The sequence below is a fragment of the Trichechus manatus genome, unplaced genomic scaffold (assembly GCF_000243295.1).
Source record: "Trichechus manatus latirostris isolate Lorelei unplaced genomic scaffold, TriManLat1.0 scaffold00035, whole genome shotgun sequence".
Taxonomy (NCBI): Eukaryota; Metazoa; Chordata; class Mammalia; order Sirenia; family Trichechidae; genus Trichechus; species Trichechus manatus.
This window is the reverse complement of record NW_004443971.1, coordinates 10,488,159-10,558,152: the sequence shown is the minus strand read 5'-3', so window position 1 is coordinate 10,558,152 and position 69,994 is coordinate 10,488,159. Positions and strand designations below refer to the sequence as shown.

The following is a 69,994-nucleotide window of genomic DNA, read 5'->3' as shown; positions in this document are numbered from 1 at the left end:
ATGGAGATACTCAGACCTGCTGTTCCCGAAGGTGCTGCCTTCATTCTCCCCACCTAATCCGTGTTTGAAACCAAAGGTCCTTGCCTCAGAGGGAGAGAGAGAGAGCTCCAGCCTAAGAGTAGCCCTGTAGCTGTTCCTGCAGCTAGAGTCGGTTTTTGGAGGGTGAAGCTGACCCCAGTGATGGACCACTTGCCCAAGGAACAATCTCTGGTGTGACCCTCCAGCCACGGACAGGGCTGGGTTCTTCAGAGGCTTTATTAAACCATCATTGGCCACATGTTTAAGCCGCAAAGGTATTAGCAATGCTTGCATCACTGAATAGGCATCCAGTGGAGGTTAGGTTCCTACACTCTGTTTGCAGGTAAGAAGATGTAGCCCAGAGCTGAGCCACTTCTGTTGTTTGAACCTGAAAGTAACTGCCCTTTGGCCCAAGCAGGGGCAGGCCCAGCACCAGCTGCTGCCTGGAAGCCTGGGGGGCAGCTCTCTCATGGAGAAAGGAGACAGGGTACATAGGAGGAGGCTGGGGAGTGAGCTCAGGGGCCCCCTCACCTGGGTTTCCTCTAACCTCTGCTTGGACTCAGCTGGGACTTCCTGCAGCCCAGGCCCACTGTCCCTGAAGGGGATGGCAGAGAAGTGTGCCTGTGAGCCGATTCAAAGGACTGGCCTTCCTAGAAAACAGTCTGGATCTGAGCAGAGCAGTTCGTTTCTCAGGCCTTTGTTTCATACTGCACCGAACAGGCTCCGAGGGCAGGAGAGGACTGCTGGACGTCCTCGTACCGTCCCCCTGCCTGTAGAAAAGTCTGCCACACAAACTGGTGACTAAGAAAGGGCTGCTTCTACCGTGAAGTCTCGGGGAGAGGGGAGTCGAAGCCGTCTGCTGGTCGTTCCAGTGTTGTGCTGGTCTCTGTGGTGTTCCCCTCCACCTGGGAATGTAACGCCCTGAGCCCTCTCCAGGGCTGCTGTGCTGTGTTGCTGTGAGTGCTGAGAGCCAGTCACACTACGTCTCCTCACCGTCAGCCCACGATCACAGCCCTCCTGGCAAGAGCAATCTGGGCTGAAGAACCAAGTGTGCCCCAAGCAAAGATGGCAGGTGCGTAGAGAGCTCACATCTGAGGCACACCGACTTGCAGGGCTGAGGAGGCAGCCCCTTGCAGGAAGAGTCCTCCCCAGCTCAGCAGGAAGCAGTATTGTCCAGCAGTCCCTGTCAGCGGGGCCTGTCAGACCACCACCCCAAGACATGCCACAGCAATGCCAGTAGGGCTGATACTGCTGGTGCCTCAGCCTGTCTGGCTGGGAGGGAGGAGGTGCAGGTCATCCTGCAGTGACTCTAGAAGTCCACTGACTGTGCTGCAATCCCCCTTAGGATACTCAGCCATCAGAGCTGGGCCTTCCTGTGCTCTCGGTTGTCCATTCATTCACTCACTCATTCATTCAGCAAATGCCCTTTGAGCATCTAGCTGGAGCCAAGCCCCAAGCCAGGCACCATGGATACCACGGGGAGCGAGTAAGACGTAGTCCCTGCCCTCAGGGGGCTTACCGTCTCAGAACAGGGTCCTGAGACCCACTGGCCATTGAGTTGGGGCCACTCTGCTCTCTGAGTGCCTAAGCCTCCGATGGCTCCAAGCTCGAAGGGAGACACCGCACAGGAAGAAGTTGGTTGGTCTGGTCAACAAGGCTGGGCAGCACGGAGCAGTCACTTCTGGAGGGTGGGGCTGGGGAACGGTCCTACTTCCCGAGCCTCGTGGCTCTGCCTGCTGCGGCAAGTCACTTAACGTGTTTGTATTTTGGTGCCTCTGTTTCTCCCATTCGGTCCCTCCTTCGAACGCTTCCCCTCGCAGAGGGGCTGGGAGGCAGTGTTTGAGCGGTACACCACTGCAGGCCAGGGAGAACCGCCTCCCGCCTTGCCTGGGTTAAGGTGGAGGGGACCCATCTTCCCCTACCTTGCTTTTGAGGAGAGGGTTGAGTTTCAGCTAAAGGAAGAACCAGACTAGCTCCCTCCCTTTGCCCTGAAATATTGGAGACATCTGATCCACCTCCCTTCTGGCAAGTCCCCAGGTCTGGAGAAGAGTCCACATGTCCGAGAGTCAGCGAGTGCCAACCTGCAAGGTGCATCTGCAACCTGGGCCCGGATGCGGCTTTCATATTTCCCCTGGACACAATAGCTTTGGGAAGGGATTGGAAACAGATTTGAGGATATTTGTGGGTTTTCCAGCTAAGAGAGCACCTCCAGGTCCCATACCCAGTGGGCGTGTGTGCGCGCGCACACACAGAGCAGACTGCAGCCTGATTGCTCAGCAGTCCTTTCAGGGAATAACAATCCACATTCCTAGATGCCTTGGCGAGGGTTAGTCCACGCCCAGGCCCTTGAAATGAGAAGTGCTGTGTGCAACTCGGGGGAAAGAAGTTCCCGGGTTGGGACCCTATTTGGGCGATTCCTGTATGCAGAACCTAGAGAGAAAAAATCTGATTCAGAAGAAGAGGGAATGTTCCCCAGAACAGCACGGAAGGTGGGAGCCTTAGGACACCACAGGCAGCCCATTTGATGGAAGGAGTGGGGATTTAACACGTTTTTGTCAGTCTCTGCGAGGCTGCTTCACCAGTGCTCTGAAGGAGTGAAGCTTCTCAGGCTTTCTGTCTGCCGCGGCAGGTGCAGGGGAGTCACTTCCCAGTGGGAGGCAGCGGCTTCCTGGGTGCCAGCACAGAGCACTGCTCCGGACTCGTCTGACACTCTGGTGTGGACTGGCCCTCCCGCCCAGTCACCGCCCCGGCCAACCCCTGCCAGACGCACGGGCCTGCGGTTGTGGCTAGGTGTACCCAGTCAGGTCCGCCAGAAAGAAACCACCCAGTGAGGCAGAGAATCCTGGTTAAGCTTTGCATTTGCATGGTTAGTTTGGAGGTCCCTGATTTAAAAAAAAAAAAAATCAGAGCAGGGGGGCAAACCAATGAAGCAAAGAATGTGACACATCAGGAGGAGGCTCAGTGCCCTGGGAGACAGAGGCTAGTGGGGCAGAGCCTAGCTCCTGCATAGCCCTTCCCTTAAACCAGCCAGAGGCCACCCCTGTGTCCCCATCCTGCACAGCCCAAGCCCAGGGACGTGCCCTTCCTTCCCTACGAAGCGGGCTTTCCTGAGACAGGTGCAGCGAAGGAGCAGGAGGACGAGTACCCGGGAGGGCCACGAGACTCCACCACTCAGCATCTCAGGCCACACCCGAAACCAGTGCTCCTGATATCTCTATGTTAATATTAAGTGGATGCTCCCTAAAGGTGAGGGTGGACGTGAAATCGGGACGGAGGCTACTAGCTTAGAGTAGAACCAGATGTCAGCATGTGAAGCACCCACAGAGCTCATCTAATTGACTCATTGTGCAGACAGCCTGTTGCCATCAAGTCAATTCCGACTCTCAGCAACAAGGAAACTAAAATCCAGGGAAGTTAAGGGACTTGCCCAAGAACACGCAGCTAGTAAGTGGTGACATTCGGGCTCAAACCTCGGCCTTCTGCCTCCTCGTCCGATGTTCTTCAGTCTCACCACAGCTGCCTCCTTTGAAGCAGAGCTATTACTCAAGATCTGTCCTGCTGGTTGACCCTCTCATACCTCTTTACCACTTCTCTTCCCACCCATTCCCAACCCCTTATACCTCTCAAAATGAAAAACAAAAAGGATTTTTCTGAGTCCAAGGCCAGTTAGTCTGTTACAGCTTGCGGTTAACCCAACCGTGCAGTTAAGAGCAGGCCCAGGCCAGTAGACTAGGATGATGAGCTGATTGGTGTTTGTCACTGTGAAACCAAGACTGTGCCCACTGGAACGGGGTCTCTTGCTTTGTAACACAGCGGGCCCTCTGCATGCCTTCTTCCTGGGAAGTCAGGGTGTGGAGGGGGCTCTGAACGCTCTGCCCCGGGCTGCAGAGTGCCAAGGGACAACAGGGCCTGGTGAAGCTCTGCCAGCCCCGGCTTTACTGGGCTGAGACGGGCAGATGTAAAGACTTCAGTTAAGCAATAAACACAAAACTCTAGGAGAGGAAATCCAGGATTTTGTGCACTACTCTCTTTCTTTTTCAAAAAACGATGTGGATCTGATGACCCCGCCATGCTCTTTTTTCTGATTCCCAGTGAGATGTCCTCAGTCAGTGTTGTCCCTCTGCCTGGCCCCCCCAGCTCTTTGCCAATTTCTTCACACTTCTCCTGAGCTGAGCATCAGTCGCCTGTGGCATGGCTGCCTTCTGTCCTGGTCCCACCCCCAACCCACGCTGAACCCTGGAGGACCTCTTCCCTGCCCCCCTCCCCCCACACACAAATTCTGCCCCACCATTCCAATTTGTTCTTTTCCGTGGGGAAAAGTTCCCCCAATGTCTCCATCCCTTCCCTCGTACCCACACACCCACACATTGGTCTGGTCTTCTTTCATTGGTTAAATATTTTCATGGCAGACCTCATTTTAACCCCTCTCACACTGTCTTCTTTCCTTTTTGTGAGTTATTTTGCATTAACCAACTTTGTCGGCAACACATGCATATGTGAGGGTGTCACACGCGACCTTCAGCAGGGAAGACTTCTGGGCCATGGAGGACCGTCTAATACAAGGACTTATAAACTGACTGCATGAGCAATGAAAAGGCCAAATTATTCAGATCTTTTTTTTTTTTTTTTTTGAATCACTGTAAAAAAACTGATTTCTTTTGTATAGAGAACACTAAACGTATAATAAAAATTGTTCAAAATGGACTCAGGTCATTTGACTTGTTAATGTTCCTGGGCTAATGGGCAGGGGAGGGGGTTCGGTCTTAAGGATAGAAGCAAATTAAAGCAAACTTCATAGGCACCAGATAGCATACACTTTCAGAATTCTGGGATATCAACCCCACTTTAAAGTGGGTCTCTCCTGGTCTTGTTGTGGTTATCAGATGTCATCGAGTTATCCTCCAACTCTTGGCCACCCCGTGCACGACAGAATGAAGCACTGTCTCGTCCTGCACCATCCCCATGATCGATTGCAGATCAGACCATTGTGATCCATAAGGTTTTCATTGGCTGATTTTCAGATGTAGATAACCAGGGCTTTCTTCCTAGTCTGTCTTGATCTGGAAGCTCTGCTGTAAACCTGTTCAGTATCATAGCAACATACAAGCCTCCACTGGCAGACGTACTGTGGCTGCACATGAGACGCACTGGCCTGAGAATCAAACCCTGGTCTCCCACGTGGAAGGTGAGAATTCTACCACTGACCCACCACTGCCCCCTTACCCTGGTCTTATCCTTGCACAATTTGTTTTAAATGTGCAATGACTGGTACAGGAATTCAGCACAACCGTGTGTGTTTGCACCATTGAAAAGTGTCGTGCTGTGGGTGGTGGGAGAAATGTGCAATAAAGGCTGTTCCCTAGTCCCTCCTCTCTTTGCACCCTCAGCCCTTAGATGGGAGAACACTAGCACATGACAGCATTGTGCCTGGCACCAAGCACACATTTAATGTTGTTGAAAAGATGAGTAAAACTTCTTACAGCAAGCCAAAACCCCCCTCAGTAGACACAAAGAAATCTCGATCAACAGCTACATGAGGAAGGGAAAGAAGCCAGGAGAAGGGCTGTGTTGGTTGAGGAGCAATGCTTAACTTTTGCCACGCCTTCTTTCTTGGGACTTTGGCCCTTAGATATGCTAATTTTCACTGAAGAATTGCCAAAGAGCCTCACCCAGGCAGGAGAAGTTAGTATGGACCTCAGACACTATAACCCCCTCTATCCTCAGGGTGCTGTAGAGGTTGGAGAGTGGGCAGGGCTGGGAAATGGTTCTGGTCTTGTAGAAAGATAGCTGATAGTTTATAAGCAGTAATGGGGAATGAGGAGTTCCCCAGTGGTGCAAATGGTTAAGCACTGTGCTACTAACCGAAAAGTTGGCAGTTCAAACCCACCCAGAGGCGCCTCAAAAGAAAGGCCTGGCGATCTGCTTCTGAAAGATCACAGCCATGAAAACCCCACGGAGCGCGGTTCTACTCGGACACACACGGGGACTCCATGGGTCAGAACTGACTCAAAGACAACTAGTTAGCTTTTTTTGTTTTTAATGGGGAATAAGGGCAAAGGGATTCCTCCCAACTATCTCAAAGAACTACCAAGTAACCAGCCCACCTGTGTTTACTCTCGCTTTGAAAGCCCTCATAACAAAGCATTGATTTGAGAGGTTGTCGCTTCATTAGATAAGAATCGGACCTTATTTCTGGGTCTGGCTCTTCCTGAATTGTTGGGTGACTTGTTGGGTGTGTCCCGCAATATCTGAACCTCCCTATTCACTGCTTGGAATATGAGGAAGACCACAGACCGTCTCTGAAATTTATCCCTCATGTCCATTAGCACTGTCCCACCCTTGGTGAAGCTCTCATGGCCTGAGTTAATAGTCTTGTCTCCTGCCTTGCCTACTTCCCCCTTGAAACTGCATCCAGAGGGACCTTCTAAAATACAAATCTGATCATGTCACTCGCTTACTTGAAATCTTCAGTTGCTACAAACACATTAAATCTAAACTCCTTGGCTTGGCATGCTAGATCTTTTGTGATCTGACCCTCACCTCTCCAATCTCATTTTCACCACTCTCCACATGTACCCTAAATTCTAGTCATACCAAGCTATTTCCAGCCCCTCCTGACATGCCACAATTTCTCACACTTCGCAGCTTTGGAAGTTCAATTCTACTCACAAGTATGTATCAATTACCTACTCTGTGCCATAAAATGAAGTAAGATATGTAGGATAGAATTCCAGTCCTCAGGGAGCTCAGATTGTCATGGGAGACAGTAAATAAGCAGAGTGATGTTAGAGTGTCTTAGACAAAGGGCTCAATAAATGGGGGTTCAGTGAATGAAATAGGGCCCAAAGGAGGGTCTGCTTGGAACACTCCTTTCATCTTCCACCCCCCTCTGGATGATGCCTAATCACCAGAGTTGATGCTCACAATCAGGCCTTGCAACACCAAAGCCTCCCAACCCCTTCTCTCTACCGACCATCCCTCCTGGGCAGAAGGCAGTATGCCCTGTCTGCTGGGTCTCACATCTTCAACACTCAACTCAGGTGACACCTCCTGAGGAAATCTTCGCTGATACCAGTGTCCACACAAGCACACACACACATCTGCACAGTCAGATTTAGATCCTCTATCTGTGCCCCTGAGCACTCTGTTCTGTATCTTTCAGAGGAGTTTGGCAAAAGATATTTATTGTCTATTTCTTTCACTAAATTGAGAACATCTTGAAGGCAAGAGACCATGTTTTTCATCTCTATCCACAGCCCCAGTTATATTTTGAGTGCCTTCCAAACTGAGAGGCTCATCTTCTGGCACTATATCAGATTATTTTCCACTACTATCCATAAGGTTTTCACTGGCTAATTTTTCAGAAGTAGACTGCTAGTTCCTTCTTCCTCTTCCTTGGGGAAGAGCTGCCTCCTCTAAGTAGAGTCTTCCTTAATGACGTGGATGGAGTGAAGCTTTCTGGACCTTCATCTGATGATCTGGCAAACTCAAGATAAGAAGAAACAGCTGCAAACATCCATTAATAATTGGAACGTGAAATGTACGAAGTATGGATCTAGGAAAATTGGAAATTATCAAAAATGAAATGGAACACATCAATATGCTAGGCATTAGTGAGCTGAAATGGACTGGTATTGCCTATTTTGAATTGTACAGTCATATGGTCTACTATGCCAAGAATGACACATTGAAGAGGAACGGCCTCACATTCATTGGCAAAAAGAACATTTCAAGGTTTATTCTGAAGTACGACACTGTCAGTGATAGGATAATACAGATACAAGGAAGACCAGTTAATACGACTATTATTCAAATTTACGAAACAACCACTAATGCCAAAGACGAAGAAATTGAAGATTTTTATCAACTTCGGCAGTCTGAAATTGATCAAACATGGAATCAAGATGCATTGATAATTACTGGTGATGGGAATGTGAAAGTCAGAAACAAAGAAGGATCAGTAGTTGGAAAATATGGCCTTGATGATAAAAATGACACCAGAGACTGCATGATAGAATTTTGCAAGACCAACGACGTTTTCATTGCAAATACCTTCTTTCAACAACATAAACAGTGACTATATACATGGACTTCACCAGATAGAAAACACATCTGTGGAAAGAGATGATGGAAAAGCTCAATATCATCAGCCAGAACAAGGCCAGGGCAGACTGCGGAACAGACCATCAATTGCTCATATGCAAGTTCAAGGGGAAGCTGAAGAAATTTAAAACAAGTTCACAAGAGCCAAAATATGACTGTCTTAGGCTGGGTTCTCTAGAGAAGCAAAACCAGTAAAGTGTATAAATATATATAGAGATTTATATCAAGGAAATGGCTCATGCGGTTGTAGAAGCTGGAACGTCCCAAGTCCATGGTTCAGCCTGATTCACATAGCCACAGGGGCTGGCTAACTCAAGAGCAGCAGGTCGGACAGCAGAGCTCTTGCTCATAGGCTGTGAAAACTGATGAATTCTAAGATCAGCAGGCCAGATGGCAGGTAAGCTGGTAGCTCAAGTCCCAAGAACTGGAAGCCAGCTGCAGGATCCAGAGCAAGCAAAAGCCTACCAGCCTTGCCAGGAAGTCCACCTATACTAGATGCAGGCCACACCCCCAAGGAAACTCCCTTTCAAAAGATTGGCTACTCACAGCATATCCCATCATGGAGGTGATCACATTATATCAAATCTCATCATGGAAGTGATCACACCATCACACCACTGCCAAACTACATCGTAACTGCCAAACCACTGAGAACCATGGCCCAGCTAAGTTGACACACAACCGTGACAATCACAATGACCTTGAGTATATCCCATCTATCACAATGACCTTGAGTATATCCCATCTGAATTTGGAGACCATCTCAATAATAGATTTGACACGTTGAACACTAATGACCAAAGACCAGATGAGTTGTGGGATGACATCAAGGACATCATACATGAAGAAAGCAAAAGGTCATTAAAAAGACAGGAAAGAAAGAAAAGACCAAAATGGATGTCAGAAGAGACTCTGAAACGTGCTCTTGAACATAGAGTAGCTAAAGTAGATGCAAGAAATGATGAAGTAAAAGAGCTGAACAGAAGATTTCAAAGGGCAGCTCGAGAAGACAAAGTAAAGCATTATAATGAAATGTGCAAAGATCTGGAGTTAGAAAACCAAAAGGGAAGAACACATTCGGCATTCCTCAAGCTGAAAGAACTGAAGAAAAAATTTAAGCCTCAATTTTCAATATTGAAGCATTTATGGGCATCAAAAGAAGATGGATGGAATACAAAGAGTCACTGTACCAAAAAGAATTGGTCAACGTTCAACCATTTCAGGAGGTAGCATATGACCAATAACTGATGGTATTGAAGGAAGAAGTCCAAGCTGCACTGAAGGCATTGGCAAAAATCAAGGCTCTAGGAATTGACAGAATACCAATTGAGACGTTTCAACAAATAGACGCAATGCTGGAAGCACTCACTTGTTTATGCCAAGAAATTTGGAAGACAGCTACCTGGCCAACTGACTGGAAGAGATCAATATTTGTACCATTCCTAAGAAAGGTGATCCAACAGAATGTGGAAATTATCAAATAATATCATTAATATCACATGAAAGTAAAATTTTGCTGAAGATAATTCAAAACAGTTGCTGTAGTCCATTGACAGGAAACTGACAAAAATTCAGGCCAGATTCAGAAGAGGATGTGGAACAAGGGATATCATTGCTGATGTCAGATGGATCTTGGCTGAAGTCAGAGAGTACCAGAAAGATGTTTACCTGTGTTTTATTGACTATGCAAAGGCATTTGGCTGTGTGGATCATAACCAATTATGGATAGCATTGCAAAGAATAGGAATTCCAGAACACTTAATTGTGCTCATGTAGAACCTGTACATAGACCAAGAGGCAGTTGCTTGAACAGAACAAGGGGATACTGCGCGATTTAAAATCAGGAAAGGTGTACATCAGGGTTGTATCCTTTCACCACACTTATTCAATCTGTAGGCTGAGCAAATAATCCGAGAAACTGGACTATATGAGAAAGAACATGGCATCAGGATTGGAGAAAGACTCATTAACAACCTGCGATATGCAGATGACACAACCTTGCTTGCTGAAAGCAAAGAGGACTTGAAATGCTTACTGATGAGGATCAAAGACTACAGCCTTCAGTATGGATTACACCTCAATATAAAGATAACAGAAGTCCTCCCAACTGGACCAATAAGCAACATCATGATAAGTGGAGAAGAGACTGAAGTTGTCAAGGATTTCATTTTACTTGGATCCGTAATCAATGCCCATGGAAGCAGCAGTCAAGATATCAAACAACGTATTGCATTGGGGAAATCTGCTGCAAAAGATCTCTTTAAAGTGTTAAAAAGCAAAAATGTTACTTTGAGGACTAAGGTGTGCCTGACCCAGGTCATGGTATTTTCAATTGCCTCATGTGCATGCGAAAGCTGGACAATGAATAAGGAAGGCCGAAGAAGAATTGATGCCTTTCAATTATGGTGTTGGCGAAGAATATTGAATATACCTGGACTGCTAGAAGAACGAACAAATCTGTCTTGGAAGAAGTACAGCCAGAATGCTCCTTAGAAGCAAGGATGGCGAGACTTCATCTTACACACTTGGACATGTTATCAGGAGGGACCAATCCCTGGAGAAGGACATCATGCTTGGTAAAGTAGAGGGTCAGCGAAAAAGAGGAAGATCCTCAACGAGATGGATTGACACAGTGGCTGCAACAATGGGCTCAAACATAGCAACGATTGTGAGGAGGGCGCAGGACCAGGCAGTGTTTAGTTCTGTTGTATATAGCGTACTGTGAGTTGGAACCTATTCGACGGCATCTAACAACAATAACATCCATAGCCCAGTGCTTGGTACATACCAAGTGCCAACTGAAGGACAGAACAAACGAATGAATGAATGAATAAGACAACTGTTCCTTTGAAAGAAATAGGTAGGTGAATTCAAAGGTTTTTGTATCATCTTCTTTGATGCGGATCTGATATTCCAGGGCCGTGGTCTGCGGGCCCAGCCTTAGAGCAGGAGCCCCACTCAAGGGGGCAGAAGTGGAGAGAAGAAGCATGCGTCTTGTTTGCAGAAAGCCAACCTCAATTCAACAAAGGCCAGACAAAGGGGCTGCCTCTCTTCAGAGCCCCAGAGACCCTCAGAATATCTGTCATCCCTCATCCTCGTCTCCTGAAGCCTGTGCTTCCCCGCCCATTAGATATGCTAATCTCCAGCTTGGAGCTGGATTAACCGACCCAGTGGGAACGCACAAGTCATCTTCCAATCTTCATTAAGAACGAAGGCTGTACCCCCAAAGGGCTGTCCCCAAAGGGCTGGCATCTGGGAGTTCATTCTAGCCCCTCTCATCAAGGCTGCCTCCACTGCTCACACTCTATTCAGTGGAGGAAGGCGGGGGAGGCCCATTTCAACCCCCCACCCCCACTTAATGCATCAGAGTCCATTTGTTTGATGTCAGCTCCTGCTGGAGCAAGGGCCAGGCAGTGGGCCTCAGTGCAATTTGGAGCCACAGCTGCGGCCCCATAGCCCAGACCCAACCCCCAACCCTACCCCAGAACTTGCTGCTGAGTAGCCCCAGACCCCCCTGCAGAGAAGCATGGCTTTGTGTACACCAAGGACTCAGCTGAGTCTGGTACTGTTGTTAAGTGCCATCAAATCGATTCCAAGTCATAGCAAACCCATGTGACAGGGGAGAACTGCCCCATAGAGTTTTCTAGGCTGTAATCTTTACTGGAGCAGATCGCCAGGTCTTTCTCCTTCGGAGCATTTGGGTGGGTCGAACCACCAACTTTTAGGTTAGCAGCCAAGCGCTTAACCATTGCACCACCAGGGCTCTTTGCAGAGTCTAGTGGGGTCCACAAACAGACCGTGGGCTCTGGCTTGGGTTCGTGAGGAGCTGGCCTTACCCACACGGAGCCCAAACAGGAATTCCGACTGCTCAGCTTCACAGAGAAAACCACAGCACAGAGCAGGGCTAGAGAGTAGGGAGGTATTTTCCACTGAAACAAACAAAACTACATAGTGTATGTTTAAAATCCCAACTGCCCCCTAAAAAGGCTGAATCCTATTAAGTGGAAGCCCCCTGAATTACTGAGCCACGGAATTGATCTGGGTAGAGCATGTGCAGACAGCAGCTGGGGTGAGTCCTGCAGAATAGAGGGCAGATGAGGAGGAGAGATGGCCGAAGGAAGACAACAGCAGTGTTTCTCAGGGTGTGGTCTGCGGACCAGCAGCATCAGCATCACCCAGAACTTGTAGAAACGCTGACCTACTGAACAAGAAACTCCGGAATGGGGACCAGCAAGCTGAGCTGTAACAAATGTTCTAGGTGATTCTGATGTGGGCTCAAGTTTGAGGGCCGCCAGATGAGAATGCTCATAACGAGAAAGAGGGGTACTCTGGTATGCCCATGCTCCCCAAATTGCTAGTCAAGCCTACCTGATTCGTGAATCTGCTTCGTGGGAGTGGATTTTTTACGTAAACTAGCAAAGCTGCTGAATTTTACACCCAGATGGATGCAGGGTGAAGCAGAGACCACGTGAGAATGTGGGGTCAGAGCACAAGCCCCCAGGAACTCGCAAAAATCATAGGAGGGCGTTTGAGTTTGACAGACTGTGGACATGTCAGGGAACCGACCGATTTATACCTGGGTGTCCCAGAGGCAAGCGGGCACCAGAGGGGATTTGGGTCATAATACATTTAAGGTAAGTGAAGTAAGAAATTGTTGGCACCTACTGTGTAAGGTGTAGTACTGGGGGCTTTATGCAAATTATCTCTTCTAACCTGCACACAAGCCTTTGAGGCAGGTAGTTTTATATCTTGTTACAGATGAGGAAACTGTGGCTCCAAATAGCTGAGGAATTTGCCCAAGGTAAGAGCAGAAGCCCCATTTGAGCCCAAAGCCAGAACTAGCTGCCAGGCCTTTCTGATTCTAAAACCTCAGCTTTTAAACTACTACACTTGTCTCTAAAGAACTAGCCCTGGAGTCTGTGCATCAAAGGAATGATGCCAGAGCAGCCCCTGCCAGCTGCTCAATATCATCCGGCAATGATTCACCCATCTCAGTTACCTCACGCTGCTGTAACACAAATACCACAAGTGAGTGGATTTAAAAAACATGAATTTATTTTCTCACAGTTCTGGAGGCTAAAAGTCCAAATCAGGGTCGTGGCCGTGTAGACTCCTTCCTTGTAGGGTGTTGTTTGTGTTGTTAGTTACCATCCTGTCAATTGGGACTCATGGCGAACCCACGTGTACAGAGTAGAACTGTTCCATAGAGTTCTTGAGGATGTGCCCTTTCAGATGCAGATGGTCAGGCCTGTCTTCCAAAGCACCTCAGGGTTGGTTTGAACTGCCAACCTTTTGGCTAGTAGCGTAGCACTTAACCATTTGCATCACCCAGGTCTCCCCCGTGTAGGTAGCTCCACACCTTCCTTGGTCCCTTGGCTTGTAGACAATCCTCACATGGTGTCTGTCTTCCCCAGTGTGTGATATCTGTGTCTAATCTGCTATTTTTATAACTCAGAAGTGATTAGGCTTAGGCCCTACCCAATTGGGTATGATCTAATTAACATAACAAAGACAATCCTATTTCCAAACAGGATTACATCCACAGGTATAGGGGTTAGGATTAGGTATAAAAAACTCACTGCTGTCGAGTCAATTCTGACTCATAGTCACCCTATAGGACACAGTAGAACTGCTCCAGACGATTTTCAAGGAGCGCCTAGGTGGATTTGAACTGCCGACCTTTTGGTTAGCAGCCGTAGCATTTAACCACTACGCCACCAGGGTTTCCAAGGATTAGGTGTAGGAGTTAGAATTCCAACACATGTTTTGGGGGACACAATTTAATCCACAACAACCCCTTACTACTCTACTTTGCTGTACAGGACAGCAGGCTCCTGACTCTACTCTGGGGAAACCCAGGAGAGGGGTGTGGGTGCCATGCAGCCCATGGCCATGGGATGAAGGGACAGCAAAGCAATGGGTGCTCCTCCTCCAAGTCTTCCATGAGTGCTGAGTAAGAGCCAGGACTCTGCAGACTGGTCAGGCACTAGCTGTGTGACCTCAGGCAAGTCACTTCGCCTCTCTATGCCTCAATTTCTTCATCTACAAAACAGGGATTGTAATCGCAGCAACCTTGCAGATTGCTGTAAGGATTAAATCAGTGAAAATGTGTCAAGTTCTAAGAACAGTGCCTGGTGCGTAGTAAGCACTATATAATAACTTGTTAAATAGACAATGAATGACTTGACACTTCCTCCTCTTCTGCCTACTGGAATGTTCTCCCTAGCCTCTACTTCTTCCTTTAAAAATCCTCCCCATCCTTCAAAAAAAACAAAAAAACGGTTGCTGTCAAGTTAACTCTGACTCATGGTGACCCCATGTACGTCAGAGCTGAACTGTGCTCTATAGGATTTTAAATGGCTGATTTTTCAGACGTAGATCACCAGGCCTTTCTTCCAAGTTGCCTCTGGGTGGACTCGAACCTCCAACTTTTCCGTTAGAGTGCATTAACTGTTTGTGCCACCCAGAGATTCCTCCTCATCCTTCAAGGAAGGCTGAAATTCCATCTTTCCCATCAACCACCTTGACGCTTCTAGGGCTCTCTCCCTCCCAGCAGCTTTTCTGGACCTTCTTGTTCTGCCTGTGTGGTGAAATGAATTCTTTTATGTAGTCTTTTGCCTTAGTTCTTTGGAAAAACAGCTTGAGAGATACTTCCCCTGAACTCTGAGGAGTTACCTTTGCCCTAGTTTTGTACGGTAGAGGGTCTGTTACTTTTGCCAGGTTGATTGACATTTCCTGCGTAAGACGTAAACAACTTGGTTTTGATGCTTTTTTTCTGATCCTGTGCCGCAGCCTGCTCTGTGGTTGGTATGCATCTTGCAGGGATTGGTCATATGCAGATGTAATATGCAAATGAGGTGAGCCATATCCCAGCCACGCCTACTATGCAAATGAAGGATCTGTGGCCAACCAAGAGGGGATTGGTCAGTTCATAGCCCTGGTGGGAGTGCCATGTCTTGAAATTGACAAGGAGTTTGTATATTTAAGCAGCCTGCCCCACAGAGCTTTGGGCAGACAGAAAGAAGAAAGAAAAGAAGCAGCAAACAGAGAGGTGGCAAGGAAACTTTTAAAAGAGCTATAAGATAGATCAAAAATTGTAACACTGAAGAAAGCAAGAGGCCCAGAAGGGGCCTAGCAGCAGAGCCAGTGGCAACAAACAACAGAGCCAAGAGGATCCTGTCCTCAGGGGGTCAAGAGGCAGCCTGCATGGTTGAAAGGAACTGAGAGAACTGTCCTACACTGAAGAAGGGACACTTTGCCCACATGCTTCCTGATCCTGAGTTGGAGCCTGTTGATCCTGATTCCAAGTTGTACCCTGTTACTTTCTTAATAAACCACTTAACTTTAAGTATCATCTATGAGTTCCGTGTAGCCATTGCAATGAATTATCAAACCCAGAAGAGAAGTAGAGTTCCACAGAAGGGATGGCTATCATCAGAATTGGTAAAAAGGTAGGAGAGTGGAGGTATGTCTGACTTCCACCTCAGGGATCAACCTCGGGCTGATCTTGATTCTCATTACCCCCCCTGAAGTTAGACATGTTCTGATGCTATTATTCCTACTATGGCCATCTTACAACCTGCTCCTTGGCCCTCAGCATGTTGTTGTTGTTACCAGGTGTCATCAAGTCATTTACAACTCACAGTGACCCTATGTGACTGAGTAGAACCACCTCATAGGGTTTTCTAGGCTGTAATCTTTACAGGAGCAGGGCACCAGCTCTTTCTTCTGCAGAGCTGCTGAGTGGATTTGAACCGCCAACTTTTTGGTTAGCAGACGGGGGCTTAACAGTTACACTACCAAGGCTCCTTGCCCTCCATTCCCTAATATTGCAGATGCGTATTTCTTCTATGTCAGTCTACAGACCTCTGGAGGGCAGAACCGGTACCTCATCCCTCTTGCACTTTTGTGGCACCCAGCCCTGTACTTGTGCACAGTAGGTGGTTAGTCCTATACCTGGTACCTGCATGCAGTAGGTGGTCCATAAATATGTTTTAGCTGATCTTTGGGACCCAGTGTTCCCTACAGGGTAACCCGGCCCTATCTGCATTCAATCTATCTGCAGCCCGCTAGCGGTTTAGTCTGTATGGTGGTGAAGAAGCCGTGGTGGGGGTGGGCAGATTTGTCTTCCTAAAAGCAAGTATACCAGGTTCCAAGTAGCTGAATGCAAGGGCCGGTGATGAATGTTGAGAGCTACAGGTTCATCCTATAGCCCCATTAATTAACTTTCCCCAAGTCCCCTAAGTGCTCTCGTCTCCTTTTAAAGCCCAGGAACCCACTCACATTTATCAGAAAGGAGTGTCCCTCTGCCACTTCCTTCCCTCCTGCCCCTTCTAGCTCCAGGCTGGCTGTTAGGACGCCTTCTACCCACCTCACACCCCAGGAGGCAGAAGAATACGTCCAGAAGGCCTGGGCTTGTCACAAGAGAGAACGACCACAGCATTCGGCCATGAGCTCTCTGCACTGGCCAGGCCTGCAGCACTGGGCAGACTGGATGGACCTTAACTCCTGGGGCTTAAAATCAGTTGCTGTCAAGTCGACCCCAACTCACAGCGACCCCATGCGTTTCAGAGCAGAACTGTGCTTCATAGAGTTTTCAATGGCTGATTTTTTGGATGTAGATCATCAACCTTTCTTTTGAGATGCCTCTGGATACTTCCAACCTTTCAGTTAGCAACAGAGTGTATTAACCATTTCGACCAGCCAGAGACTCCTAGGGTTTAGAGCAGGAGAAACCTCTTCCAGTCAGCAGGCATAGGATTTGGGATTCCTTCCCTCTCTACACTGGGAACACCCCTCCCCTGGGAAGAGGAGTTTGGCAAAGCCCATTCTCAGTCCAATTAGCTCTGAGGTCCAGAGGACCTAATATTTGCCCTCTTTTTCCCTACCCAGGGCCCAGCAACAACCTCCATGAAAAACCAAACCCAAATAAACAAACAAAACGTCCAGGCTTCTGAACCACAGCATCGACCTCCTTCCCAAGTTTTCTGTGGGTGGCGCCCGAGCGTGGCGGGTGTAGTCAAGGCCGAAGGCTAACTGTAGGGGAGGGAACATGGGTTGGATGAGACATGTACCGGGCCCTTCTAACTTCCCCAGCACTGGCAGTCTTTATGAGGCTGGGTCCTCAGAGAGACCCAAGTCCCCTCTCAATTATGTGCATATGGCTCAGACCCACAGAATGTCAGCGCTGGAGCCAGTCCTTGTCCACACCCCTCATTCTCCAGACTCCTCACATCAAATGCTATATCCAAAAGCGGCTCCCCCACCCCCCTCCATATTAGCTAATGCATCCTTGGGGAAAGCAGACTCAAATTTCAAATTATGGCAAACCAGACTGCATTTGAAAGGGTTGAGAGTTTTTCCGGAGAAGGAAAAAAAAAAAAAAACCACAAACTTACAAATATATTTATTCCAAAACTATATCGAAATCATTTGAGATTTTCTGCCGCCCCAGACTCCCCTGCCCGCCAGCCTCCTGTCAAAGCAGGCAGCGGTGAGGACTGGGCTAGGAGGGACAGTTGAGAACTGGGAGAGGCGGTCTGGTACTCTTAGGAATCTTGTTCATCCTAAATGGAGGAGCTTGTAACTCCAGTTCCCAGAAGCAGGCAAACCCAGGGTGGGGCAGAGTCTCACCACCAGCTTCCCCCACTCCCCACACCCCAACCCCCACCCTTCCATTTGCAGTTCTCCAGCCCCTCAGAGCTGCTGGCCACGCTCTCAAGGGTCCAACAGGGGCTTTTAAGTGAGCCCCTGCCTTTCATCCTATTAGCGAGCACAGGAGTAATTACGACTTCATTAGCCAAATAGGTTCTCGGTTCAGAGACTCCTCCCCCCAAAACAAAACACACACCCGCTTCCCTCCATCTGAAGTCTGTCCCCAGAGGCCGGGGCTAACAATGCCATGGGCTCCAGGGAAACCCAGCAGGAGCCAGGGAAGGCTGGCCAATGGGGAGGAGGCTGGAAGCCCCCCTGCCCTCCTCGGTGGCGGTGGCGCATCTGTTGGTGCCCCCCGGGGCCCCCAGGGGGTTTTGACAGGGAGAGGGATGGCACTCAGCAAATGAGGGGCACGACCCCTCGCATCTGTCTGCAGCTCTCACCCCCTGGCCCTGCTGGCCTGTCCAGTCATAGGTTAACCAATGGGCAGTCTCCTCAGCTGGGAGAGCTCTCCGGGCCAATGCCCAGGGCCTCCAGAGTGACCGAAGTCGCCAGCTCCCTGGTCCCTGGGTCGCCGTGCTGTGCTTCAGCTGCTGCAGCACCAGGGACAAGGAAGCAGTAGGTCTGAATGTCCACTCTCCTCGGTACATTTGGCCAAGCAAGGACAAAGCTGTGCTCCAGGACTGTCTGGCTGGGGGAACTTTTAGCCAGCCCCAGCCACCAAACCAGTCAGGTGGTAGCACAGCTTCCCGTGCTCACTTGTCTGGCATTTCACACTTCAGTGTTTGGAAGAGTTTTCTTTGGGTCTAAATTAATTCCACATTTCAATTAAAACTATTTCCTCTTGGGAAATTGCTTATCGTCCTTCTCTTTCCTTCTTCTTTTAATAGGATTTAGGAGCATGGCGTCCAATCCCCGTGCCTCTAAGTAGGACTCAGCTAACCTTGTTGTTGTTGGGTACCATCAAGTGGATTTTCAACTCATGGCGACCCCATATGACAGAGTAGAACTGCTCCGTAGGGTTTCCTACTTCACCCCAAACCTTCCTTATTTACTCCCAGCCACGCAGCGTTCATCATGCCCTCCTGTCTCTCCTTGCAGGCCAGAGAAACATCCAGGATAAGCGGCCACACCAGCTCTAGCCTCTCCAGCCCACACCCCACCCGGAGAAGGTGCAGGCTCCCTGCAGACCCTCAGACACATGCCTCTTTGTCTATGCAGCTTCCGGAGAGAACTGCCTGCTTCTGGGGGCTTTGCAAATAACAGCTGGTGAATTCTCATTCCTGCTGAGGGCCCCTCTGCTTGGATCCTCAGCCGGCAAGATGCCATCTGCTGGGGCTGGACCCGGAGGCAGGGGGATAGATGAGATGACCTCCAGACAGCCCTGCCATTTACCCAACTCCGAGCTACATATAGCCTTGGCCCTGGCTCTGGCTCTAACCCGACCCTATTCAGCTCCAGGCCTGACAGCTCTACTGCTGCTCTCGCCAACTCTCCTCCCCGCTCCCAGCCTCACAACCAGCCCGGAGGCCAGGCAGGGGGACCCCTGCTCCTTGCCCTTCAAGGGAAGGGAGTCTCTGGAGATCAGCCCAGCTGTACACACTGCACTCCTGCCTGTGTTCCCTGAAAGCCACCGTCCTTTTGTTAATTCTGCAATTTCCCAAAGTGCCACGAGCATCTCATCTGACAGTCACAGCATCTGTTCCTTGCTCTCCAGAAGGTGGGGTGGGAGCAGTGCCAGCCCCTTCCCTGAGGCTCCCCCAGCCTCATGCTCCTTCCCTCTGTCAGAGTTTGGGCACATTTCACCTGGCCTCCTGGGAGCACCTCCAGCTTCTTCTCTGCATCCCTGGCCCCAGACATCCCTCCCTATGTCCATGGCTGGCAGGCAAAGCCTTGTACCCATCTCTTCGGGGACCAAGCCCACCTGCCCAAGCAGACGGGTACCCAGCCTGTTCCTGGAGGGTCAGAAGGGAAAGAGGCTACTCCTCCATTTGAGGCCTGCCCAGGGACCTTGGAAAGTATAGGAGCCACAGGGTGTCAAGAAAAGGGAAAGCCCCAGGCTTGGTCCTTCCCAGTGCCCCCTCCCTCTGTGCGCCATTCCTTCCGGCTGCTCGGCTCCAGGGTAGTGGACATTCTGGCTGGTGTGCCTCAGCCCAGAAAACCTTTTGGGAGTCTGGTCTGGCCCTGCCCTGAGCTTCAGCGCAGCATTTCTCAACCTCAGCACTACAGATGCCACCACCTGTCTATCAGGGGAGGCTTGCATGTTGCTATGATGCTGAGCAAGTTTTAGTGGAGCTTTCAGACTAAGACAGACCAGGAAGAAAGGCCTGGCAGTCTACTTCCAAAAACCAGCCAATGAAAACCCTATGGATCACAACAGTTTGATCTGCAGACTGATCATGGGGATGGCATAGGACTGGGCAGCATTTTGTTCCGTTGCGAATGGGGTTGCCGTGAGTCAGGAACCAACTGGACGGCAGCTACCAACAACAATTCTTAGTTGGGAGGGCTGTCCTGTTCCTCCTAGGTTGTCTACCAGCATCCCTGGCCTCTACCTATGATACCAGTAGCACATATACCCCCTCCCCCAGTTATGACTATCAAAAGCGTCTCCCATTAAAACCCGTTGATTCCGACTCATGGTGACCCCATGTGCTTCAGAGTAGAACTGTACCCCACAGGGTTCTCTTGACTGCAATCTTACAGAAGCAGATCACCAGCCCCTTCTGTGGTGCTGCTGGATAAATTCGAACCGCCAACCTTTTGGTCAGCAGCTGAGATAAATCATTTGCACCACCCAAAACAAACAAACAAACAAAAAACTGATTGCTGTCAAGTCGATTCCAACTCATAACAACTCTATAGGACAGAGAAGAAGTGCTCTATAAGGTTTCCAAGGGGCAGCTGGTGGATTTGAACTGCCGACTTTTTGGTTAGCAGCTGAATTGTTAACCACTGCACCACCAGGGCACCACCCAGGGACCTAAAAAACATTACCAAATGTCCCCTAGCTGAGAACCATTGAACTAAGGCAAAAACAAAAAAACCCCTCAGGCCCTAAAGACTCTGACACTCCCCCAGCTTTCTGATTGCCAGGCTCCAGGTGACAGAGGCTTAAACCAGGGGTTGGCAACCATTTTCTGTACAGAGCCAGGTAGTGGATACTTTCGGCCACCCAGACCAGACGGTCTGCTGTAACTACTGTCGGTGTAGTGTGAAAACAGTCATAGACGGTATTCAAGTGAATGAGCGTGGCAGTGCTCCAATAAAGCTTCATTTATGAACACTGAAATTTGAATTGCATGTTATTTTCATGTGCCACGAAAGAGTCTTCTTTTTATTTTTTTCAACCATTTAAAAATGTAAAAGTTACCCTTAGCACGCAGACATACCCCTAGCTTAAAGGATCTCAAATGGATCAAGACTCCAGGATCTCTGCTGACGCACTCCTACGAGACTAACAAAGTCACGGGCAGAGGCTGATGTGGCCTAATAACTCCAGGTGCTGTTTTCGGTGGGGCAACCCCACTCATGTCAAAAGAACCAACTACAGAATTTGCAGTTCCTAGTGCAAAATGAAAATGTGGGGGCCCTTGTTAAAATGTTATGAAACATTTCAAGACAACAGCAGAAGAGCGTTAAACAAAGGCTGAGGTCCTTCTGAGCAGGGGACGGTGTGACCACACAGGCTGTATACCCATGATGTTGGTAGGGACCTCAGCCTTCCTCCCAGGAAGGTCTACACCCACTCACAGCCTCTCCAAGCAGGGAACCGACATATCAGGCTGGTTCTCTGTCCCTTGCAAATAGCTTCTCCGGAGAGCCTTCAGGCTGAGCTGTCCCATATGATGGTGCTCTGCACAAGGACACCTGGAGCAGAAGTTGTAAATGGGGGCTTAAATCAAGCCCATGACCCCCTTGCCAAGCTGTGCGCCCTGGTGCAATGCTGCATCAGCTTGGAGGAATCTGTACTATGTGGGCAGTGGCCCTGTCTCCAGGGCACCCACAGTGGGTGGAGAAGTAGCCATCTGTACCTCAGCATGGCCCTGTCTACCCCCATCCTGGACCCCCAGAGAGGAAGAGAAGACCGACTCATCAATCCATTCAACAAATATGTAGTGAGCCCAGACACCATGCTGAGGGTGCAAAGATTTCAGACACAATGGCAGAGACACCCCATCATGCACGTTAGTGAGAGGGATACCTATGAATCAGTGACTCTGAAGAGGACCACCCAATGCCCATAGAGAGAGGCCAGGGGTAGACAGGTCAAGCTCCCTGGAGAGGCAACTACTGGGTGAATTCTTGAGCGCAAGGAGGATTTAACCAGGAGGAAAGATCACTATTCCCAACAAGGACTAGCACAAAGAGAGTGAGAGAATCAGACCATTTCCAGAAAGGGCAAGTGGATCAGTATAGCTGGGGTACACTGGGGAAAGGCAAGCTAAACAGGGGACCAGATCACAAAGGGCCCTGTGCGTCACAGGAAGGAGCCCGGCATTTAACCTGGAGGCAAAAGCCACTGAAGAATGCTTAGCAGGAGACTGACATGATCTGATTTGCATTTCTGGTAGCACTCTGACTGCAGTCTGGAGGGGGGATGGGAAGGGGCGAGACTGGAATCCAGAAGCCTGGTTAGGAAACAATGGTGAGAATTCGGGAGGTAGAATTGCCAGGACTGAGAGGTGGGCTGGACGCGGGGGAGGGTGACTGGGGAGGGTGACGGGAAGGAGGAGTCAAGGAGGGTGGGAGGGCCTGGAGGGTGCCATTCTTGGAGGCAGGAAGCCTGAGGAGTGGTGGATAGAGAGAGTGAAGAGGGCGCTTCAGGCCCATTGTGGTAATGTGAGAGGCCCAGGGGCCACCAAAGGAAGACTTCTCGCTGACCAACCAGCACAGGTCTATGCTCCAGGCCCAGGGCCCCTTCCAGGTCTCTTCTGATCCACTTTGAAGCCTGATTAGCAGCCTCCCTGCCTCCAGGTCTATCTGCTCTGTGCACTCCACCTTCCCAGCTGCCCCAAAGTGGACTTTCCAAAGCATACATCTCAGCCTCTCCAACAGTTCCCTGGTGCTCACAGATAAGCCCCTGCAAGACTCATAAAGTTTTGGTAGACTGGCCAGCCTACCCCTCCAGCCTCATCCCTGTTAGAACCTTCCTTGCAAACCTCAACTCCACGCCAAAAACCAAACCCATTGCCGTGGAATCAATTCCGACTCATACCAACCCTATAGGGAGACATGCCAAACGACTTGCTCCCCAAGCTCAGCCACATTTGCACAGGCTGTTCCTTCTTCCTGGAACTACACCCTCCCTACCTCTTCCCAGCCCATACCACCTACACATGGTCTTCCTTCGAGACTCAGTTAAAATATCCCCTGCTTTTCTGAGTTTCACTAGTCCGAGGCAGGTACCCCTCCACCTTACGATGTACAAACCTGGATCGTAGCACTTATTGTTGTAACCTGTTGTTGAGTCAGCCCCTGACTCATGGCGAACCCGTGCACAACAGAACAAAACACTGCCCAGTCCTTTGCCATCCCCATGATTGGATTATAGCGCTTACTGGGTTATACTGTGATTATTTTCAGTCCCCTCATTAGACTGTGAGCTCCTTAAGAGTGCATGCTATGTCCTATTCACTTCAGTATCCTCACCACTTGGCACGTGCCTGTTACAAGAGGTGCTCAATATTTGCTTATTAAATGAATTAATGAATGAATGGACAGATGAATGAATGAATACAACCTTTCCCAACAATCTTTGGCTATACTCTATCAAGCACTTATTTTTGTTCCCAGCACTGTGCTAGGAGCTTCAAGTCCTGAATCAAGCGAGGTTCTGTGTTGCAGGCAGCAGAAACAGATACCGACCATCTTCAGCAGAAAAAATAATTCATCAGAAGGCTATCAGATAGATGGCAGAATCAACGGGAAGGCCAACGAAGCCGACTCAGAAATGGGCAGGAACCAAGGGATATCAGCCAACAGAGACATGTCAATGTCACACCTCAGGAATGGTCTGGTCAGGACGCTTCTGCTGGCATCACCCACACTGGACACTTCCTCGCTGTTGCTGGAACCTGGGAGTCCCACCACCACCTTCGCTGCCATCCAACCTCATAGTGCACCTCACCTCATATGGTCCTCACAACCCTTGAGGCAGATAGTCTTAGCTCCATCATACACATGAGGAAATCGAGGTCTGGAGAAGCTAAGGGCACACAGCCAATCAGTGGCGCCATGCCGGCCACTCTGCACAGTCTCCTTCGGGGGCTCTACTCACATTGTTCTGATGTAGCTGGAGCTCCTGGGTAGTCAGCCTCAGCAGCCTTGCAACAGCAATGTGCTCAGCTTTTTTTTTTTTAACAGTGTATTTTGGGTATGTTTTTGGCCCTGACAAACTGTAATAAGGAAATATAAAGATAGCAAAGTGGGCACAAGATGACTGAGTAATTAGAGAGAGGGTCTACACGCTGACATGAGTTAATGGTAGCTGCTTTCAAGAGGTTGTGGGTCAGACATCCAGGGATCCTGGAGGTCGGGGGGTTCGCCCTGAGGCTGAGGTCTGCAGAATAGACAGGTACTCCAGCGTTCCCACCCATTCCTCCACTCCATGATCCACTAAGTCACCCTAGGAAGGCTTAGTAAAGAAGACTCAAAGGCCCTCCGCTCTGCAGCCCAGCCCACTCCCAGGCTCCCAGCTGCTCCCCAAGACTGTTCCCTCAGGCCCCCTCTGGTTGGCATGTCTCTTGCCAAGAACAGAACCCCCTCCTCCCCCATGAAGGACCTCCTCAGACCCAGGTGCAGGGAAACAGAACACCCAGTCCAAGTCCCGGCTTTTCCTCCATCACTCTGTGACCTTGGCCCCACCATTTCACCTTTCTGGGCTTCGGTTTCCCTATGACGCAATCCCTACCCTCTGCCGCCACCCTCCCAACTTTCCACCTCCCACATGGGCCAAATTGTTTCATAAAAAAGAACTCAGGGTTCTTTGAGCTCTTTGGAGAGACCACGTAAATGCAGGACATTATTAGCATCATTACTATTAAATATTAATAATGACATTAGCATTGGCCATTACAAAGCTGAAAAAAAAGCTCCGAAGTCCTGGGTTGAAATGGCTTTAAGAGAATAATTAGGCCCCTTCAGACTAAAGACCCCCCCCCAGGCCCTTCAGCGGAATTAGGAAGGCAAATGCAGACAAATGCTCAGTGCAGCCTGACTCCTCCTGGCCCCAAACAAATCATGCTCTTCCCGCCCTGGAGTCTTTGCTCCTGCCACACCCCACACCCCCCAAGCCAGGAATGCTTTTACCACCCCTTCTCTGTCTGTTGTTGTTAGGTGCCGTTGAGTCGATTTTGACTTATGGCGACCCCATGTGACAGAGTAGAACTGCCCCATAGGGTTTTCTAGGGTATCATCTTTACGGGAGCAGATCACCAGGTCTTTCTCCCACAGAGCCACTGGATAGGTTCAAACCACCAACCTTTCGGTTAGCAGCCATGCTCTGAACTGTTGCACTACCAGTGCTCCTTAAACCACGTATGTCTAGACGGGAGAGGGGGGGACTGGGAAAACACAGACACTAATGAAATCATCCCTAGCCCCAAAGACTGCATTGTCCAGGGAACAATAATCAGAATTTTGTATGGCACCTGACAATTTAAAAAGCCCTTTTAAAAATCATCATGTTTGATCCACATATCCTCACAACCATTCTTAGAGGAGGTCAGGAGGTTATTCCCATTTAACTGATGAGGAAATGGATTCGCAGGGCAATTAAGTGTCTTTAAGTGACCTGCCCAATGTCATCCACCTGGGAGTGACAGAGATGGGACTGAACCCAGTTCTCTTGACTGCAGATCCCAAACCGCCCCAACACTGCACCAGAGAAGGGCAGAGGCAGAAAGGCTCAGCCTCATAGTCCCACACCCCTATTTTACAGATGAGGAGGGTGAATCCCTAAAAGGCCAAAGTGACGTGCTGGCATTTACTGAGAGCCTACTTTGTGCTAGGTGCTCGGTGTAATTCAATGTTCACATCAACTCAGTGAAGTGTGTGCCTTAATCTGCATTTTCCGGACGAGGAACCCGAGGCTGTAAGGCGTTAAGTGACTTGCCCGTTGCCACACAGCTTAGAAGTAACAGGACTGAGTGTCAGGCTGGTCAGACCTCAGAGCTTTGCTCTACCTGCCAGGTCACTCTCCCCCGAAGCTGCAGATGGACAGCCCCTTCACTGCTCTCAAACTGCTTCCAGAGAGATTACTGGCACTTTGAAGACAGACCACATCCTATGGCTCTTGAATCCCCCACCATTCTAAACAGAGAAGCTGCTCTATAAATACGTGGTCTCCTGGGAGCTCCACAGAAGGGTCTGAAGTCCAAAATCTGAGGTAATGATGCTGGGGCTGGTGAGGAAAGAGATCTCAACGCCGGGGTCAGAGCCCTGAGGCCCGGACAGGTGTCTTCACCCTCCACACCTGTGCCCTGGCACTGGGCCCCGAGGCCCCTCGTGACTATTTGGACAACCAGGGGACTTCATTGCTATTGATCTGGTGGGGCTAGAGCAGGAAGAACAGATGGTCTGGGAAGGGTTGGGTGGCCCTCAAGGTGCCTTCTGAGAGTCTCTTTCAGGGGGCACCACATGTTTACAAGCAAATTAGTGACTCATTTCATTAGCCACCTGATGGCCTCTGGCTGGCCCTTTTCTACCATGTCTGGGAGTCTGTGGGACTCAACTTGGAGATCAGGTGTCCCAGCTCTAGACAACATGGAGACATATTAATTGTCCACAGAGGGGAGAGCTGGCCCTTATGGTCAGCTGCACTGAGTTCAGACTCTGGCAGGCAGCAGAAAAGAGGAAGCCCACCTGCCCCCTATTTAGCCCACCCTAGAAGGACAGGCTGTGGCTGACTGGGACACACAGCAGAGTGGTTAAACCATGGGCGCTGGAGTCAGACCACCAGGTTCCTCTTCCTCACCTGCTGTTGCTTTAAACAAGCTCCTGATCTTGCTGAGGAGCATCTGTAAAACGAAAATAATGATAAAAACAAGAACAACAATTACCCCTTGGGTAGGCAGTTCGGGTAAAGTACTTAGCACAACACTGGAGGCACTCAAAAATGTTAGCTGTTATTTCTGTTATTATTAAACTAGTGGACCCCACAAGCAAAACTCACCTTGGATCCCCAAATGCCTACCCTACTCTCTTCTCAGAAACAAGAACACCTGAGAGGCTGGCATTAAAGATCCCCAAAACCCCTCTGTTCTGGGCTCACCTAAGATCCTCAGACAGACGAGAAGACAAAACTGTGGGAACTGTCTCTCCAAATCCAAAGCTAAGTGCTTTAGCCAAGTCACAAGGGGTAAGTGTTATTATTCTCCTTTTACAGATGCTGCTTGGTGACGTTGAGGAAGTTGTTATCTGCCGTCAGGTTGGCCCCTGATTCATGGTGCCCCCATGCACAATGGAACAAAATGATGCCCAGTTCCGCACCATCCCCATGATCGGTTACAGATGGGACCATTGTGATCCATAGGGTTTTCACTGGCTGATTTTCAGATGTAGATCACCAGGCCTTTCTTCCTAGTCTTAGCCCGGAAGCTCCACTAAAACCTGTTCAGCATCATAGCAACACAAAAGTCTCTACTGAGGGATGAGTGGTGGCTGTACTTAAGGTACATTTATACCCACTCTTCCCCATGGAATGCGAAAATTCTACCACTGAACCCCACCACTGCCCCCTCTCAGTCCAAGTTTACACTTGGTCACTATTCTTGTTTTCTTATTGTGGCTGCTGGAGGTCACGTGGGGTGAGCCAGGCTGGTTGCAGAGGGATCTGAGAGACCCAAGTAGGCTGTGCTGGCAGGGTGGGAACCATGCTCCTCCTTAGGGACCCAGCCCCCACCACAAGAGCAGCAGCTGTCCTCAAATAGTCACAAAGACAGCTACCTCAGGTCTAAAGCAATCCTTGCAAGCATTTCCAGGGCCTTTGGCCCCTGGGCAAGCCAATCCCTGGCCCATCAGCCCCACGGCAGCAGACACGTCATCCCCTCTCTGGCAAGGACCTGCTCTCAGCCCTCTCTTCAGAGCCTGAGCTGACCTGTGTGGCATCTGAGGGCAAGGCTCACCCCAGGAGCTCAGGGCCAACGTGCCTGCCCCAGGAAGCCAGACAGACAGAGAGACAGAGAAGGACAACGTGGGCCGAGGGCAGGAAGGCGAAGCACATTCTGGAAGGGGTTTAATGTGCCTGTCTGGCACGGCAGCATTCAAAGTTATCCAAGAACCATCATTAGCAAAATCTGATGTTTCTCTGTCAGAAACTAAGATATCCCAGTTGGGAAATCCTTTGGAGGGGGAGCAGAAGGGAGGGAGGGGAGAGCATAAGGGACTTGGGCAAGCATACCGGGCCTTGGAGGCTGGGCAGCAGAACCTCCCCTACTCTCCAGCTCTGGCTCCTTTTCCGGGCCCTCTCACTCTGGCCTGGGTCTTTCCCAAGCCCCCTGCTCCGATCCACTCAGGAAGACACAAGCCATGCTCCAGGCCTGACTGGTTTGGCCATTGGAAACTCTGAGGCTGGCCTGGCCCTGCCAGCTGTTTTAGCATCTGGACCGCTCAGGCTCAGCAGTGCTGCCTGCGTGAGCTGGACAGCAGGCAGACCAGAGGGGGGTGAGATGACAGTGACAGCCTGACAGGCACGACTGCCATGCAGATGGCAGGTCCCTCTGCCTCCAGGCCCCAGCCTTCCCGGGCACACTCCCCGCACCACAGGAGCAGGAGACAAAAGCCATGTCCCTGACCTGGGTGAGCAGCACCTAGGAGCTTCAAGCTGGCAGGGACCTTGGCCATCTTTAACCCCTTCAGGCTCCCAGGGAGGCCCAGGGAGGACAAGGAACTGGGCCAGGAACACACAGCCCACCAGTAGCAGAGCCCTGACTATCCTTCAGACACTCAGATTCCTAGCTCTCCAGTGAGCTTTTCATGACAACACACTGCTGATTGATTCAAAGTGGGCTTAGATCCATATGTACTGATGTGGGAAGATGCCCAAGCTCTATTAGATGGTTTAAAAAATATTTTGCAAATAAGTGTGCATTGTATAATACCATTTTTGTAAGATGATACTGATAAGTCATATAATCATTGACATGAAAATAACAAACCCAGAGGCATGTACTCAAAATTATTCAGCGTGGTTAAAGTTATAAGGGACTTTGACTACCTGTTTTCAAATTTTCTATAATGTTTGGATATTTGGACAAGGAGCCCGTGTCACTTTCGTAAGCACGGGAAACAAAGCTAAAGGTGATGGGGGCTGGCATGGGGCGCCCCCTTGGCCCACTTACCGCGCAGAGCAAGGCTCTGGGGATTTCTGATTCTCTCCATCTTAGGGGATTTCTGGGGAAAACAAGAGTTTGGCTCCACAGGTCTCCAGGGTCTGGGAGCAAGAGCCACTTTCTCTTTCCCTCCTCACGCCCCATCTCCAGCCCTTTCACTGGTTGCGGGGGTCTCAGCCCTGGGCTGGGAGGAACCGGAAAGCGGGCGGGCTGGGCGGGGATGGGGAGGGTAGGCAGGCCAGATAGCTCCCCACGCGGCCGGCCGGCCGAGGTGCCCATGCATTATGGAAGACCCAGGCGCTCTGGCTCGCTCCCTGGTCCTTAAATGACAGCAAATGAGGTAAAGCCAGGAGGGTGGGGACGGGAAGGGGGTGGGGGTGGGGGGCAGAGGAAGCCATCTCCAGGGCCCCGGAGCGTTGGCTGAGGACCGGAGCCAGCCAGTGAGCGGAGCCTGAGAGAGGGAGGAGCACATCTTGATGCAGAGATGCTGCAGTGGCTCCGGGCGCGCACACACACACGCGCCCTCCGCCGCCACCGCCGCCGCTGCGGCCGCCGCACCAGGACAGCGAGCGGCTGAGGCGAGCAGGGGAGCAGAGGAGGGCTCACCGACTCGGGCAGCGTCCACCTGCCCCAGCCAACACCCTTTTTTCACTCCAGGTAGGTGCCAACCGCTTTTGTCTCCTCCCGCCAGGGAGCTTCGTAGGGCGCTGTTACCGGTGGGGACTCCGGTGCTCAGTTTCTGTAAATACCCACCCCATGCAACTTGGGAGGGGGCAAACACCCGACCAGCTGGGGCCAGTCGGACTTCTTGCCTCAGCCCTAGTGTGGCCTCTGGGACTCCAGAGCTCTCCTCCACACTATGTGGGTGGCATCCTGCAAGGCCGGGCAGGCCCAGCCTGGACCCCAGCAGTGTGTCCAGGAATTCCAGCTGCTGACTGGCATGGCAACTGCCTGCGGAGAGGGCAGCCAGCTTCTGGCCTGTCCTGGGCCCTTGGACCAGGGCCAGGCCAATGTGTAAGGCCAGGCCCCGGGGTCCCGGCCCTCCTCAGAAGCTCCTGGGTGGAATGGAGCTTGACTCGGGAAGTGAGGCCACCCTGGGGCTGCCTCTGCAGGATGCTCTCTTGGCTAAGTCTTCCTTTAGTTGACAGAGGAGGAGGCTGTGGATGAGAGAGAAGAGAGCAAGTCTGGGCAAAGGTCACTTCAGGAGTTGGGGCTCAGGGAGGAGAAACTGAGGCAGATCACATCCCAGAGGGTGAGAGGCTGGGTACTTTTCCTCCCTTCCCCCTCAGATCCTTGCCCCTCATCCTTGCTGGTGGGAGGGGAGGATTTGCAGGAAGTTTGGCTTTCCAGTAAGGAAAGGGGCCAGAGTGGGCATGTGGGGGCCACAAGTGGGGGGCCTATACAGAGAGGGTAATCCTTGTGCCCAGTACCCCAGGGCTTACATAATGGTGCCAGGGGGCAGGAAGCAGTCCCAGCCAGTGTCCCGAGTGTAAAGAAGCTTATCATCTTCTCCAGGAGGGGCTCCAGGTCTGGGAAGCTAGAAGGAGAGTAGATGAGATCATGTCTGTGGAAAGAGAAGGTCCTGATGCCACACGGGGGCAAAGCCAGGGACCTTTAGCCCAAGACCAGCGGGGACTGAGCCTGTGTCCCAGGAGGAAAAGCTGTCAGTCAGGGTGGTTTGGAGGTTTGGGACCCAGAGAGATCAGGAGGGGGTGGGTTTAAGTGTCCTTGGTCCTGGGCCCTGGAGAAGGGTGGGTTTTCCAGCCCCAAGGTACCTGCCTTTAACTGTCCCCCACTCTGTCTGCCCTTTCCTTTCAGCCTCTCTTCCCTAAGCCCAGACTCCCTCCCACCCTGCCAGCATCCTTGTCTTCTGCTCAGAGGAAGGAGGGAGGGGGAGCAGCCCAGAGCATCCCAGTCCTCTGACCTCATTCGGGGCGACAGTTTCACCCCCCTTCCAGCCCTCTGCTCACAGAAAAGCCCCTCAGTCCTCTCAGCCTCTGGGTCTCCCTGCCTCCTGGCTCCGTTCAGAGGGCTCAGAGAAGCACCTGAGATCAAGGGCAGCAAAGGGTGGGCCACCTGTGAAAGAGGCTGGCGTGGCCGTGCCTCTCCTCTCTGGGTGCTCCTGGCCTTGGGAGAAGGAAGTTCTGTCCTCTGAGACAGCAGCATCTGAGCCCCTCCCCAGGGGCCCCACTCATTAACTCCTTTGCAGCCAGGGTGCAGCAACACTGGCAGGGTTCAGCAACTGCTTATGCCACAAGGTCACAGTCCTTCCTGATTTCCTGTGGGATCTGCCCAGAGTCCTCAGCCAGCAAGAGGGAGGCAGGAAACACAGATGGGGAGGGGGCCCTGAGCCAGTGATATCAAAGTCACCCAAGGTCTGCCCGCCTCACACAGAAACCACCGTCCTCTCCATGCTCAGCGTGAGCAGGGAGGAAAGCAGAGTCTCACTGCCTGGTAGATGGGCCCCTCAGGCGCGAAGAGCCTGCCATCCAGGTACTCTCTCTTATCTTCTCCTCACCTGGCCACGCTCTTCCTCCTGCTGCCTTCCCTGGTCGCACACTTCTCCAGCTTCCACCCTCCACCCACCCCCACGCCATTCCCCCAGCCAGATTTCACTCTTTATGCAACTCCATTCCGGCACCTTCTCTGCCAGCAGTTGTTCAAGGAGAGACACATGTGGGATGAGCCTCTGAGGAATTGTGCTCTGCGGGATGGTTGCATGTCTCATTGTCTCTGGCTCGCCCCTCAGGAGTGAGTGCACGGAGTCAGATTCAAGACATCCTCTCTGGCTCTAAGGCCAGCAGGGAAGCAATACATTTGGGGTGATTTGGAGGATGCATGGCCCCCCACTAGAAACCTCCTTAAGCCAAATGCTGGTGAGAAAGTATATCCCAGGGACAATCTCCAAGGCTGACTGTGTATGGTATTCGTACTTTTGGAGGGATTCCTAGGGCAGAAGCAGGGGGCTGGGGAAAGTGTGGTTCCTACACCGGAAAGGAAGAGCTAGGACAAAGAGTATGTCAGTGAAGCGGGAAGGACTGAAGTTAGACTGCAGGAGGTACTTCCTGACCAGGAAGATGAGCCATGAGGCGGTGGGACAGTCTCTTTTCAGGCGACTTTAAGGGTCAGTGGAGAACTAGGGTCAGGTCTAAGGTTAGAGAAAGTTCTACCTGGGGCAGAGGTTGCGCTGAGTGATCCCACAAATTTCTTCCAGTCTTGGGGTGACAGGTGGGCCATGCCTCAGGAATCCATAAGAAGATAGACATCCTTTTCATTCCCTCCTGCATGCTGGCCCCCTCCCATCCTTCAGGAGGACTTCTGCTGATCTATACCAAACACCTGGGTGCTGTTGCTAACCTGGAGCATTCACAGAAATTTCTGTGGGCTCTGTGCCCTGCTGGTAGCAAAATTAGCTCGTTTCCCCCATTTTCCAAAGAGGATGCAAACAAAAGCAGGGGTATGTAATGCTCTCACGCATAACCTAAACACATCCCATCCCAGGACACACTCAGGCCCAAATGCACCTGTGTCCTCAGCCAACGAGCCACTCAGTTCCCCACGTAGAGGTGAAAGTAAACCCGCCTTGCACAGGGCACCTGTCCAGGTGAAACCTGCCTAGGTCTCCTCCAGCCCCAGCCCACGTCCTCCCAATGTCTTCCAACTTCATGGACCCAGAGGTGCCCCCAACCCTGCTCTGGTGGAGAGCAGCCTCCCTGCAGTGCAGCCCAAGAGGTGGAGGTTTGGGCTCTGAGCCAGCCTGCTGGAAGCCATCTGGGAACTGAGGGGCTCCCCTTCCAGCAGCAGTGGGGTGGGGGGACGTGCAGAAATTTCTCTACTAACGCCTGAGGGACTTTTCTTCCTGGCCTGATTCTTCTGGACCAAGTTGAAACAATTGTTCTTACTCCTGGTGTCTCGAATAGAGACCCTCCTTCCGAAGCCCTCACTCATTCCACCCCATACCACCCAGGGAGCAAGTAGGAAACCTGAAGGCCTACAGGTGGGTTAGACGTGGTTTAAGGAGTGCTGGTGGCACAAATGGTTAAGCAGTTGGCTGCTAACTGAAAGGTTGGCGGTTCGAACCCACCCAGTAGCTCCGCTGGAGAAAGACCTGGCAATCTGCTTCCATAAAGATAGATGACAGCATAGAAAACCCTATGAGGCAGTTCTGCTCTGTCACATGGGGTTGATATGAGTTGGAACCGATTCAACGGCACACAACCACACTCCTTATCCCAAGCATCCTCCCAATAGGACGTAAGGCTCTCCCCTTCTGCCCACTCCCCACTTTGAAGGGTCTCTCCATTGGAGAGGGCAGGAGCAGCAGGGCCAGAGACCTTAGGCTGCAGATCAGGGGCCAGACTTGCCCATGCCCAGTGCTGAAAGTGAAGACAAATCCCTGAGCCCAAGAGCCCCAGTTCTGTCCAGAGGATGGGTCAGGACCAGGGCTGGGGCCTTGGGGAGCCAGCTGCAAATACAGACAGCCTGCAGAGAAAGTGGAGGGGCAGCTGGGAGAGGATGGAGAGAGTACACAGAGAGCACTGAGGAGGGACTTGGCTGCACAGATCCCTGTCCTCATCCAGTCCGTCCCATTTGAGACCTAGGAGGTCCCTGTCCCACCCATATCTTCCCTAAGGACCTTGTCCAGCTCAGGGCCTGGCCTTCCCCACAGAGGGCTCTTGCCACAGTCCTGCTCCTTGAGCTACTCCTGCCTGGCCTGCACCCTAAGCACCCAGGGGACCCACCCCAGCCACCTCAGAGCCCTGCCGTCCACAGGAGGATGGGGAGTTCAGACCTTCCTGGAGGACAGCGATCTCATTCCAGGGGGCAATTCCTTTCCCAGTCAGGGTCCCCTCTCCCATCGTAGATCCCCACAAGGCAGGGGCTGGGGATGGTTGAGAAGGGGTATCTGCTTAGAAGAGCCCTTGTATCTGTTCGTAGCCATGTGCTCTCCTGAACACATTTCAGCCAGTGTGACTCTGCGAAGCTGCACCTCTGTAATGGGGGATGTGCCTTGTGCCCTTGTCTGGGTGACATGCTTGTCTTGCTCTTGTGGGTGTGGTGTGTCTGTGTGTAAGAGGACTGAGGCCCTTCCCAGGGAGAGTGGGGGCATCAGTCAGTGTCCTAAACATGCATGAGTGCAGACTGAATGTGGCTGTGTCCCTCCGTGTGCTCGGGGCACATGGGTGAGGGCCACAAGGAGCCTCGATGACAACAGAACTCATCTTCACTGAGCACTTGCTATGTGCCAGGCATTGTGCCAGCTTTACAATGGCCCCATGAGGTAAGTGCTGCCTTCTCATCGGCATTTTGCAGACAGGAGACTGAGTCTTGCAGAGGTTAAGTATTGAACTTAATAACTAGGTTATACAGCTAGTAATTGCCAAAACCAAAAAGCCAGTTGCCGTCTAGTGGATTCCAACTCGTGATGACCCCATGTGTGTCACAGTAGAACTTTGCTCCACAGGGTTTTCAGTGGCTGATTTTTCAGAGTATATTGCCAGGCCTTTCTTCCGAGGTGCCTCTGTGTGGACCCTAACCTTTTGATTAGGAAGATGTGTTGACTTCAGAATCTCCCGTTACCCAGTGTGCTGTGTTACAGGACGGAGGCCAAGGTGGGGGACCCAGGGGTTCTTACAACACTTTGGAGGCTTATCATCCATCATTTAGTCTTCGCCCTCGACTGAGCTCCATACTCCCGTTTCCTGTCACCTCCTGCCAAAAGTTGCCAGATTTTTCAGTGCTCAAATCTCTATTTCCTAGGGGGATGAGGCGATAGATTCAGTGCCAAGAGTTGGGCACCCCAAGAGGCAGCATTCATTTTCTGCCTGCCTCTGTACAGGGTCCTCAGCCTAGAAAATCCCACTGTGTGCTGGAGCCCATCTCATGCCTTCTGCCCCCCAGCTGTCCCTCAGGCCCTTTGTTTCTTAGGCCCAGCAGTCCAGCCAGCTCCCTCTGCACCCCCTAAGTGGCCAGTCCCCCATGTGCTGGTGCCTCCCAGGACAGCTCCCAATGGCAACAGCCTGTGCCCGCCTGTGCCAGCCTGTGCCGGCACCCCTGCACCAGGGCAGCTGGGCTGGGCTGGCTCAGGGCTCCCTGGGCCCACTCCGGGCCTGGCATAGCTCCACTCCACTGGAGATTCTAGAACATGTCACAGGGTAGATGGTGTGGGGAGATGACTGGTCCATGGACTCCTGAGCATGTCTTCAGAGAGCTCCCTGAAGCGGTGTCTTATCACGGTCTCCCCAGGGCTTAGCACACTGCCTGGCACTTGGCTAGTAAATGGAAATGGATGCAGGGCAGGAGTGGATGCCCGTGGCCTCACCTTCAGGGAGGCAGTAAGCGCAAATCTTTAACCCAGACACGTGTGTGTGTGTGTGTGTGTGTGTGTGTGTGTGTGTGTGTGTGTGTTCATCCAAGGCCGAGGCACACAGTGAAGCTCAGCATATATCTGATGGGGGTAGGGGTGTGTGTGTGTGTGTTCATCCAAGGCCGAGGCACACAGTGAAGCTCAGCATATATCTGATGGGGGTAGGGGTAAATGATTAGGGTACAGGGCCTCCTGGTGGGTCAAAGGGAAAAAAGGCAGGGACGCCTGTGTGTGAGAACACACACCCACATAGACCAGACATAACCATGCAGAAGCATATACATAGACACATAGACAGACAAAGATCTACATACTCAGACACACAAACAGAGAAACACAGGGACACAGAAAGCAGACCACACATATACACAGGGACATTAGACACCACACGCAGACACACCCAAACACCACACACACACACCCCTGCTCTGGCCAGCACTGCTGGGGGGCAGTGGAGACTCCTGGCTGCAGCGCCACATCCAGAGTGAGTGCTGGAGCCTGAGCCTCCCCAGCTGGCGCCCTGCCTCCTCGCTGAGCTCCCAGGACTGGCAGGTAGACAAAGGGCAGGGAGCAGATGATGATGGAGCACCTCCTCTGTGCCAGAGACCAGGACTTGGCACACCAGTGCCAAGGGGGTGATTTGCAAACTCTTTGGAGCTGCAGAACTCTTTGCTTAAAGTCCCAATAGATTAAGCAGATGTAAGTGGGGCTGCAGTGGTTGGCGTGGGGAAGGGGCTGGGGCTGCTCTGGTTGGCGTGGGGAAGGGGCTGGGGCTGCTCTGATTGGCGTGGGGAAGGGGCTGGGGCTGCTCTGATTGGCATGGGGAAGGGGCTCTGGAGCCCCCCCTTGCTCTCTCCCCTCCGTCGTGGTCCCTGGGCAAGTCTGAATGACCCTTGAGGCTTCACAGCAGTCAGTGTGAAAGCCACTGCCAGACGCTCCATTGCCCCATGTAACCTTCAGAACAACTCTGTAAAGTGAGGTGTAGTCTCCATTCGGCAGATGAGAAAACTGAGGCTCTGTCAGGGAAAATAACTAGTCCAAACTCACAAGGCTGTGAAGAGATGAAGTCAGGATTACCAATTCCTGTCTGTCAGATTCCACAGCCTTTGATTATTCCACAGTGCCCTAGGGGCTCCCTATTCTGAGAACTCCCTGCATTTCTACAGTACCTGGGGGAGGGTTTATTTATTTTTTTTATTGTACTTTAGATGGTTTACAGAGCGAACTAGCTTCTCATTAAACAATTAGTATACAGATTGTTTTGTGACATTGGTTGCCAAGCCCACAACATGTCAACACTCTCCCCTTCTCAACCTTGGGTTCCCTATTACCAGCTTTCCTGTCCCCTCCTGCCTTCTCCTCCTTGCCCCTGGGCTGGTGTGCCCCTTTAGTCTCGTTTAGTTTATGGGCCTGTCTAGTCTTTGGCTGAAGGGTGAACCTCAGGAGTGACTTCAGTACTGAGTTAAAAGTGTGTCTGGGGTCACTGGGGATCAACTTTTGAGACACCAGACACACTGCTGACCCTAGAAAGTTGAGTGTGTGTGTGTGTCAAAGACAGAATGTGTGTGAGAGAATGTGAGTGTGTGAAAGTGTTTGAATATGCGTGTGTGTGAGTATGAGTGTGTGAGACTGTATGTGTCTGAGTGTGTGAAAGTAAGTGTGTGTGTGAGATGTGTAAGAATACGTGTGCGAGTGTGTGTCCACTGGCCTGGAGGCATATAATCACAGGTGTTAATGCAACACACAGGTGACACCTATTGTGTACCAGGTACTTGGGGCACAGGTGACCCACAGATGAACAGGACAGTCTCTCCCCCAGGAGGCGGACACACCTGCATGGGCAGGGTAGTGAGTGCTGGAGTCAAGGACAGAGGTGAGCTCCAGCTGTGTGCAGATCGGGACTCTGAGGGTCTCCATGGAGGGGCAGCCTTGAAGGATGTGCATGCCTTACCTAGGAAGGTGTGCACAGAGCAGGGGGAGAGTGCTGGGTGCGCCAGGGGGATGTCTTCTGGTTCAAGTCTGCAAATGAAAGTGGCAAGGACGGGGCAGGGGGAGGTGGTCAGGGAGAGGTGGCACCCAGGCCCCCCCCTTCCTGACAAAGTGAAGTGAATGTCAGGCTCGAGCTGGGATGGGGGAGGGGCATGCCATCTGCTCAACCCCCACCCCCCCCAACACTCCACTTCTCGGCTCCTCCCCGACAGGCCCTGGGGCTGCTTCTCCCCTCCCTCCCCATCTCCTTTCAGTGCCAGCTGTGGCTGTTGAGGAAGCAGGAAAGGTTGTGAAGCGGTCAGATATAAAGGTTTAAAGGTCTGGGGGTTCTCTTTGCAAGGGAGTACAGTATGAAGCGAGACAGGGTGCACCCTGAGCTTGCACTGGTATTCAGACCCTGTCCTGAGCCCAGGAACAGTCCTATGTCATCTGCAGCTTTCCTTCTCCAGCCTGCCTGGCCGTCTCCAGGAGACAGCATTCCCAGACCCCGGGCACCCTGGGAGCATCACGGTGTCAGAGCTGGAGGGCCCTTGGAGAGCACCCATTTTACAGATGAGGACACTGAGACCCAGAGATGGGATGGGACTTGCTCGAGATCACTCAGCCATTAGTGGAAGAGCCGCAGCCAGCTCTGTCCCCCTGCCCAGATCCTCTTCCGCAGCCAGCTCTGTCCCCCTGCCCGGCTCCCCTTCCGCAGCCAGCTCTGTCCCCCTGCCCGGCTCCCCTTCCACAGCCAGCTCTGTCCCCCTGCCCGGCTCCCCTTCCCCTGTTCTTGTTGCTAGTTGCCGTAGAGTCGGCTCCGACTCATGGAGACCTTATGTGTAAGAGAATGAAACGTTGCTCAGTCCTGTCCATCTTCGTGACTGTTGATATGCTTGAGTTCATTGTTGTGGCCACTGTGTATTTTGAGTGCCTTCCAACCTGAGGGGGCTCATCTTCCAGCACTGTATTGGACAATATTCTATTGTGATCCAAAAGATTTTCACTGACTAATTTTCAGAAGTAGATCACCAGGTCTTTCTTCCTAGTCTGTTTTAGTCCGGAAGCTCCGATGAAACCTGTCCAGCAGGGGTGACCCTGCTGGTATTCGAAATACTGCTGGCATAGCTTCCAGCATCAAAGGAACACACAAGTCACCCCAGTATGACAAACTGATAGACGGGTGGTGGTCTCCTGCTCTTAGATTTCTGCAGAGAAGCAGGCAGGTCAGGGAAGCAGAAGCCCCAGCTTTGACAGGAAGCTGGTGGGAGCCCAGAGGCCCAGGCTCACTCAGCCAAAACCAGGCCCTGAGGAAGCTCGGAAGTCAGCCTCGAGGCGGGGAGTAGGGCGCAAGGCTGGCCTTGCATCCTGCTGAAACCAAAAAAAACCCATTGCCGTCGAGTCCATTCCGACTCACAGCAGATTAACCAGTAAGCAAGGTACACACGGCCTTAATTGTGTTTACTTAACTAATCTGTAGTGCATGATTTCGCATGGGTTTCAAAGATGTGGTGAAAAACAGGTGAAATCAAGCACTACAGATTAGTAAACCCGTGCGTACCTTGCTTGTTGGGTAATCCATCCCTGTCCTCACCTCTCCAGAGGGGGCCCCATTTCTCAGACTGACGGGCCAGGCTCCAACTTGCTTTTCGCACCCACCAGGGAACGGGTTCTCCGAAGCTCCAGGGTTTACCAGGTAACCGAGTGTCTGCTCATCTCTCTGCAGAGGGGGGCTCTTGTGGGAGCAGCATTCACTCCTTCAGCCCAGAAGGCCTGTCCAGGCCCACTAGCCATTAGTCCATCTGGTCGGGGCCAAGGGCACGGCTCCACCCTGCTAAGTATATGTCTTACCTGAGGATCCATTGAGAGGGTGTGGAGGAACCAGTGAGACCCCTCCTCACTGGTAGGAAAACCAAGGTGGTCCTGAGAGACTTCATGCAGCTCCCAGAGGGGCCATTACCTGTACCCGGCAGCTGGGGAGGTGGGAGCCGGACAGCCGGCCCCAATTGCTACAGGAAGATGTTACTAGTTCCCCAAACCCACGCCCTGGTGCTGTTCCCTTGCGGACCACCGCCAAGAGCTATTACTGGATGGATGCGGGCAGGTGGGTTCCCGCCTCCCAATTAGCCGCTGTTTTCACTTCCTGAGCAGGACCCCGCTGGCTGGAGTGGGGGTGGTGGGGGCACAGGGCAGAGCCAGACTCCCAGGGGGCCAGTAGGAGACACTCAGCCCTGGGAAGAGCATCTTGGTAATAGCCAAGCCCCTTCCCCTGGGGCCCGGGGAGGAGGATTAGTGCAGGAGCAATTCTGGCCGCCCCCCACCTCGCCCTACCCACCCCCCAGGCCCAAGTAAAAGCACTGCCAACCAGATGTGCCTGGAGCTGGAAGGGCGGGCCTCTGCTCAGGGCCCTCTTGTCCTCCTGCCTCCCTAGGTCCTTCTCCGCCTCCAGTCAGAGCTCGCACTGGACAGAGGCTCCTGTCCTCCACTCCCCAGCTCTGCCTGGGACGCCCACCATGGGGACACCCACCAGGAGGAAGCCACCCCTGCTGCTGCTGGCTGCTGCGGCCCTGCTCTCTGCAGGTAAGAGGATGCATCTCGGAGCTGAAGACCAGCGGGGAAGATGGTGTTGTTATATTCTTGCTATTATTATGACGATGACTACAGAAATAACTGACTGCATTGCTGTAGCATCTATATTTCCTCCCTCAAATGTTCCCATTTGTGATTCTTTGAGGTTAGAGGGAGAGGGGATGAGTCTTCCCCATATTATAGGTGAAGAAATAATGACCCAGAGAGGGTGAATGGCTTGCCCTGGGTCACACAGCAAGACTAGGCACAACCAAACCAAAAAACCAAACCCGTTGCTGTTGAGTCGATTCCAACTCATGGCAACCCCATGTGTCACACAGTAGAACTGCTCCATAGGGTTTTCTTGGCTGTAGTCTTTATGGCAGCAGATCACCAGGCCTTTCTTCTGTGGTGCCATTGGGTGGGTTCGATCGCCAACCTTTAGGTTAGTAGTCAGGTGCAAACTGTGCCACCCAAGGACCTCAGGCACAACCAGATCTCCATAATGTCAGTCCAGAGTTGTGGCATCTAAGCCTGCACTTCCCAATAGGGTAGCCAATAAACATTAAACTAAAACGTTAGTTCCTCAGTGCACTAGGAACTAGAACATCTCCAGTGTCTGACAGCCGTATGGGACAGTACCAACTGTGGGACATTCCATCATCGCAGAAAGTTCTGCTGAGCAGGGTGCTCTAGAGGCCCCCCGTCATGAGACAGGGACAAAGACTGCAGGACTCTGTAAGGTTCCTCAAGGTAACGCTCGCAGCCTGGCAAACAGACTCATAGTGGAACAGGGCCTGGGAAGAGATAAGGTAGAGCAGGGGAGGCCCAGGCAAAGGCAGAGGGCCCAGGCCAACCATCTCACCCCAGGGAGGGAGGGAGTCGGTTGGGAAGAAGCTGGTGAGGCCGAGAGGCCCTGGCTAGCTGGACTCTGGAGAGCGTGCCGGGCAGGAGGGACCAGAGGGACAACCTGTCCTTTGGCTGGAGGGGGGTCTCCAGCCCACCTGCTCCTGCTCTGGGGGCCTGCTGGGAACACTGCTTGGCCCTCTGCCCTGACCCCCAGCCCAGATCAACAGGTGCTGCTTTCCTCCTTAAGATCTCTATGGGAGAAGGAGTACCCATCCTCCACAGTCCCTCTGGGGTCCTAGCCTTAGTCTCCACCTCCCCTTCCCTCCCCACCCCCCTGCCTCTGCAAGACTGCAGCCAGAAAATTTTTAGGTTCTTACCACCCTAGGGAAGGACCCACTAGCACACTTTCAGAGACCTCATTATGTCCCAAAAACCAGTTGTCGTCAAGTCAGAGTAGAACTGTGCTCCAGAGGGTTTTCAGTGGCTGATTTTGTGGTGCCGGAATCCAACGCCGCAACCCCAGGGCAGGCTAGCAAGGAAAGCCGAGAGCTGAGGCGCCTTCTCTGGCAGGGTGGGAACAAGCCGTGGGGTTTTCCATGCCTGTTTCTATGAAGCTCTGGGAAGCAGCTGGCCAGGTCCCTGCTCCCTGGCAACTGCCTTCTTGTCTCTCTGGGTCTAAGGACCCTGGGGGTGCCACAGCCCTTGCCTTGGACGTTGCAGTTCCAGCAGTGAGCTGTCCCTGAGCAAGGGGGATGCTGAGGAGCCAGGGAACCTCTCCTCAGTCTTCTCTGGGGTGGGTGTCTCTTGCTCTGTGCAGCCCAGGCTCAGAGGCTGCCTGGGCTCAGAGGCAGCCCGGGCTTAGAGGTAGCAGGGTCTGAGACCTGGCTCCCTAGGGAACAGCTCCTCCCAGCCTGGTGGGTCCTGGGGCAGGTCGCTGGGCATGGGAGTGCCGGCTGGCTCCTCCCACCCTCTGGGTCAGGCCTGCGTCCCAGCTGCCTCTTGACTTGGGACATAATGGGGCTCCCAGGGTGGTGCAAATGGTTAACATGCTCAGGTGCTAACCAAAAGGTTGGAAGTTTGAGCCCACCCACAGGCACCATGGAAGAAAGACTTATCGATCCGCTTCCAAAAAATCAGCCATGAATACCCTATGGAGCAGTTTTGCTCTGCACACATGGGGTGGCCATGAGTCGAAATCGACTGGACGACAACTAACAACACAGCAGGCTGACGGCACAGTACAGTGGCTCTCAGCCCCAGCTGCCCTGCAGAGTACATGCCGGGCATTTGTGAAAATGTGGCGTCCTGGGCCTCACTCTGGGAGCTTCTGAGTCAGTGCCCCTGGGATGGGAGAGGGCCCCTGATGATGGGAGAATGAGGCCGAAAGTCACGGACACGGTAGTTAAGGATGCTGGCTGGGGGGAGGGACTGGCCACGGTTCAGATCCCCGGCTCTGCTCCTCCTGGCTGTGTGATCTGGGGCAAGCTCTTTCACCTAAGTTGACGTTTCCACACTGGTAAAATAGGAAAACAGCAGCACCTTCTTTGTAAAGTGTTTACGAGAAGGAAATAGGGAACATGGTACCTGGTTAACAGTGAGCACTCAATAAACAGCACCCATCCAGAGATACCTCAGAAAAAAAGGCCTGGAGATCTACTTCCAAAAACTCAGTCATTGAAAACCCTATGGAGCACAGTTCTACTCTGACACACATGGGGTCACCATAAATCAGAGCCCACTGAAAGCAGCTGGTTTATTTCTGTTACTGTGGTTGCATGGATATACAACAAGTGAGTCTATAAGGACATGGGAGCTATACGTGCATGGGCAACTGTGGGACAGATGTGTGTCTTAGCTGGCTATGTGAGTAGTTCAGAGAGGTATGCATGTGTGATGTGCGTGTGCGGGTAAGAAAGGGCATGTGGGCGAGAGATGTGGAGGGGTGTGTCTGTGGATATTTGGGTGTGCGGAGGCTGAATGCAGAGGAGAAAGCCAGCCTCACAGCATCAGTGTGCCCTGAGCCCACTCTGCCACCCCCAACCCCCCAGACAGAGTTCCTGGAAGCCGCTATTGCACAAGGTGGTTCCAAGCAGCCTGGCTACCTCCAAAAGCCCTCCTCCCCTCTCCTGCCAGCAGTCCCAGCTGGGGCAAGGGCTCCTACTCTCTGCCACCATCATTAATTTGGGATTAAGCTGGGCTCTCCAGCCAAGATGATTCATTCGCTGCCGCGCATCTCTGAGGCCTGGGGCGGCAGTGAGGGATAGGTGGGTGGTGGGGAGAGGGTGGGGGTGCCTGCACCAGGCTATTTCTGGAAGCCCTGCTCCTTCCTCATTCTGAGAGCTACTTAACAGCTGCCCCCACTCCCAGGGGGCCGGAGCTCGGCCTCAGCTGCAGCATGGTGGCCCCAGCCCCGCTCTAGGCTGACAGCTAGATGGTTGGGGAGAGCAGGCACTAATTGGTTAATGGGGATCCCTCCCCCCATGACCCACCAAGGAGGGGCCGAAATCAGCTGTGCTGAGGGTTAGGAGCCAATTAGGGGAGATCTGGCTCCCCAGTGACACAGCAAGGCAAGGCGCCAGGCCCCACCAGTCCGCAATCAGAGCCGCCCCACCCCTGTGGAAAGGCAGAGGTGGAATACGGCCCCTCCGTGCCCCTGCGTCCCTCGCCCCTGCCCTGTAAGGCAGGACAATGGTGGTGGAGACAAAGACATCATGTGCGGGTGTGATACCCCACTGTCTAGACTTTTCAGTACCACAAACCCATTGTGTGACCATGGGCAAGCCACTCCCTTTTCTGGGCCTCTCTTCCTTGAATTATCACGAGAATTTCATAAAAATGAACCTGCCCACCATCCGCCCACCACAAGGCCATCCTCCTTCCCTGATCTCCATTTATCCCGTGCGTGGGTCCCGCAGACACTAGCTGAGCGCGTTTCTCCTCAAGCTCCTCACAGCCATTGTTCTGGGGCATCCTCCCACAGACCTGGAAGCTGAGTTCACATTAGTCTCACCATTTCACAGGTGAACTCACTGAGGCTCAGAAGAGTTCTATAACTTGCCCAAAGTCACACAGCTAGCAAGAGGCCCAGCCTAGCCCCCAAAGCCCAAGCAACTTCCATGGAGCCAGTCTGCCCCAGAAGGTACACACATTCTCTCTCCACCTTTGTGGCCCAGTAACATCTCATGCATCTTCCAAGGCCCATCTCAAGACCTCAGATCATCTCCTCCGTGAGGCCCTCCCTGATGGTCCCCACACAGTGTCCATTGCTTCCACTCCAACAGCCCCCAGCATCTTGGCCCTAAACCTCCATCTCAGCATTGACCGCCTGCATGGACTACAAGCTCCTTGCAGAAGAGGGACCATGTCATTCATTTCTGCAACCCAGTCTCTAGCCCAGTGCCAAGTATACAGCAGGTGCTCCATACCCAAGTGTAGGACAGATGACTGACTGAACTAACTTGACCAGATGGGGCCCCCAGTCTATTTAAATTTCTATTTAACTTAATTGTACATGTAGAAATTGTTGAATTGGTTATGTTCTGCTATGTATATTCTCAACAACAACCACCAATTAATTTAAAAAGTTTATATTTAACTCAATTAAAATTAAATACGGAACTCAGTTCCTCAGCCACACTAGCCACCTATCAAGTGCTCAATGGCCACATGTGGATCATGGCTGCCCTACTGGACAGTGCAGAAAACAGAGCGTTTCTGTCACAGCAGAACATTCTATGGATAGCACTGCCCTAAAGGCCAGGCTGCAGTCAGTCCCAGGTCCTGAGGCCCCTGGTGGTGTCCCTGACCTGCAGCTTGGAGCTCTGCCCAGGGATCCCCAGCCACCTTTGGGCCTGTCTTTGAAGACCAGCCCCTCGGTCTGCTCTTCCCAGAGGAGTCTACAGAGGAGAAGGTGACGCTGACATGTCGTGCCCGGGCCAGCCCCCCGGCCACCTATAGGTGAGACCCCTGTGGTGGGCGTTGGGAGGCCCTGGGCAGCCACACAGTTTTTCTCACATCTGCCCTGGTGCAGGGCAGGACTTAGTTTCCCCCATCTGCTCCCTGCTGCAGGTGGAAGATGAATGGCACCAAAATGAAGCTGGAGCCAGGTTCTCGTCACCAGCTGGTGGGGGGCAACCTGGTCATCATGAACCCCACCAAGGCCCAGGATGCCGGCGTCTACCAGTGCCTGGCCTCCAACCCAGTGGGCACCGTCGTCAGCAGGGAGGCCGTCCTCCGCTTTGGCTGTGAGACCCATGGGGCACCAGGACACTGGGGGAGTGGGGGAGACACTGGGAGAAAGTGTCCCGAAAGGCAGGTGATGCCCTCAAGCCAGGCTTCCTTGACCCCACAAGACCTGCCCTGGTAGCTATTTTGCCATGGGCCTCCCAAGTTTGCGGGACAGTGCCTGAGCCCCTGATGTCCACCTCCAGTTCTGCAGGAATTCTCCAAGGAGGAGCGAGACCCAGTGAAAACCCATGAAGGCTGGGGGGTGATGCTGCCCTGTAACCCACCTGCCCACTACCCAGGTGAGCTGGAGCCCTGAGCCAAGGTTACAGGGCCCAGGAAGGGCTTCTGGACCTTCAGCAGGAGAGGCATGGAAAAACAGGTGGCCAGTGACCTGTGGAAGCACTGATCTCTGTCCCCATCTTTCAGTGACTTATGTATTTCCTTTCTGGACCTGTCATTTCCTAGCTGTGAGCTCTGCTTCCGCCATCCCAGAGAGATCTCTGAAGACCAGGGCCGTGTCTCTTATATCACACTGGGAGGTCCCTGGGGACAGGAGCTGGGTGCCCCTATCAAATTTGGAGCTCCCTGAGGGCAGGAATAAAGTCGCATCTCCCTCTCAGTCTCCTCCAGCTCCAGCCCTCAGCACAGGGGGCTTTCAGGACAGGGCCCACAGATTCCCACTGGGGTGTTAAGGTCCCACCCAGTGCTGCTCCGTGAGCCCAGCACCCCCTGTTCTCCTCAAACTCCCCACATCCTAGGCTTGTCCTACCGCTGGCTTCTCAACGAGTTCCCCAACTTCATCCCGACGGATGGGCGTCACTTCGTGTCCCAGACCACAGGGAACCTGTACATTGCCCGGACCAATGCCTCGGACCTGGGCAACTACTCCTGCCTGGCCACCAGCCACATGGACTTCTCCACCAAGAGTGTCTTCAGCAAGTTCGCACAGCTCAACCTGGCTGCTGAAGGTCAGGATCAGGCATGGTGGGGCAGGGGAGCCAAGGGGGTCAGCGGCCGGGAATACCTCTAGGAGATTATGAAGACCAGTTACCACCCTCCTCAGGCCCCACTGCAAGGCCTCAGACCCTGGTCCCAGGCCCCCTAGGGGAAAGGGAATCTCGTGAGACTCCACCCAGCTGCCAAGACAGTCTCCTCTGAACGGGGCTGACATCCCACGCACAGGAGCACCTGCCCCAGAGCCATTTGCACCTGACGTACAAACCCCTCTATCCCCAGATCCCCGGCTCTTTGCACCCAACATCAAGGCCCGGTTCCCAGCAGAGACCTATGCACTGGTGGGGCAGCAGGTCACCCTGGAGTGCTTCGCCTTTGGGAAGTGAGTGGTGGAGGAGGGAGGGGAGCTGGCCAGGGCATGGCCTCTCAGGGGTCTGGGTTACCCCAGGGAAAGGGCAGGCAGGGTGCCCGCATCACAGTGGGGAGCCACCACTCCTCACTGAGCACTGACTCTCCCATTAGGTGTCACACATGCCAGGGGCCTTTCACATTCGGGGTCACTTGGTCCTCCTTGCAATGCTCCCCAGGCTCGCAGAGCTCACCCCAGGTGGGTGCAGACCAGCACCATGCATGAACGCTAACCCTGCTCAGTCACTCGCTTGGCCACGAGACCTTGGGTCAGCCACTCGAGCTCTCTGAGCCTCAGTTTCCTATCTGTAAAATGGGAATGACAGTACCTACCTCACAGACGCTGTGAGGGTTAGATGGGCTATCGTGTTAGTAAGTGTTCTATGAATGCTAGCAGTTATCTTTCTAAAAATTACAACAGAAAGCGTTGTCTGCTCGCCCAGGAAAGAAGTCCCTAGAGCAGGGCTGAGCAAACAGCAGGTGCTCAATAAATGTTTGTTGACTGAATGAGTGTGATTTGCACTTTGGTCCCCTCTTCCCTCAAATATCTCCTTCCATTACCCGGTTGCCCTCTGCTTTGTGGAAGGTTATTAGGCTTCCAGAAAATCCATACTTAAGCACACAGAAGGGTAACATATTAACCCCTTTAAGACCCGGTGACGCCTCCGTTCATTTTGGTACACAGACGACTAGTAACTAGAGCCCTTTGGGAAGCAGAGGCAAGGCCCTGTTGGGGGAGAGGAAAGGGGGTCCATAAAGACCCAGGTCACTGCTGAGGGGGCCAGACCCAGCACAGGCACAGTCATCAATCAGGAGACAAGCTCCACTGGCTTCACAGTTGTTGCAGGGACAGGAGAGGACGGGGAACCTTGCCTTTCACCCTTCCCTGTCTGTGCTCTGAACTACCTGGGAGAGAAGCCTGAGAATCAGCCATCCTGCCTTCCCCACCTCTGTCCCCTGCAACCCAGGCTGCCCTTGCCTTTCTCCCCCTGCCCACCTGCCCAGAAGCTCAGGAGGCTGAGGTGCCCTGCTCAACTACCCTCTCTGACTTTGTCTCTCCTGCCAGCCCTGTCCCCCGGATCAAATGGCGCAAAGTGGACGGCTCCTTGTCCCCACAGTGGGCCACAGCTGAGCCCACCCTGCAGATCCCCAGTGTCAGCTTTGAGGATGAGGGCACCTATGAGTGTGAGGCAGAGAACTCTAAGGGCCGTGACACCGTCCAGGGCCGCATCATCGTGCAGGGTATGGAGCTTGGGACACCCTCTCCCCTTTGCTTTCACGCTTGCCCCTGAGAAAACACACCTCAAAGTCAAGGAGGGACTGGGAAGCCCCTGCTGATGCCCTCCTCCTCCAGGACTGCGTTGCGTACGGGGAACAGACCAGACCAGTGCTGTGGCCAGCTCAGAGCTCTAGTAGGGGCTTCAGAAAGGGCACACGGAAGGCATTAGAATGGTTTAAGTCGCTAAAACAGCCACCGGCACAGCCACAAAGTGCCAACTTTGTTGTGCCTGCTTCTTCCTGCCTCCTCGCTCCTTTGTCTTCACTATCCCAGCATGCTGGTTGCGCCCTCTGCTGTCCAGCACAGGTACTGCAGCCCTGCAGTTACCTTCTATTTAATGAGCTGGAGGCTCCTCTCAGTTCATCCCGAGGCTTTCTCTCCCTTGCCCCCCCACAGCTCAGCCCGAATGGCTCAAGGTGATCTCGGACACGGAGGCCGACATCGGCTCCAACCTGTGGTGGGGCTGCGCAGCTGCAGGCAAGCCCCGGCCCACAGTGCGCTGGCTGCGGAACGGGGAGCCTCTGGCCTCTCAGGTAGGAGACCTGGGGTTTCTTCCCACACAACACCTGCCTGTGTGCTCACCTGGTTCCTCAGCCCCTGCCCCCACCCCTCCACTGGCAGCCCCTCTGGGCCAATTAGGGTGCCAGAGGCTGGTTCTAGGTGCTTCTTTCTATCGCAGAGTCACGGGGCCATGGGCTGGTCAAGGAGGCCCAGTGATGGAGTCCTGACTGGTCACCTGTGGTCCCGATTGGGTGACCTCCCCCGTGGCCTTAGTCTCCTGAGCGCGGGGAGGTCCCTCCCAGGACTCCCACCCTGGGATTCCTGGGGGCCCTGAGGTAGAACTGGACACACGAACCCACCTCCACCTCTCCTCGAGGAAGCTGGCAGCTTAGAGTCTCCACTTTGCCGGCCCCTGCCATGCCCTCCAGCCTGGTCCTCCAGTGGTCCTGACCCCCTGCCTTGCCCCACCCTGGGCTGGGCTCTCTCGCACAGAGCCGGGTGGAGGTGTCAGCCGGGGACCTGCGCTTCTCCAAGCTGAGCCTGGAGGACTCGGGCATGTACCAGTGTGTGGCAGAAAACAAGCATGGCACCATCTACGCCAGCGCTGAGCTGGCCGTGCAAGGTAAAGTCCCCGAGTGGCCGAGGGACTTCCCTGGGGGCACACAGGTGGGGCTCTAGGAGTTCTGATCTGCAGCACAGCCAGCTTTCTACAGACACACACACACACATACACACACATACACACACGCATACACCCACGTGCACACACACGTGCACACACCCACGCACACACCCACAAACACGCATACACCCACATGCACACACACACGCATACACCCACACACACGCATACACCCACATGCATACACACTGCATACCTGTACACACACACACACACACACACACAGACACACACACACACACTCACGCAGTTTTCCTCAGCTTTCCAAATAGGAGAACTTAGGGATTTGAGAAAGGAGGTGAGGCACTAGGTCGTGTGTTCCTGGGCGACAGGGTCTCTAACTTGTTCCTGTCTGCCACCAAGTACATGCTTGCTGTTGTGGAGGAAGAGGTGGCAAAAGTCGTTGAAAATCAAATCCATTAGAGATACCTGTGTTTGAAGCCTTTCAACTATGTGACCTTTGGCAAGTTACTCAACCTCTTTATGTCTCGGTTTCTTGATTTATAAAATGTGAGCAAGGATTAAATATGATCAAGGTGAAGTGTAAAGGACCTGCCCATCACATAACTGAAAAAAAAAAAACCTGCTGCCATCAAGTCGGACTCCTGGCCACCCCACGTGTTACAGAGTAGAACTGCTCGCAGGGTTTCTTTGGCTGTGATCTTTGTGGAAGCAGATCACCAGGCCTTTCTTTCATGGTGCTGCTGGGTGGTTTCAAACCACCAATCCTTTGGTTAGTAGTCAAGCACAAACCGTTTGTACCACCCAGGTACCCGGTAATTGTCAGCAGGTGTTAGTATTCTTTGTTGTATGACTTGAGCTCACTGAGCCTCAGTTTCCTCATCTGCAAAATGGACATAACGATACCTACCTCATCAAGTTATAGTGAGGCTTAGCTAAGACTTGTTCATTTATCCATTCAGCCCATATTTATTCAACACTTCCTAAAGAGTTAACGCGATAGATAAGGTCTCTGCCTTCAAGTAGCTGACAACCCAGTGGAAAGAGATGGACAAATAAGCACAAAATCAAATAATCAAATAAGATCATTTCAGACAGCCACACTGTGTAAAGAAAATACAGGAATGGGGGGGTGGGGTAGAGGGTGGGCCAGTTAGATGGAGGGGGTCAGGGAAGGCTTGCTGAGGAAGTAACACTTACGATGTGACCTGAGGGTTAAGAAGGAGCCAGCCATGTGAAGAGCTGGGAGGTTTACAGGCAAAATGTATAGCAAGTGCAAAGGTCCTGCGGCAGGGAAAAACCTGGCATGTTCAAAGTAAAAAAAAAAAAAAAAGGCCCAGGAGACTGCAACACAGTGAGTGAGGGAGAGAGCAGAGTGAGGTATGATCAGAGAGGTGGAGGATACTTGTGTGTGTGTGGTGAATGTATAACAAAACATTTGCCAATTTAACAATTTTTACACGTGCAATTCAGTGACACTGATTGTGTTCATCATGTTGTGCAGCCATCACCACTATCCTTTTCCCAATTACGGGGATTTACTTTTGAGCTATTGTGAGGAGCTGGACTTCATTCCAAGTGCAGAAGGAAGCTACTGGAGGGTTTGAAAGTGGGGAATGACATGGCCTGATTTACGTTCTTAAAAAGATCGCCCTAGCTGCTGGGTAGAGAAGAGAGTGTGGGAGGGAGGCACCCAAACAGAAGGCCAGTGAGGGGCTTTTCAAAGTCCAGGCAGGAGACCCAGTGGCTTGGACCAGAGCGATGGCAGGGGGCTGGTGAGAGGGGCTGGATTCTGGGTGCACTATGGAAGCAGTGCTGCTGGTCGTCCCTCATGGCCTGGCCACCCAGCTGATGTGAAGTGCTTAGTGCGTGGCCAGGTAAAGTCCTTAACCAAAGGTGCCCGGTGCTGTTCTTCCTCCATGGGTGACCATGAGGCTCTCCCTTTCCTTCCAGCACTGGCCCCTGATTTCAGGCTGAACCCTGTAAGGCGTCTGATCCCCGCGGCCCGGGGGGGAGAGGTCACCATCCCATGCCAGCCCCGGGCAGCTCCAAAGGCTGCCGTGCTGTGGAGCAAAGGCACTGAGATTTTGGTCAACAGCAGCAGGTACAGCCCCCGGGCCACCCTCAGCACCTCCTGCCTCTCCTCATTCCCCGTGGAGGCAAGTCCCCTTTCCGTGACTACAGCTCTGCTTTGTCCTCGCTGCAGAGTGACTGTGACTCCAGATGGCACCCTGATCATAAGAAACATCAGTCGGTCAGATGAAGGCAAATACACCTGCTTTGCTGAGAATTTCATGGGCAAAGCCAACAGCACCGGCACCCTCTCTGTGCGAGGTAAGGTCTCAGCCACCACACGGTGTCATCTGTCCTCATGGTCCTGCTCTTGTGTCCCCATATTCCTCCTAGTTTGGTTCTGAGGCTACTCCAGGATTCAACTTTGCTTGGGGCACACCCTTGCCACGATCTGGAACCTAGTCTTGTTCCCCTCCCACACATGCATGGGGCTGCTGAGCCATCAGGACACCTGTCACCACACTGCCTCCTTCCTTCCTTGGGGCTGAGGGCACAACCTCTCACCTGTCCTACTGCACCTGCCTGGGCTGTTTCCTCACACATCCACCCACGGGCCTTGTTTTTCTTGGCAGATGCAACCAAGATTACTCTAGCCCCCTCAAGTGCTGACATCAACCTGGGGGATAACCTGACCCTGCAGTGCCATGCCTCCCACGACCCCACCATGGACCTTACCTTCACCTGGACCCTGGACGACTTCCCCATCGACTTTGATAAGCCCAGGGGTCACTACCGGAGGGCCAGTGCGGTGAGCCTGGGCCCCCAGGACTCCTGCCTCCTTCTGGATAGACAGAGGACCCAAGACATCCTTAACCATCACCACCTTCAAGTCCCCCAAAGCCCTTCTGCTCCCTCAGGCCGTGCATGGTGGGCTCATCCTTGGATTACTAACCACCCTCCCTTAGGCAGCCCATTCCCCAGCTGCCACCTGAAGGCCATGCATCCTGGTGAGGGTGAGGGGCAAACCTGGGATTCCAGGAGCCCCGTAAGACTCCCTCCCCGTGACTATTCTTGCTGTCCCGCAGATGACATTGTTAACTTGGACAATCAGTGATTGTCTTCCATAACAAATTCTGTTGTTCAGTCCCGAGGGGTACTAAGTAGGGGAGTAGCTGATTCTTCCCATTGAACAGATAGGAAAACTGAGATGCAGAGGGGCTGGTGGGTACAGTGGAGCAGGGACTCCTAAGCTCTGTCTCAAGGCTTACTGTACTAGCCAGGCCTGCTCCCTCTGACCTGCCCCTCCCTGCTCTCCCCCATGTGCAGAAGGAGACAGTCGGGGATCTGACCATCCTGAATGCCCAGCTGCGCCACGGGGGGAAGTATACATGCATGGCCCAGACGGTGGTGGACAGCGCGTCCAAGGAGGCCACAGTCCTGGTCCGAGGTAATGGGGTTTCCCACCTCTACCCCTGCCCAGACTCCCTGACAGCGAGCACCAGCTGGGCTATCCTGCCCTTCCACCCCTCCCCTCCCTGCAAGTTGTTGGGGTTTCTGGCCGAAGTCCTTCAAGCTAGACATATCCCGTGGTTCTTTGCTGGTCCTAAATGAGTAGAACATTCTTCCTCCAAAGCAAAACTTTTAAAAATCCACTCGGTAAAATACATCCCCCAAACCAGAGTACTGTGCTAAGGCTGGAAGTTTTCAAAGACCTAAAAAACCACACCGTCAGGTTGATTCCTACTCATAGTGACCCTATATGACAGAGTAGAACTGCCCCATAGGGTTTCCAAGGCTGTGATCTTTACGAGAGCAGATCCCGCTGAGCAGGCTGGTAGGTTTGAACCACCGACCTTTTGGTTAGCAGCCCAGCTCTTAACCACTGTGCCACCAGGATTCCTTTTTCAAAGACTAGTACTGGGAAATTTATCCATACGTCTGTGTGAGGGCTTCTGTGAGCCTCTGCAGCCTGGAGACCAGGGTCCTGAACAAATCCCTCCCATCACACAACCCCGCATCCACCAGTTCCCTGCCTCATTCCTTGCCCTCCAGCTCGGGGGGGGGGGGGGGGGGGTTCACTGTGCCCTCTGCTGCCCCTTCTTGGTATTGCACCAGCCCAAGTCCGGCCTGGAAGAGGTTGGCTCAAATTTGAAGCCACCCAATTCTGACTCACTGTGTTCGGACCTCTTGATACAGGTCCACCAGGTCCCCCAGGAGGTGTGGTGGTGAGGGACATTGGTGACACCACTGTCCAGCTCAGCTGGAGCCGTGGCTTTGACAACCATAGCCCCATTGCCAAATACACCCTGCAAGCGCGAACTCCACCTGCAGGGAGGTGGAAGCAGGTTCGGACCAGTAAGTGTGAGGCCCCGCCCTGGACAGAGCTGACAGAGAGGTGGGGGTGGCGAGAGAGGGCAGAGTTGAGCCTGCAGCTTCAAAGAGGGACAAGCACAGACCCTCTGCCCGCTGGGAGCTCCCAGACCAGTTGTGGGGTGGGGAGGTGTCACACAAAAGCAGGAGGGGGGGGAGTTGGGGGAGGAGGTGTGCAGTCTGCACAATTGAAGAATTAATTCCATTGCAGGGACAAGGAAAATATTAGTGCAGGGAGGGTGTGCACAGCATTGGCAAAGGCACCAACGCAGGGAAGCCTAATGCTGCTGCCCCAAGCTCTAGTGTTTCCGTCACTTGTGAAGTAGGTGCTGAGCCCTTAGTGCATGGCAGGCACCTGGATGAGGACTGGGTACAAAGAGGAGCCTCAGGCCCAGTCCCTGCCTTCTATATCCAGACCAATAAACAAGTGCTGTGACTCAGACTAAAGCCTCCACTCCTCGCTGCCTTGCAGATCCTGCCAACATTGAGGGCAATGCCGAGACCGCCCAGGTGCTGGGCCTTACGCCCTGGATGGACTATGAGTTCCGGGTCGTAGCCAGCAACATCCTGGGCACCGGCGAGCCCAGTGGGCCCTCCAGCAAAATCCGGACCAAGGAAGCAGGTCAGAGTCATGAGTCTCCCAAAGAGAACGTCAGGGTAGAGCCCCTGGTCCTCCTTAAAAGGAGCCCAGGCAAGCGGCAAGCCAACTCTGAGCTCCAGCCCTGCTCTTCTGGCTTCCAACTCTCCAACACAGGACAGGAAGGAGCACCAGGCAGGCCCAGGGCCGCGGCACTGCACGATAGCTGTCGGGTGGAAGGACCATCCAGTCCGAACCCCTCGTTTCAAAAATGGGCCAACCTTACAACTGCATATGAATCTACAATTATCTCAAAATAAAAGGCTTAATTTTTTTTAAAATGGAAAAACCAAGGTTTGGAGAAGGAAGAATCACACTGGCAGAGTGTGGACTCGAACCCAGGACCATGGGTGGTAGGCAGACGACCTCCCGGGAAGGCTTGAGCTGCTGAAATGAGTTAATGAGGAAAGGGTGTGTGTGTGTGTGTTGTGCAGGGGGGTAGGGAAGCAGCCAGTGCCTGCAAGCCCTGTTCCCTAGCCCTAACAGGATGAATATCTGCCCATAACCCTCCGAGTCTGAGCAGGGAAGGAAGGGAGGTGAGAGCAGGCAGCCACAGGCCCCGGTCAGCATCTGCTGAGAGGCCCCTGTGTGCTCTGCCGTGGAGCCCTCCCTGTGGCTGCTGTGGCCCTGGAGGCATTCGGGGAAGGCCAGGAATGAGAGCCCTGGGATCCTGGGAGCGGCTGCAGCACAGAATCAGGAACCTGCCTCCCCTGCTCCCACTCACCCAATCTGCCCCACTGCCTGGCTCAGGGGATGTACAGTGAGGGTCTGCTTTCTTCTCTCCCTGAAACACATTTCCCTATATGCACCAGGCTGACTCTCCAGACTCTTTCTGGAATCACTCAGCATTTTCAGCATTTTCTTCTAAGTAGGGAATTCCAGAAGGAGCACCTCCTTCGATTGACTCTAAAACATCTTTGAGAATCAAATGTGGATGGTGACGGATCTCCTTCATTGTAGCATCCCAGGAGTTGATGAGCACAAGGACAGCTGGGATGCAGAGGAAAGATGGTGGACTTTGAAATCAGAAGAGCTGAGTTCAAATTCTGGCTGTGCCACTTATTAGCTGTGTGACCTTAGGCAAGTCACTTAACTGCTCTGGGCCTCACAGTCTAATACCTCCCACCTCGTAAGATCAAATGGGCAATGTGTTAGGGCAAATTACAAGGCCCTAAGCTATCAGCATCAGATTCAAGTGAAAAGTCTCCAATTGCTAGATGCTCTGCTGAAATATCTTGACCCCAGACAAGCCACCCCCTGCCAAGCTGTGCAAGCTGATAAAATACGTTGTTTTAATATCAGCCTTGTTTAATACTAGAGACAACTAGGAAATTAAATCTGCCATGAAAAGAAAAATAATAAAACACCCTGGAACCCCCAAAGAAACGCTTTTTTCATTAAGTGCTGTCCTGGATTATTTACCTCAATTAATTTAAAGGAAACAGGAATTGATCTCTATTATTTAGTTTAAGCCAAGAGGAGTGAAGAAGAAAATGGTCTTTTATGGAACATCTAATGTTGTAGGATGCTTTACAGACGCGGGCTCCGCGTTTCTGTTGCTTCACTGCCCATTAACAAGCCACATCTGTGTCCCTTGGCCCCTGACAGCCCCCTCGGTGGCCCCCTCAGGACTCAGCGGTGGAGGTGGAGCCCCCGGAGAGCTCATCATCAACTGGACAGTAAGCTGGCCGGGACAGAAGCAGAAATGTGCTTCTGATCCTCTGGGGGCAAGTCCTGCCCTCCCCCGTCTGCCCGCCACTCATCTCCCGGTTGGAGCAGAAAGGACCTAAACTAGGGGCCGACACCGTTGAATTCCCCCTCCCTGGCCCTGCGTCCCCTGCTGCTGGCATTGGAGGCTGGGGCTGTCCCTCTCGTGAAGGCTGGGCGGAGCCAGAGGATGGGCAGGGAAGCGCGCCCGCGGCCCCACGCCCATGCCACGCTTTTGCCCCTCAGCCCATGTCGCGGGAGTACCAGAATGGAGACGGCTTCGGCTACCTGCTGTCCTTCCGCAGGCAGGACAGCGCTAGCTGGCAGACCGCCCGGGTGCCCGGTGCCGACGCCCAGCACTTCGTCTACAGCAACGAGAGCGTCCAGCCCTACACGCCCTTTCAGGTCAAGATCCGCAGCTACAACCGCCGCGGGGAGGGGCCCGAGAGCCTCACTGCGCTCGTGTACTCGGCTGAGGAAGGTGGGCTGCCCCTGGGCGCCGTCCTCCTCTGTCACTTACTAGCTGTGTTACCCTGGGCAAGTTACTTAACCTCTCTGAGCCCCGGGTTCCCCTTGCCATAAAATAACGATTCTCTCCTAGGGCTGTAAACCAGCCCAAACCCATTGCTGTGGAGTAGATTCCAACTCACAGCGACCCTATAGGACCGAGTAGAACTGCCCCATAAGGTTTCCAAGGAGCAACTGGTAGATTTGAACTGCCGACCTTTTGGTTAGCAGCCAAGCTCTTAACCACTGTGCCACCAGGGCTCAGGGCAGTAGTGAGAATAAAATTAAACAAGGCAGTGATTAGCGTATAGTAGATGCTCCACAGGCAGGGCTTGGCGGAGAACGCTACTCCAGTACCCGCTCAATCCAATAGAAGGAGGTTAAGTGAGCCCCTGGGTTCTAAGCCATTAGCCTCATTTCTCCCCCCCACCCCCCACCCCACACACCTTGTCTCCCTGGTCAGGGCGGAAGGAGGGAAGAGGGAGGTTCTCTGGGGAAGGCCGAGGGTCAGAAAAGTGGGCCTTAGGGGTACCCTGGGGGTACCCTGGGGGTGTCCTGGGCTCTCTGCTGAAACCCTAGCAAGGACGCTCCCGGGTTGGGGCTGATCTGTAGGGCGCAGGGAGGCCCTGGGAGCCCAAACCCATTCTGTTCTGGTTCCCAGAGCCCAGGCTGGCCCCTGCCAAGGTCTGGGCCGATGGAGTCTCTTCCTCAGAGATGAATGTGACGTGGGAACCGGTGCAGCGAGACATGAATGGTGTCCTCTTGGGGTATGAGGTGAGCACTGACCCTGGGCCTGGGCAAGGAGGCTACTGGCTCCAGGGTCAGGTGGGGGCAGTGCGCAGCTCAGGCGCGCCCCTCACCAGTTACTGCTTCTGGAATCATCTACTCGCTGACTTGGCAGAGGGAGGACTCGGTCTAGGCAGCACTGTGGATACAGACTGAGACCCCACGTCAGACGTCTCTAGGGAAGACGGACCGTAGATGCTCACACAGGAAACGTTGGCTTGAGGCCAGCACTGGAAGCAGGGGAGCCCAGGCGAGGAGGAGCAGGCCCTGGAAGGGGCATGGCCTGAGAGGCTCCTGCCCACCTCTGCTGGGGAGCCCTCCCCATTGGCTACTGTGGCCCCAGCATTCAGCCTGGCATCCCTGGGCCGCACAGGGCACAGCATGGGCCCCTCTATATGCCAGCTGATCTTCCAGTCCCGGAGGAACTCTGGGCCCAGCAGTCTCCGACCTAGCCCTGGGCCCATGGATGACCCTACGCGGGGGTACCTATGGAGCAGATGGAGCGCAAAAGAGCAGGAGAAGGAAAGAACAGGAGTCAGGCTGGGCATACTAGTGATACTGTAAATTCCATTCCGGTAGAGTCAGCTCTGCACTTCAGCACAAGGGTGTTGGCAAGACACAGGGAGGAGATAAATCCAAACTCTGCCCTTGCTTGTAAATGTTGTTGTTAGGTGCCGTGGAGTGGGTTCCGACTCGTAGTGACCATCTGTATAACAGAACAAAACACCACCCAGTCCTGGGCCATCCTCACAATTGTTACGCTTGAGCCCATTGTTGCAGCCACTGTGTCAGTCCATCTCCTTAAGGGTCTTCCTCTTTTTCACTAACTCTAATATGCCCATGATTGACTGCTATTAAAAAATGGGTTTGCATTTACTGAGCAGCCATCATAAGCTTGCTGGGGGTTGGGATGCTACTTTGCAAGTAGAAATATGCATTTTATACTGCAGTGGTGGGTCGGTGGTAGAATTCTTGCCTTTGATGTGGGACGCTTGGGTTCAGTTCTGGTCCAGTGCACCTCATGCACAACTGAGTCATGTCAGTCAGTGGAGACTCACGTGTTGCTATGATGCTGAACAGGTTTCAGCGGGGCTTCCAGACTAAGATTAGGAAGAAAGGCCTGGCAATCTACTTCCAAAAGTCAGCCAGTGAAAACCCTACGGATCACAGCACTCCAATCTGCAACCGATCATGGCGATGACGCAGGACTGGGCAGCCTTCATTCTGTTGTGCATGGGGTTGCCATGAGTTGGGGGCCAACCTGATGGCAGCTAACAACAGATCCTTAGCAGAATCCCCGTGGTAGTCCCTGATTTAATTAAATGGGAGTGGGTTTTGGCAGGCCATCATTAGGATGGGTCTGTGCCCACCCCTACTCATCACCCACCCACTCCCTCATTTAGTCCACGTATTGAGCACCTTCCTTGGGCGGGGCACTCTGCGAGGCACCCAGAAGACAGAAGTGACTACCACTGACTTGGCCCTGTTTTCTGGGAGCATAGCTTAGTGTCCAGGCTCTGAGATCCAGGACTGAATCACAAGGGCCATGGTGAGGAGGAGAGGAGAGGTATGTAAGTGTCCAGGGCCTGGGTCAGGTAGCCCTGAGGTCCTGGGCCTGATCCCGGACCCTAGGGTACCCCTGCCCTCCTCAGATCCGCTACTGGAAAGCTGGGGACAAAGAAGCAGCCGCTGACCGAGTGAGGACCGCAGGGCTGGACACCAGTGCCCGAGTCACCAGCCTGCACCCCAATACCAAGTACCATGTGACTGTGCGGGCCTACAACCGGGCCGGCACTGGGCCTGCTAGCCCTTCTGACGACGCCATGACCATGAAGCCCCGTGAGTCTGTCTGCCTGGGGTGGAGTTGGGGGCGGGGGGCGGGGAGCTGATAAGACAAAGGCTCCAGTCCACAAGCCCTGGGCTGGACAAAAACATGGCAGCAAGCCTAGTGGAATGCTTGGCCTCTAAAGTGCCTCCCTCTCTCGGCTCTTCATGGGGTTTGTTTCTTAGGCAGTGGTAACAGAGTAGAACTGCTACAGGCAGACTTCCAGAACATGGCTGGCTAAAGGACAGGGGAAGGGGTGGAGTAGGAAAACATTGGGAAGTCTCCCCAACTTTCTACCTCCCTGGCAGCTCCACAGCGACCTCCTGGCAACATCTCCTGGACTTTCTCAAGCTCCAGTCTTAGGATTAAGTGGGACCCGGTGGTCTCTCTCCGGAATGAGTCTGCAGTCACTGGCTATAAGGTGAGGAAGGGATCAACCAGGCATCAAATGGGGAGGAACAACTCATTTGCATTTCCAGGAGATTCAAGGGCTTTCCGGGATGGCACAAATGGTCAAGGTTGGCAGTTGGAACCCACCCAGAGGCAACTTGGAAGACAGGCCTGGCAATCTCTTTCTGAAAGAATACAACCACTGAAAACCCTATGGAGCATAGTCCTACTCTGCACACACGGGGTTGCCATGAGTCAGAATCGACTTGACTGCAACTAACAACAACAAAGGGAGCTGCAATTTATATTAAGAGGGATCTGAGTTAGACATCAGCAACGACCTGTGATTGTGAGAGGCATGAAACACACAAATGGGTCTCCAGGTGGATGGCAGTAGAGACCGAAAAGGGGGCAGATTTATCACTGTGGAAGGTAGGGGTTCATCCAGGCAGTATGGACTGGGTGAAGCCTTAGAGGTCCTCCTAGCCTAAGGAATCTGCATAAAGAGCTGCTTGCAAGCTTTCCTCCCACCAATGAGGAGCTTGTTCAAGAGCTTAGTCCTGGGCAATGGAGACAGAAGGATGGGTGAGTGGGGGGATGTCCAGTAATGGGAGCTGGGGAGGAGAGATCAGCTGTGGTGTAAGCAATCTCCACCTGGCTAACCCCTTCCCACAGATGCTGTACCAGAATGACTTAAACCCAACGCCCACGCTCCACCTCACCAACAAGAACTGGATAGAAATTGCAGTACCTGAAGACATTGGCCATGCCCTGGTACAGATTCGGACCACAGGGCCTGGAGGGGACGGGATCCCAGCGGAAGTCCACATCGTGAGGAATGGAGGTGCTGCCTCTCCCCTACCTGATCCCCGGGAGTATCAGGGCCCACCCAGATGCCAGTGCCAACTTGGCCAAACACCAAAGCGAAAGAGGAAGGCAGGCAGGAACCAAGGGCGGAGCAGTCCTGGAATTGTCCGTCACTGCCTCCCCCGCCACCAAACCATCCCTGAAGGCCAGGGAAGTAAGGGTGCTCCTTTTATGGGGTACAGGGAAGGCTGAGGGCCAGCAAAAGCAAAGGTCCTACAAAACGCTTTAGGAGTAGGGCTGAGAAGACCACCCAGCCATCTACACGCCCCATCTTGACACTGGCCTTCTATGCGTCTCCTTAGGAAAGGGCTTGATCCTATCCAGAGGTGGGACTAGGGTGGTTTAGCTGGCTGCAACGGCACATTTCTGCCTGCTGGTTTCAGGAACAAGCATGATGGTGGAGAACTCTGCAGTCTGCCCAGCTGCACATGCTGGTGTCATCCTCTCCCACTCCATGGCGATGCTGATCGTCCTAGGCTACCTGGAGCTCTGATCTTGGCCCCCCTCCCTCTCCGCCAGAGCTGGACACCCACCTCAGATGGACACAGCCAGCTGGCCCCGGCCCCTTCCAGATGCCAAGGTGGCCCAACACCGTGCCCAAGAGTGGTTGGTTTTAAATACCTACTTTAAACAGTGCCCTTTTTGTAGGAGGTAGGATATTGCAAATTCTGCCACAGGATAGAACCCATGTGAGGATTTTTTTCTTTAAATCAAGAGGCAACAGGCAGTAACTTCCATGCTAATACTGGACTCTATGCCTGGGCCCTCTAGGGTGCTGGATGGAAGGAACAGACCTGTGGGAAGCAGGGGTTTTTTAACATGATCTTCTAAGCAGCAGAGATGGCGCTCCTGGATGGCGCCTGGATCCTGCCCCTCTAAGCAGAGTCCTGGGCCCAGCAGGAACATGATATGAGCGGACTGAAGAAGCGGGAAGAACTCCGGGACCAAGGGCTCTCCTACTTTCTCCTCTTGAGGGGGAGCACGGCTGGACCCTGGCACTATCCTTGATGACTCCCTAGAGGCCCCTGGCATCACCTGGGCAGCTGAGAACCAGGGCCCAGATGTCTGTGGCCAGGAGCTGAGCCCCTCAGCTTTGGGGGATGATACTCCAGGCTGGGGGTAGGGGGTGGCAGGAGCTGAAAAGGGCTGAGAGGCTGAGACACCTGGGAAAGGGCATCAGCCTGGGCCTGGGGCACAGTCACAATCCAGGTGAAGTTCCTCTCTCAGCCAACACTACCAACACAACCCTGTCACCCCCTGAGTGACAGAAGCCACTACAGGGGACTGGATGACTAAAGGGCTCTGTCTTGGGGAGGTTCCCCACCCCAAGACCCATCCTGCATAGCCCCTCCCAGGGTTTGGGCAGCATGTGGGGGGAACAGGAGGCCGCCTCCAGCTCCGCCTGCTGGTCTGCGGCCACCTCCACCACTGACAAGCCTGGGAGAGTAAGGGGAGCACCCATTCTTTCTGTCTTGGAACCAGGAGTCTTTTGAGTAAGGCTGTGGTTCTGTCCGCTCCCAGGAGTGCCCTGGGACCACCTGGCAAGAGCTGTCCCCCAGGTGGCCTGGGACGGCTCTTTTGACAGGTTGGCCCCTTTTGAGTTTCTCCAGAAGGACAGGGGTTAATAAATGGGACATGCCATCTTGCACTCTGAGTATATTACAGTCACAAAACCTCCAAGTGGAAGAGGCCTTAGAGCTCAACTCGTCCAAGCCCCTCACTTTACAGATGAGGAAACTAAGGTCCAGAGAGGGTTAGGGACTTCCCCAGGTCACACAGCCTGTAAGTGACAGGGCTGGGATGAGAACTTGAGTCTCCTACTTTCTCATTCAAGGCTCTCGGCCTGTCTGTGCAGAGGAAGGGGGCACAAGCTGCTTCAGGGGGCAGAGCTGAGTGGCTCTGGACTGGTTAAGAAGGTGGTTGGGGCAACGGGGAGTAAAGACTCTGTTTCGAGGTGTCCAGGTTGGTGACCATGGGGCTTGGCAGTGGCTGGTCCTGGCCCGAGGTGTGGGCCGATTCCAGGAAACATCCACCTGTTCTGTCTTCTCAGCCTGGCTGTGCTGTGACCTTGATGGCAGTGCTGGCTTGAAGCCTCCCCCCTCAACTTACCCTTGTTCCAAGAAAAGAGGCGAAAGCAAGGACAGGGATTCCCCCAATCCAGGAGCAGTGGCAGCACCAGGACACCCCAAGCCGATGCCCTGACAGGTGGCCCTTTGCACGTGGCAGCACAGAGCCAGCACCCATGGACATGGACCCTCAGGGACCCTCTGAACCCGTGTGCTGCCATTCACAGCCAGAGCTCTATTTTGCTATGGTTCTGTAAACATCCACCTCCTGCTCTTTGCCTAAGCAGGTTTATGTTAATGTTTACCACGACAGTGTTTTTTTTTTTTTTTTTTAAATGTCAGCTCACATCTCTACTCCCTGCCACCACCCAGACCCCCAGGCCAGGACTGCTTCCCTGGAGCCAGGACGATCAAATCCTGCTCCCACCCCCACCCTCCACATGCAAGCCTCTTGGGGGCTCAGCTATGCGACCCTTCTCCCATGACAGGAACCCCAACGTGGCCTAGCATGCCTCCTGGCCCTGTTGGCTGTGATTTGGCCTGTGCCCAGCTCGCCATCAGAAAGGGAGTGCTGGGAGAAAGAGATGTCCTTCTTCCAGGGTAAGGTGGTTCTTTCCCCATTGCAGGGCTGTGGCAGGGAAGCAGCCAGATAAGTGAGTTCCTAACCAGTGTAGCTGGAGGCTGCAGCCCCTAAGCTTGCTTGAAGCAAATGTAAAAGATACTCATGACTGAATAGTTTTAATGAGGTCCAGGGAGCCCTGGTGGCACAGTGGTTAAGCACTCGGAGGCTAACAGAAAGGTCGGTGGTTTGAATCCACCAGCCACTTCGAGGGAGAAAGATGAGGCAGTCTGCTTCCATGAAGATTACAGCCTTGGAAACCCTATGGCGCAGTTCTGCTCTGTCTACAGGGTTGCTGTGAGTCGGAATCGACTTGACGGCAGCGGATCTGGTTTTTTGGTTTAATGAGGTCCAGTAGAAAAGGAGAGGAAGACAGACTTGCTGAGAAAGTGTTTTTCACTAGGAAAACCTAACCACCGTGCAGGGAGAACTGGTTTGGGGGGGTGGGGGCGCGTGCAGGGCGATACTGACAGATGACACTGCAGCATGACGGTTCAGGTAGATGACTGGTTACGGCGCAGTGAGACAACAGGTGACCCGAGGATACGCCAGGGTTTAGAATGCAACAGCCTCTTGTTGGGGTGGCTTGTACACAAGCTGGCTTGAAGGTGGAAACCTAGACTGGATGGCTTTTCAGAGTCCCTTCCTGCCCAAGGGACCTCTGGTTTTCGTCTCTCTGCTCAGAAGGGCTGGGGGAGTAGAGAGTCTGCTCCCTCTTGTTGTGATCACTAAGCCTCTCCTGGATTCTCTCCTCTCACACACATCAGGTCCGTTTTCCCAGCATTTGCAGCCCCAGAGGCAGCAAGGGAGAAAAGCCGCACACAAGTCCTTTACCACCCAGATTAGTGGCCAGTAAGTGCCTTTAGGACCAGGGACACAGCCTGCCAACACCACTTCCAGGCCCTTTGCCCCTTGCCATGGTGACCTGGTCCTCATTGCTCTCACAGTGCAGATGTGTATCATGGGAGGGCAGCTCTCCCCAGATGGAGTCTCGGGCCCAGCAAGGTCAAGTGACTCTACTTTCATTCAGGGCATCAAAGGCCAGAGGTGCGGGGGAGTGGGAGGACCTCTGAGAGTCCTCTGAGAGGACTGTGAACCCTCGCTTCTCATCGCCCTCCAGACCTCAGTGGGGAGCTCTTGGGCTGATTCAGTCTTCCAGCCAGCGTTTGGTTTGCAGGGAGGGGATTTTTCTCCTTTTCTTTTTGGTAAAGTAACAACAGGAGGCACAGAGGTTAGACATCAGAAAGAGCTTCTGCAATGTGACCCTGGAATGAGTGACCCTGGAATGACTAAGAAGCTCCTTTCCTTTCTAGGGATCACTGAGGAGTTTTGACAGCTGTTGGTCGCGGTCTAGGTTAGGGGAAATCAGGACTGGAGGGGCGGGGGCTGGGTGGGGAGATGCTGTTAAGTGTCCTTCCAGAGCTGAGAGTCTTAGAGTCTTCAGCAAGGAGAAGTCTTGGGAACATGTATGCTGTGGCCCCTGCCCTTTGGGGGGAAGTGACTGAAGTCACACAGACAGGAAGAGGGAGGGCTCACCCCAGGCATTCTGGTTACAACTCAGTGCTTTCCCAGTCCCCAGAGCCATCCAGCCTGTACCTGACTACAGGAGCCCGAGATGGCCGAGAATGCTTTACTGCCTGTGATCTCTTCCTCAGCTACAGAGGAACCTCTTCTCGCCTCCCGGTCCCAGAAGGTGCCTGCCAGCTGGGCCCAAGTCAGAGGGATAACAGTATTCTCTCACCTTTGTTCAGTGGTACAGGTGTGATGGCCTGTTTCTGCATCAGACCTAACCTGAGCGTCATCCTGGGCATGAAGGAGGTTGGCAAGAGGCTCCTGAGGTGGCGTGAGAGGGACTAAGGGCACTTTCTAAGGGGCCTCAAAGAGCTCCATGTAAACAGGTGCCTGGTAGCTGAGGGGACACCCCATGGGCTTGTATATATTTACACGGTCGTACAGCTTTGGGAGGGGAAAAACAGGGCCAGAGAGCTTTGCCAGCCGCCCAGGTAGCCACAGAGGCAGAAGGATTCAGGACCCTTAGATGGGGTGCATTCTGCCTTGGCCCTAATCCTCCAATTCCCCCACCCCTCCTGGACCTGCACAGCTTAGAGCTGCTCACGGCTGGGCCTGTGCTAGGGACTCCGTTACTGCCAACACGGAACCACGGCCACTGGCCTATTGTCTGTCTCTCTTGTACTTCTTGTAACGTAGTTATTTATTGACTGTGGTAGCAGGCAGTTCTTAAATAAAGTTGGATTCTCAACTTGTTGAGGCAGCTGGAACCAGCTACGGGTATTTTTTATCTTCAGGCTAAAGCATACCTCTTCTGTCCTCTAACCCTAGAGGTTTTTATCCCATATTTCACCCTTCACACAGTCAACTCTAAGGAAGTTACAAAATACAGGCCACATTGCTTCATTCATTCCTTGGCAAAAGAAAATTAGGCCCAGACACTTTACGGCAGGCAAAAGCTGGAATCGACTCACTGACCAGACAGGTTTTTCTAAACGGGGCTGACTGACACCATGGGCAGTGAACTACGGTCGTGTGATGGTACTGCCGCTAAGGTTCCCTGATCTTCAGGACACTGAGGTGCTGACTCAGTGATCCCAAAGGGAAGTTTTCTCCCTGCAGATAAAGTGGCCCCCAACTGCAAGAACTCATCTGCTGCCTTTGCCCAAAGCAGCCAAAAGGGTTTGAATCACTAAAGTCACATTTTCCAGCCACAGCATTCTCTCACGCATTCAACAAACGTTTATCAGATTTCCATTTACATGAGACATGTTCAGTTTGTTCAGCGCACAGTGGACAGGACTCCCTGCAGGGAAGGGGGCTTTGGTGGAGATGAAGGTGAGCGGAGGCCCCACTACTAGGTGCTTAGCTATCTGCCCAGGACTTGTGTGGCATAAGAAGCCCAGGCTGACAGCGACCCGACAGAAGGGACCAGCGCAGACACTGGTAGATACTGTGATTGGATCATCTCCTCCACTTTGCACCCACATCTTAGTACATTCATCATCCCCTTGACCCGCCAGAGGCAGATTACATGCACAGAACTCAATGAATCAGATTGGGTTTTGGTCTTTACTAACACATCTGATTCCTACTCACAGAGAGGTCCTTTGTTCTCTTCCCTACTCAATCCCTTCATATCCTCAGAGTCAAAATTCAAGCGCCCAATGAACAGAGGGCCAAAAACCTAGAGCTGCGTAACTGTCCATCCCGTGTTTGACTACTGGTTTGCAACAGAATGCTGGAGAGATTATTTAGCTCTTCTTGGGCCTCAGTGTCTCCATCTGTAAAATGGGAAACTGCCCCACAGTCCTCCTCCCTCCTCAGCAGTGTAATATTGAGTTCATTAAGTACAGAGAGAGATGCTGTAATTTTACGGTCTTCTTTAAAGCATAGCAGCTATCTCCTAATTGCTTCAGCACACTGTCCAGTACTGGGCTAAGATGCTTCTGTAATAACATTCCCTAACTCATGTCCAGTACTTCAGTTTACAAAGCACTTTTACTCAAAGGATTCATTTGGCCCTTACAACAACCATGAGGACAAAGATGAGGACTATGAAGGGTCAGACAGCTTGTGCCATCACACGGGACAGAAGACGAGGACCAGAATCGAGGTCTGAAGTCCATCCTTTTGGAGACACAGTATGCGGGAAAGGGCATGTGGAAAATTTAAGATCTTTTCAAACGGTGAGCAACAGCAAGGTAGACTCCCTATGCATAGGGCGAGGTCAGTGGTTCTCAATCTTGGCTATTTATCAGAATCACCTATAAAACTTCTAAAAACAAAGATGCTTAGACCTCACGACTTACATGTGTGTGGGACACTGAGATGGCCCAGAGGCAATGACTCCCCAGGAGTAATGAGCGCACCTAGCACACAGACCTTGGTTCCTAAATACTTACTGCCCACACTAAGAAGAACCAGGGTCCCTTGGAGGAAAAGCAGATTCAGGTTTGGGACAAGGAAAGTCCAAATGTGGACCTGGGACATCTTGTACTAGAAAACAACGAAATGCTCAAAGTCAAATGGACCATATCAAAAGGACAAAAGGGGCTCCCTGGCCAAAATTTAGGACAATTTGAGCATCAAAAAAAATGACATCTGTAATGGAGTATATAATTCACTGAATAAAAAAGAGAACCCACTGACATCTCAAAAATAACAGGAGGGTAAAAAAAGCTCTTCTTTACAGAAAAATGCAGGCTAATAGAAGGAATGCTGAACTTAGAAGAATCACCGTTTTGCAACCCCAACATGCAACAGTGAATGAGGCAAGGATCACCAAATAATCAACCTCCAAAGTATCCCTGCCCAGATTATTAACTACAAAGGGAAAAAAATACACCTTTGGAGAGATCTGACAGTCACCACCATAACCAAATGAACAATCTATCATCACCAACAGTGGATCAGCCTGACATTATGTCCCTGCTGATGTAATGCAGTAGGTACTGTCATCTACGTAGGGCTCCTGTCAACAATGTTGAAGCTGAATCTAATAGTGAGGAAATGACAAATCCAGACTGTAGAAGAACAGACGACTGGCCTAGCTATACTCTTCAAGAAAATCAACATTATGAAATACCAAATGCAAAGGACCTGTAATAAAATACGAGTCTAAAGAGAAATAATCAAATGTAACATGTGAACCTTCATTTGATCCTGGATCAAAAAATAACATAAAAAAGCTGTAAGATTTTGGAAACTGGGGAAATCTGAGTGTAGACTATACATAAGATCAGGGAGTTACTGCTCATTTTCTTAGGTGTGGTATGACATGGTGGTTATATAGGAGAATGTCCTTTTTAGGAGATGCATGCATGAGTTAGAGGTGAAGGGTCACAATGTCTAACACTTCCAAATGGTTCAGCAAAATCAATATATACTTAGGAAGAAACATAAATGTGGCAAAATGTTAACTATTGGTGAGTCTAGGTAAAGGGTCTATGGATGGTCATCAAACATTTCTTCCAGCCTTCCTATGGGTTTCAATATTTTTTAAATAAAAAAGTAGAGACACTAATACAGCTTCTTTGGCCATACTTTAAACTGAATTAGCATCTTCAGAGTTGGGGCTCAGGAATCTTAATTTTTCAAAAGCTCATCTGGGCAATTTTGACGGACGGCTAGAAAAAGTGCCACTGGCCTAAGTCTTTCGTTTCTGCTATCCCCTTCTGCTAACTAGAGAAAAGCGATGGGAAGAAACGCTGTAATTCTATCAGTAGAATTAGCTCAGCTGGTGACCAGGCCTGTTCAGGGATGGTTCCAACAAGCCAATTATCTCAGAGTCTGAATGGCCCTTATGGTCTTAAGATTGGATTTCCTATAGAGGGGTGTAGGTACTCTTCCTCCCTTAGGGGGCCTTGGCTGCTGTAAGAAACCAATCCACTTGAACTTTCCCAGGAACACAAGCTTCAGGACACTGACAAAGCTAACAGGAAAGAAGCAGGAAGCAGGCCAAGGAACTGTCTGAATCATCAGGAGAAACCTACAAGAATCCAGTGTTGTGCCAGGAAATTCAATGTAACTGTGTACCGAGAGGGTTCACCTGCGGGAGTACAGGGAGGGCAGGTAATTTATTAACATTGAATGACTGTCTATTACATACACGCATCTATTACATACATAATGGTGTTACTAACAACCTCAGCTCTGCCACACGAGGGCATGTGGCCCCCTACAAAGAGACAATTTGTTCAATGTCTATTCTAAGAAACTTGAGGAAAATGAGAGCCAGACCAATTATGGGAAAATTTAAACCAACACAAGGAATTTTCAACTAAAGAGCACAAAAGAAAAGGTTAGGTCATCATACAGCTACTGTGAATTAATTATTTTTATTGATGAGGAAAAAAAATGTTTTCACTAGAAAAGCTATTAATACATCCTTCTACATGAATATATGGTGGAGGTGGGGAGGCCTACAAGTTGTAAAGGGTACAAAATGAATGCAAGCTTGGAAGACAGAACTCTTCCCAGGAACAGGGGAGATGCCTGCAGTCAGTTTCCTAGGCACCTGGTGGGAAGGGGGGATCAGGGAGAGATCCATCTGGTACATAATGCACAACCCCCTCCCCACACACTCTTGGCAGTGGGACCCTCCCTCACAGCCCATCCACAATGTGGCAGCCAGAACGCTCTCTAAAAGGCTAGCCAGGCTTCCTGAACAGCCAGTCCTTTGGGCGCCAATCTTTGAACCTGCTAAGGCTGCTGTCGCCGTGTATCACCCTCAGCCCACTGCAGAGGGCCACGCTCAGCAACACGCCGCCAGCCACACCACTGGCGATTCCTACTCTCAAGGCAGATGCCACATCCTTTTTCCACGCTGGACGGGGAGGCCTGGAATAGTTGTCCAGATTCACTTCCAGGCCCTCATCTACTAACTTCTGATCCTCAGTCAGGGACTGATCGAAATTCAGGTTCACCAAGTGGGGAGGAAGGACCCTCAGGCCATAATAGAGCCTCTTGACAAGTTTCAAGTTTTTTAACAGCTGCACATCACACCGGTATGTCCCAGAGTCAAACTCGCGAGCAGGTTCAAACCTCACAAAGTGGGAATTGGTTCGGAAGGGTTTGAAGAGCTCATCATCAGTGGAGATGATACCTCGAGCAAGTCTCCAGGTGAACCGGAAAGCTTCCTGCCCAACCTCCAGGATGTCTGAACTCAGACAGCTCAGCTCAAACTCTTTCCCCATGGGAATGGTGAAATGGAGCATTCCACAGATCCAGTTGGTCAGACATTCCAAGCGCTGAAACTTACACTTCCTTCTCACTCCATCAGGGCCCACCTCACAGATGGTCTCCTCCTTATAGCCAAGGCCACATGTGACAGTACAGGTTGTGGCATTGACGATAACTTTCCCTACAGCTTCTTGCAGCTTCTTGGGGATGGCCAGTGTTTTAGGTAAAGTCACCACGAAAGGCATGTAGAAGGCCAACACCAGGCTCACAAGGATGAAACCAGTGGCCAAAGTCTTCATGTCTCAGTAGGAATTTCACCACCTCAGCCAACACTCCGAGGTATTTCAGTTGAATCTTCCTTGATATAACTTAATTTCTTCAACATGAGATATCCTTCAAAGTCAAAAGGTATGATGCATCCATTGTCAAAACAGTATACTCTAATACAAAAATCCAGTCCTTATTAACAGATTAGGCCATAAAGCAGGGGAAAAAAAAATCACAATGTTGTTGCTTTACTATCTATGCTTCCTAATAACTACCTCACCAGTCTTCCTTCTTTTCACATCCTTTAACAAGTTTAAATCTACCTCTTGGGAAAACAAAGATGAAAAGACTTTAGAAGCTGAAGTGAAACTTCCA

At 52.3% G+C, this 69,994-nt stretch overlaps 2 protein-coding genes across 3 annotated transcripts in view; one reads left to right on the top strand and one right to left on the bottom strand.

The window, feature by feature from the left end:
- The first annotated feature begins 29,336 nt into the window (after positions 1-29,336).
- Positions 29,337-60,900, top strand: CNTN2 (contactin 2). Of its 2 annotated transcripts, none has more exons than XM_023730267.1 (23): positions 29,337-29,448; positions 39,875-40,023; positions 44,673-44,817; positions 44,929-45,104; positions 45,291-45,386; positions 45,846-46,055; positions 46,324-46,423; positions 47,516-47,691; positions 48,125-48,261; positions 48,722-48,851; positions 50,826-50,976; positions 51,079-51,206; positions 51,518-51,693; positions 52,212-52,332; positions 53,082-53,240; positions 53,728-53,877; positions 55,501-55,571; positions 55,846-56,080; positions 56,768-56,880; positions 58,545-58,731; positions 59,026-59,138; positions 59,783-59,951; positions 60,358-60,900. In XM_023730267.1, the coding sequence occupies exons 1-23, from the start codon at positions 29,444-29,446 to the stop codon at positions 60,465-60,467; spliced, it is 3,207 nt and encodes a 1,068-aa protein (XP_023586035.1). In that variant the 5' UTR covers positions 29,337-29,443; the 3' UTR covers positions 60,468-60,900. The 2 variants fall into 2 exon arrangements, with proteins under 2 accessions (XP_023586035.1, XP_004375294.1); XM_004375237.2 differs by lacking the exon at positions 29,337-29,448 and adding an exon at positions 29,531-29,765.
- A 7,306-nt stretch (positions 60,901-68,206) lies between these two features.
- TMEM81 (transmembrane protein 81) overlaps positions 68,207-69,994 on the bottom strand; it is a 2,740-nt gene continuing 952 nt past the window's right edge. The window contains exon 1 of the mRNA XM_023730313.1: positions 68,207-69,994. This exon is cut by the window's right edge and continues 952 nt beyond it. Coding sequence (XP_023586081.1) covers positions 68,821-69,651 — 831 coding nt within the window. The 5' untranslated portion in view covers positions 69,652-69,994 and the 3' untranslated portion in view covers positions 68,207-68,820.

Excerpts from the sequence above, each read along its gene's own strand:
- CNTN2 (XM_023730267.1), top strand. Across the intron at positions 48,852-50,825 it reads CGCTGAGCTGGCCGTGCAAG|CACTGGCCCCTGATTTCAGG; the intron begins GTAAAGTCCCCG and ends CTTTCCTTCCAG. Across the intron at positions 56,081-56,767 it reads CGTGTACTCGGCTGAGGAAG|AGCCCAGGCTGGCCCCTGCC; the intron begins GTGGGCTGCCCC and ends TCTGGTTCCCAG.